General features: G+C 42.5%; 1 protein-coding gene, 1 long non-coding RNA gene and 1 pseudogene across 3 annotated transcripts; 1 reads left to right on the forward strand and 2 right to left on the reverse strand.

Moving 5' to 3' along the window:
* Positions 1-4,498: 4,498 nt before the first annotated feature.
* LOC120963152 (uncharacterized) lies at positions 4,499-20,921 on the reverse strand. Of its 2 annotated transcripts, none has more exons than XR_012182706.1 (4): positions 20,519-20,921; positions 19,768-20,302; positions 19,466-19,676; positions 4,499-4,846 (listed from the first exon to the last, which is right to left on the reverse strand). It is a non-coding gene; the product is annotated as an uncharacterized lncRNA (long non-coding RNA). The 2 variants fall into 2 exon arrangements; XR_005755199.2 differs by lacking the exon at positions 4,499-4,846 and adding an exon at positions 9,019-9,602.
* On the forward strand, positions 11,270-24,120 carry LOC109779379 (squamosa promoter-binding-like protein 16; annotated as a pseudogene).
* Positions 24,121-38,511: 14,391 nt separating this feature from the next.
* On the reverse strand, positions 38,512-51,436 carry LOC141022046 (uncharacterized). Its single transcript, XM_073497925.1, has 10 exons — positions 51,377-51,436; positions 50,992-51,307; positions 50,205-50,899; positions 49,202-49,517; positions 42,114-42,292; positions 41,664-41,885; positions 41,227-41,303; positions 40,964-41,015; positions 40,579-40,855; positions 38,512-38,555 (listed from the first exon to the last, which is right to left on the reverse strand). The coding sequence occupies exons 1-10, from the start codon at positions 51,434-51,436 to the stop codon at positions 38,512-38,514; spliced, it is 2,238 nt and encodes a 745-aa protein (XP_073354026.1).
* Between the last annotated feature and the right edge of the window lie 20,653 nt (positions 51,437-72,089).

Consider the following 72,089-nt stretch of genomic DNA (forward strand, 5'->3'; position numbering starts at 1 on the left):
CAGGTTCGGGCCCTCTTGATGGAGGTAATACCCTACTTTCTGCTTGATTGATCTTGATGATATGAGTATTACAAGAGTTGATCTACCGCGAGATCGTAGAGGCTAAACCCTAGAAGCTAGCCTATGGTATGATTGTTGTTGTCCTACGGACGAAACCCTCTGGTTTATATAGACACCGGAGGGGGCTAGGGTTACACAGAGTCGGTTACAAGGGAGGAGATCTACATATCTGTATTGCCAAGCTTGCCTTCCATGCCAAGGAGAGTCCCATCTGGACACGGGACGAAGTCTTCAATCTTGTATCTTCATAGTCCAACAGTCCGGACAAAGGATATAGTCCGGCTGTCCAAGGACCCCCTAATCCAGGACTCCCTCAGTAGCCCCTGAACCAGGCTTCAATGACGATGAGTCCGGCGCGCAGATTGTCTTCGGCATTGCAAGGCGGGTTCCTCCTCCGAATACTCCATAGAAGATTTTGAACACAAGGATAGTGTCCGGCTCTGCAAAACAAATTCCACATACCACCGTAGAGAGAATAATATTTCCACAAATCCAATCTGCCGACCGCTTTTCATAATGTGACGTATTGCCGTGGTCTGGTCAAGACGAACCGTTTTTCTGAGCCTGCCACTGCACGTGTTGCGAGGCGGTTTTTATTGGCACGTCCTGTTGAAGCAGAGATCATGTCCCTCTTTTCACGGGATTCTCATCAATACGGGTATAGGTAACCCAATCGTGCCCGTTGGTATGGCTCCTCGATTTAGGCAAGTCCCAAATGGCCACGCGGAGCACGCTTGATATTCGTCCCCTTTATAAAGAGGCCTAGGCCTGTCTCCTTCCTCTCGCGCTCAATCGAATCCTCCCCCCACCTCGAGTTCCAACACCCAAGGCTCAGGCTAGGCGCTTCGGACCTACAATCATGTCCGGATCCAACCTTCAAGGTCGGTGGGTGCCCTCCTCCGTCACAGAGGAGGACATCAAGAAGTTAAGAGAGGCTAGGTATTTGACCGGCGAAATCTTGCACAGGCTGCCTGCTCGAGGGCAGGTCATTCCCACTCCCGAACCTAGCGAGAGTGTCGTATTCATCTCCCACTTCCTCCGAGGGCTAGGTTTCAGTCTAGATCCCTTTGTCAGAGGGCTCATGTTTTACTACGGGTTCGATTTCCATGATGTGGCTCCGGATTCCATCCTTCACATCTCGTCGTTCATCGTCATGTGTGAAGTCTTCCTCCGCATTACCCCACACTTTCGCTTATGGCTCAAGACCTTTAATGTGAAGCCGAAGATGATTGAGGGGAGACATGCAGAGTGCGGAGGTGCCGTAATAAGCAAAGGCGCCGATGTTCCATGGCCAAAGGGTTCCTTCACGGAGGTGTCCAGTTTATGGCAACAGGAGTGGTTTTATATAACAGCTCCCCGGGGTACCAAGTGGGTAGCTGCCCCTGCCTTCCGCTCGGGCCCCCCGACACAACTGGCGTCATGGGTCAACAAGGGGCCGGACTGGGGGCTAGTAAATGATGTGCCGACATTGCAGAGTTGCATCCGAGATCTCCACGAGAGAGATGTCAGCCTTGTTAAGGTAATGCAAGTTATGCTAGTTCGTCGAGCCCTGCCTTGCAAACGTCGACCTCTCCGTATGTGGGAGTTCAACCCGGAAGGACCACGAACTATTCAGCACTTCTTCGGCGTGATGCTCGAAGAGATGTGCAGATTGATCTTCGGGTCAAAAATAGAGTGTCCGAACACCTCCGAGGATGCGGGTCTGAACTGCAATCGTCCAGACACTCAAGTAAGTAATTCCGTGGCCGAACTCGTTGTCTTTTAATTTATCACAACATCATTCTGAAAATTCACCTTTTGACCAGGACTGGATAAAAAAGGCGAAGATGATCAGGTGTCCAGCCCCCCTTCCCGAGGGCTCACCGGATCCTGTACTAGCCAGGATGCTTGAGCTTGCGCCTTATCAAGCGCCATCAGGGGAAGGTAAAGGGAGGAATAAAGAGGCCGAGAGCGAGCCTCACTCACTATTCATCCAAACCGGGGGAATTAGTGCCTCCTCGAAGGAGGATAACCGAGGGGAAGAATCCAAAATTCCCTCTCCCCAGGGAAGGAAGAGGACCGCCTCTGAAGACTTGGAAGTAATGGTCTCCAAGCGAGGGAAGAATCCTTTGTCGGAGGGTCCTACCCCGGTGGGCATCCTTACCGCACAGTACCCGCAAGGGGACCAGCCCTCTACCGAGCTGTAAGTAAACAAATGTACTTTATAGTAAATATATCCTGCTTCGTTTCCGAGAACGATAACCGAAGCGTGCATCTTGTAGTTCGGATCGTAGCCCTTCTTGGCAGAGTTCGTCTTCGGGGGATCTTCTTCCGGAGATGATGGAGAGCGAAACACCTTCCCGTGCCTCCCTGCCTCGTGAAGCGGGGACCCTGAGGTGTCGTCATGGAGGATTTCTCCTGATCCGCCAAGGCCAGGGGGTAACCCTTCGGCCCCCCGAAGTACGGAGTATTCGGCTCCTAAGGAGAGCCACAGAAAGAGTCCGGAATCGTCCGGTGTGCGATCGGACGCACTGATGAATCTTCTGGAGCAAGCGGCTGTCTCGGAAACGCATCGTGCTCTAATGGGCACGGTGGTTGAGAGGATTTCATCCGCCGAAAGCGGGTTGCATGAAGCTTTTATGAGTCTGCTGAAAGGCTTTGAGGTACGTGAAATAGTGTATGTTTTTGACGGTACCGCGCACGCTAGGTGTGCCCTATGCAGATAGTAGCCCCTGAGACTCTGGTTGCTGTTGAGAACGGCGGCAAACAGAGGATCATAGTCCCAGGTAATAATCAGGCCGCCTTGCATGTGCAGGTGGCTGGAGGTCCAGTGGCTAGCCGGACTGGTGAGTTTGCCGAGCTGAAGCGGCAACTTGATGTGGCAGATGCCGACATCGTGCTTGTAAACAAGCGGCTTGACGAGGCACAGGGTATGCATTCTCCTGGGATCAATACATATTAAGAGGAGCATGATGCTAGTATCTGTAATATGTTGTGACTGCAGATGGACCTGTCGCCATGGAGACCCTTCGGGCGGAACTTGCCCGAGCCAAGGAACAAGCCAGGAGGAGTGATGCGGCCGCTCTAGAGGCGGTCGAAGAGCTGAGAGCCGAACAGGCTACACATTGCCAAAGCAAGGATAAAATAGCCAAGATGGTTGTTGAGTTGAAAGATGTCACTGACCATTATGAGCTTCTTGAAAAGGAAAAGCGAACGAAGATGACGGACCTGGAGAAGGCCATGGTAGCGGCCAAGGACGCCCGCTCTAGAATCAAAGCGGCGAAGGAGGAGCTACGTCAAGCCGGGGATATCGCGGCTGGGAAGCCCTTTTTGTTGCGGACGAAGTTCGGAGATCCTAAGTATGCCCCTCTTGATCAATTATGGAGTTCTGCAGACGCATACGTGGATTTGGCAGCGAGTGCTGCTGATGCGGCCAAGTTTTTCAAAGATCAAAAAGATTGTGAAGTGGAAAAGCTGTTCTAGTCACAGTTCAATGTTCCAGTGCGTCCGCTGCTGTTGAATGAGCGAATGGCCGAGTGGGCTGAGCTCCATAGGTTGTCCGGGCTTGCCATGAGGTCTGTTGTGGATCATCTTTGGCCGGAAGGGCCAAGGCCGAATAGTTATTTTAGTTTAGTTAAACAGTTCCTTGGTGATGTGCCGCGCATCGACGCTATGAAGAGGTCGGCGTGTGTGGAGGGTGCGCGGATGGCGCTTGCCCGTGTCAAGACATACTGGGCAGAGATGGAGGCCACCGCTATTGCAACCCAAAGTTCGACCGTGGGCCGAGTATCGGCCGAGCACTACTTTGAAGAAGTCCTTGAAGGCTCTCGTTTAATAGAGGCTCAGTGCTCGAAGAATATTATGTTCTAGTGACATGTATTCCCATTGTAAGAACAATGTTTATTAAATTATAAAGGCTGTGTTTATACTTTTGCCTGAAAGTATTATGATGCCTCCTGTGCGGCCGTTTATGTATATATGTATATAATATGAAAGTTTGCAGTCGTCGGCTTCAGCCCCCACGCATATAATGCGGGGGTGTTCGCAAAAAACGCGTATTCACACTTGATCCAACGTCTTGGTCCGTTAAGGAGGCGATAGCGCAGCGAACGAGGCAATCGGACTATATTGCTTTAACACTTTCACTTAGCCTTAGGAGTTTGACGGTGGGACTACTATATAGCCCCTGGTACCTCCGCGCTCATCCAAATACGGGGCGCGTACGTACATGACCGGGAAACGGCCCTTCGTTAATGCGGAGGAATCCCGAAGATTCCGCTAAGTCATCGAGTGGTTGACCAGTCTCGCGCTTTATCATGACAGTCAGTTTTTGGCTTTCTCTACTGAGGTGCTCATCCGGATGAACCAGGGCACAATCGCAGTAGTTCTCCCGGTGCCACCTTAGCCGATAGAGCGGAACATAAGGTAGCAAAACACGGGAGCCGGGCAAACCCAACATTTGACCAAAGACATGATTCGGAGCTGATGCATATAAGGCCAAACTCGCGACGTCGAACACTCCCTAAGGTATTCGGTCTTTAGAACATATACCGGGCTGAATAACGCCCTTATAATGATCCCTGAGTGTCCATGTACATGCATTATTTTGACGTGGCGAAGTGCCAATAACGTCAGCATCCCTCTCGGTTATGCTAAGTATCCGGAGGATGTTAAACAACAAGAGGCAGTAAAAAAGGTTTACGCAGGGTCTTAATCTAAAAAGAAACCTTTGAGCAGGGCCCTGCTGCATGTCTGCGCCTGTGTCTCCGTTGTGCCGTATCCTAGAAGGGTGTAGCACGATTACCATCTGTAAAAGAGAGGAACTTAAGTGAAAGTTGTCGTGCAAAAAAATTGGTTATTCTCAATAAACCATTAGAAATAGAGATAAGTAAGGTCGAGCCGAACTATAGTCCTTTTACATGCGGGAAGCCCCTGGTACCGCCTATGAGGGTAAATCCATCAAACCAATCTTAGGTATGTCTAAGCTGTTACAGCTAGTGATGTGCCGGACTCATCTAGCTGTGTCCGTGGTCTTGACGACCGATCATTTATTCTGGTTGGAGAGGCCGTTTAGTGTTCAGCTGCTAAAGCCGCCACACGTTCTTTCGCGCATAAGGAACGCTCGATATTTCCGGTAAATGTGATGATGCCACGTCGACCGGGCATCTTAAGCTTAAGGTAAGCGTAATGCGGTACTGCATTAAAACGAGCAAAAGTTGCTCTTCCGAGTAGTGCTTGATAGCCACTTCGGAATGGAGCGATGTCGAAGATTAACTTTTCGCTTCGGAAGTTGTCGGGAGAACCGAATACAACCTCTAGTACTAGAGAGCCCGTGCAGCGGGTCTCTGGGCCTGGTATTACCCCCTTAAAGGTAGTATTACTGTGGCTGATTCTTGTCGGGTCTATCCCCATTTTGCAGACTGTGTCCTGATATATCAAATTAAGACTACTGCCGCCGTCCATAAGGACTCGTGTGAGATGGTATCCGTTTATTATTGGGTCTAACATCAAGGCAGCCAATCCTCCGTGCCGGATACTTGTCAGGTGATCCCTGCGATCAAAAGTGATCGGGCAGGCCGACCAGGGGTTGAAATTAGGGGTGACGGGCTCTACGGCGCGTGTGTCTCGGAGTGCATGTTTGCTTCTCCTCTTCGTCACGTGGATCATGTTCACTGTTTTGACCTCTGGTGGGAATTTTTCTGTCCCCCAGTGCTTTGCTGGCGAGGCTTGTCCTCGTCTTCACTTGGTGTCTCCCTCCCCTTGTGTTCGGCGTTTAGCTTACCGACCTGCTTGAAGACCCAGCATTCTCTGTGGGTGTGATTTGCAGGTTTATCGGGGGTGCCATGAATCTGACATAGTTTGTCTAGAATCTTGTTTAGGCTGGACGGTCCATCTCTGCTGCCTTTGAAAGGCTTTTTCCGCTGACCCGGTCGAGAGCCCCTGAATCCGGCGTTTACCGCCGTGTTATCTGGGCTGTCTTCTTTATTTCGGCGCTTGCTTTTACTGCGTCGTGGTTTTCCATTGCCATCCCTGACTTCGGATGTGCCTGGTTCGCTGGTGCTACTATGGGCTAGCCAGCTATCTTCGCCCGCGCAAAAGCGGGTCATGAGGCTTGCCAGGGCTGCCATTATTCTCGGTTTTTCTTGGCCGAGGTGTCTGGCGAGCCATTCGTCTCGGACGCTGTGTTTGAAAGCTGCTAAGGCTTCGGCGTCCGGGCAGTCGACGATTTGGTTCTTCTTAGTGAGAAATCTGTTCCAAAGCTTTCGGGCTGACTCTCCGGGCTGTTGAATTATATGACTTAAATTGTCTGCATCCGGAGGTCGGACATAGGTCCCTTGGCAATTAGCCCGAAAAGCATCCTCAAGCTCGTCCCAACTTCCAATTGAGTTTTCGGGGAGGCTCTTCAGCCAGTGTCGAGCTGGTCCTTTCAGCTTGAGGGGCAAGTACTTGATGGCGTGGAGATCGTCTCCGCGAGCCATATGGATATGGAGGATAAAGTCCTCAATCCAGACCCTAGGGTCTGTGGTTCCGTCGTACGCCTCTATGTTCACTGGTTTGAATCCTTCTGGAAATTCGTGGTCCAGCACCTCATCGGTGAAACATAGGGGGTGTGTGGCAGCCCTGTATTTGGATGTGTCATGGCGTTCTGACGGTTGTAGTGTTCGGTTTTGGTTGTGCGCTGGAGCGCGTTTTCTTGATCCGTAGATGGATCTGGTCGCGCCGGTCTTCTGATGCAAGTCCTCACGTGAATCGTGTGCTGACTTATGTGCGGCCTTGTTAGCCGCTCTATCGCGGCCACGAGGTGGTTGATCCGACCGGTCGGCCGTTTTATTTTTCGGCTGTGCGGGCTCTAAGGCCTCATCATCAAATTCCGGCAACAGCTTGCGCTTTGGATAGCTCTTTGTGTGGTAACTACCACCATACTTTTCTTCATTGTCGAGCACTTTGTTCCATCTACTGTTGAGCGTATTCTGCGCGGCCTTAAGCCTTTGCTTCTGCTTCTTCAGACTCCTCGCGGTGGCAATAAGCCTTCTGCGGAGGTTCTCTTGTTCCAAGTGCCTTTCCGGGATGATGTGTGCATCCTCGTCCGGACTGTTTTCCTCTCCGGAGGGAGGTTGATGAGCTTTATCCTCGCCGTCGCCATGTTCGGACAGCGGATCCGTACTATGTTCGTCGTTTGCTGGTTCATCCTGCTCTGCCGCTGGGTCAATGTGGTCATCGTTTCGTCTGGAGTCGACTGGGGTGTTATTTTCTTTTGCACTGTTATCGCTGCTTTTGCCGAGGCGGGGTTTGGAGCGGCGCCTACGCCGACGCTTTGGTTGCTTCTCGAGGGAGCAATCCTGTGCTGCATCCTTCCGTTCCTTGTCATTGTTTTCTTTGGGTGTATCAACCATGTATATGTCATGTGATGAAGTGGCTGTCCAGCGCCCTGTGGGCGATGGTTCCTGTTCCTCTCCTGCATCGTCGTCCATGCCGTCGATGTCTTCGGAGTTGAAATCGAGCATGTCGGTTAAATCGTCGACAGTGGCTACTAAGTGGGTGGTGGGTGGGTCACGAATTTCTTCGTCGTCCGCATCCCATTCTAGCCGAACATAGTTCGTCCAAGGGTCTCCTGACAGGGAGAGAGACCATAATGAATCTAGCACATCGCCAAAAGACGAGTGCTAAAAGATATCCGTGGAGGTAAACTCCATGACCGGCGCCCAATCAGATTCGATGGGCACGGACACAAGCGGCTCGGAGTCCGTGGCCGGGGATGAATCCAACGGTTCGGCAACACGGGTCTCGTAGGAGGTGAAGTCAGTATTCGGCGCTATCGCCACTGAGCGTGCGGCCTCCATGGCGGGGTCCATCCACCCGTCCACAGATGGCGCAATTTGTTCCGGATTGAGGGCCGGATTAGTTGCAGGTGTGATCTCCCGAACACAGTCCGACAGCAGAGCTAAATCATGCTCGTCGAGATTGAGCGCAAATGGGCTCGAATCCGTCGAAGATCAAGTCTCCACGGATGTCGGCAGTATAGTTCAAGTTTCCAAATCTGACCTGATGGCCAGGGGCGTAGCTATCGATCTGCTCTAGATGGCGAAGCGAGTTAGCCCGCAGTACGAAGCCGCCGAACATGAAGATCTGTCCGGGGAGGAAAACCTCACCCTGGATCGCATCGTTGCCATCGAGTTGTCCGATGATCGAAGGAGCCATCAAGCCTTACGGTGATGGCACAGTGGAACTTTCAATGAAAGCACCAATGTCGGTGTCAAAACCGGCGGATCTCGGGTAGGGGGTCCCGAACTGTGCGTCTAAGGCAGATGGTAACAGGAGGCGGGGGACACAATGTTTACCCAGGTTCGGGCCCTCTTGATGGAGGTAATACCCTACTTCCTGCTTGATTGATCTTGATGATATGAGTATTACAAGAGTTGATCTACCACGATATCATAGAGGCTAAACCCTAGAAGCTAGCCTATGGTATGATTGTTGTTGTCCTACGGACTAAACCCTCCGGTTTATATAGACACTGGAGGGGGCTAGGGTTACACAGAGTCGGTTACAAGGGAGGAGATCTACATATCCGTATTGCCAAGCTTGCCTTCCACGCCAAGGAGAGTCCCATCCGGACACGGGACGAAGTCTTCAATCTTGTACCTTCATAGTCCAACAGTCCGGACAAAGGATATAGTCCGGCTGTCCGAGGACCCCCTAATCCAGGACTCCCTCACTTACGCACGCCCTGAAAAATCCTGAACACCCAGGACGAACACGAGGCAAAGACGTTGTTACGTGGTTTGAGAGGTTTGCGGATTGGAACCCCACTTACAGAAACCGTGCGAGAAAGAAGCAGGAGGAGGAGCAGAGGAAGCTGGAGGAGGAGCAGAGGAAGCAGGAAGCAACCCGCCTTCAACAGGTAGAATCAAAGCACACGGAGTTGGAATGTGCTTTCATGCGGCAACAAGAGCAGATCGACTCACTTAGCCAGGAAAGGGCGTCTCAGCGGTAGCAGCAAGCAGATCCAGCATTGGATAGCACCGTCCATCTATGCCGAAAGGAAGCATCGGTTCCACCCCGGCTAATGATGCACTGCTGGCTAGATACCCCGTGGATGATATCAAAGGTACGACACCTTGTGAGCTACACATGAAAGTGAAGAACATATCCATGAAGGTGTTGGGCGGCTATGCTTTACCAAATCCCCCTGAAGCAACCTTCCATGGCAATCTGATTCCATCTGGCTATGCTTGTGTCGGGGTGGATGAAGTGATGTCGGGATATGACGAGCTAGAGTTTGATATTCCTGGAGCGCACACTGGGAGACGCCATACGTCGTATGATTCTATGGAGAAAGGATTGCATCGTCTTTCCAAGGCCACCAACTCCTCCTCCAAGTCCGCCGCGTCAGCTGACTCCAACCCTGCCCGAGACGGAGCGCGGCGCTAGTCCGCCACCGCGTCAGCCGACTCGATCCCACCCCGAGACGGAGCCCATAAGCGCGAGTCTGCCATATCGATCTCGGGCGCGTCAGCCTTCTCCAAAGAGGAAGAGAGCACCAAGCAAGAAAGCCTCTCCTCCTGCAAAAAAGAAGTTAGCTTACGGCAGGAGTGACGAGGAAAACAAGGCCATAGTGTATGCCGAAGTGAATGCCCTTTTTGCGAAGAAACCGCCCCCGACGCCCAAGGAGAAAATACATGCAGAAGTCATACAACACTTTTTGGATATGGCTCAACCGGTTGTGAAGAGAACGGACTCATACTATGAGCGCTCGACCCCCCCCCCCCCCCCCCCCCCGCTCATTGTACAATCACATGTGAGTACCACCGATAAGCCAGAAATAACCGATGCTCATAGACAGATGGCTAAAGAGGCCGGTGTCACCGTTGAACAACTCCTAGGCCCCGGGTTTGAAGAGGAGGAACTAGCATGGAAATATGTCCGCGGCCAACCTCTGGTCAGGCCTGAGGAGGTCCTGCTTCTATCAACGAAAATGCGCAAATTGCATGACTGGTAATTGAGAGAAATAAAGAACGGTCGAGAGCCCCTCATGGTGAAAGTCAAGGAAGAGCATTACTTCCATCGAAAAGTTTTGTGGATTGAGTTTGAAGAAATGTTTCAGTTATTCAATCAAGACGCACTCGACAAATCTCTCATCAGTTGCTATTATCTGTAAGTGATTTCTTTCTGTAATTTAAGTCTTTAGATGTGCTCGTTCATTGCCTTTAATTATCCTCACTATATATTCTTTTCTGTGATATTATGCAGAATGAAGATTAATGAGATGAAAAGAGTTGGACGCTATGGCATTGGGTTCATTGACCCAAATACCGTTAATGAAGGTGTGTGGGAAATCAGCAAAAAAGAGACACAGAAGAGCTTGCTAGAGTTTTTGAAGCAACTAAATACCCAACTAGAAATAGTACTTCCTTACAACTTCGGGTGAGTGTTACTGTCTTGTACTACAAATTATATTTTGTTTACTAGATGTTAATAAGTGTAGTTGACGAGTTATGTACATGCCCGCTTAATTATACAAACGTATGCCCATGCAGTTTTTACTGGATCCTGCCAATCATTGAAGTTGACGAGGGAAAAGTTCAAGTACTGGACTCACTACTTAAAAATACTAAAGATTAATTATTCATGAAGGAAATGTTCGACAGGTAATTTCAATCATTATCGCACTATGTCAGCCTCTTTAGTTCATTTCCTGATATCAACTAATTAATAACTCTTTTATTCATTTTCTTCGCCGCGCAGAGTTTGGCAAAGGTTCATCAAAGAGGTTACCGGCCCATGGAAACAAGAGCTGACATGGGTGCAACCCAGGGTACGTAATTAAGTAGTATTAGCTACGTCCACGCGTCTCTCTTTAATTCTAATTTCAATACCGTTATCATGCTTTATTAATTATTATCTGGTTGAATTCTATTATCGTAAAATGCATGAGGCAGGTGTCGGGGAAAATTTATGTGCATACTTGCGAGAACATTCGCTTTATGACATAAAGGAGCAAAAGTGGAAGAAATCTGGCAGTACGTAAACACAATTCACAATTCCTTTTATCATGATCTAATATATATACACATAACTAATATATTCATATTGATCTCCTTCTTTGAAAATGAAGGAGATGCAGGATTTTTGCTTGATCAGGTCATAGATCCCGAAGAAGAATACCATTACACCTAGTACCTACATGTAATGATCTGCAAATTGTATGAGAAATTGTATGTACCAAATTGTGTGTGTGTGTGTATATATATATATGTGTGTGTGCGCGCGCGCGCATATGGTTGTACGAGAAATTTTACTATATATACCAACCGGGACTAAAGGACCCCAAGCCCCCGGCGCGGGCTCATGCCACGTGATGTGCCTTTGGTCCCGGGTCGTGACAAACCTTGACTAAAGGAGGGCCTTTAGTCCTGACCCTTTAGTCCAGGTTGGTGAACCTGGACCCCTTACGAATCGGGACTAATGGTCAGTTCTGCATTAGTGTTATTTGAGAGAAGCTAGTATTATATACACTACTCCTCCCCCTACTGGTAGAAGTCCATCCCTCCCCACAGTCCCACAAGCTACCTCTTCCAGCCATGGCTGTCCCTGCTCCATCCCGCACACCTGCTGCACTTGCCTCTGCGAGCAAGCACTGACTGCCTCCCAGTCACCTGGGTTATGTTGTCTTGCTACTCCCTGTTAGTGCGCGTGTGTGCTCGCCGCCCCTATTTCTCCATTTCTTTATCGCCTTCTAGCTCCCGACGGCCCGACCCCCAGCTTATCTGCTGCTGCATACCCCTCTGCGCGTTTGAGCTCTTCTTGCACTTCTTTCCATTTGTTCGCCTCTGTATCTTGGTCTAAGATTTCGTAGAAAAAAATCTTGGTCTAGGATGGTGATCACCGCGGAATGATTCTTGCTGGATTGCTAGTGCCCGCGTCGCGGCATGCATGTATAGTGTCAGGGACCAGCCGGAGGAGCGGAAAACCGGCGAGCAGTGTCCTGATCTTGACAGACCGAAAGGTCTGTGGTGGCCAAGAAGCGTCACCGGAAGCAGTGTGGGGCTGCTTGCTAGCTCTGGCTGGTCAGTGAGCGAGCGATCTCGAGATCTCACGATGCCGGGTTCTTGGGACCTTGCCGAGCTGGAGCACTACGCAGTTCCTGCCAGGCCTACTCCGGCGCTGGCGCCGCCGGCTTGGTCGACAGCGGCGGCGGTGGTGCCGTCGCCGAGCCCGCTGAAGCGGCCGCGCCTGGTTTCCAGCGGGAGGGCGGGGCACTGTCCGTCGTGCGCGGTGGAGGGCTGCAAGGCCGACCTGAGCAAGTGCCGCCACTACTACATGCGGCACAAGGTCTGCGAGGCGCACTCCAAGATGCCCCTCGCCATCGTCGCTGGCCGCGCGATGCGCTTCTGCCAGCAGTGCAGCAGGTAACGATCATGTTAGATAAATATATTAACTCTGTTAATAGATAAATTTAGCCAACACGAAGACGTGAAAAATCAGCGCGGTGCCTTTAGATTGTTTTTGGTGTAATTTTTTAGAGGCATGTAAGTTGTGACCCTTAGTTTTTTTTAACACGGTACAAACGCAAGTGCTCATATACACGCGCATACACTCGTTTCTATAAATGCATGCACGCACACCCTATCTCTATGAGCACCTCTGAAAGACTGAGCCGGTATATCATCTTGAAATTTTATGAAGTCACCGTAGGCACCTCGTCGTCAGCGGGAACGTCTTCTCCCACTAAATGTGCATCGCCGAAAATTCTAAAATAAATCCAGGAATAAATGCGAGCACCAGGACTTGAACCTTGATGGGCTGGGAATACCACAGCCCGTCTGACCACAGGTTGGTCCGCGTTGTAACCCTTAGTTAACTAAGTACTCCCCGTGGGGTTTTTTTTCAAACGAGATTTTCGGAAACCGGCCTGTTTTTGGAAATTCTGGTCAACCCCGAAAATATGATATAGTCATTGCAATTGTATGCAAACACGTGCAGAACTGGCTTTTGGCCTGCTGGCTGCTGGTAGGAAGCGCATGCCAGAACGAGGGCATCGAAATTGAACGCAATGCCCCCCGCAAAAAAAAAGAGAAATTGAACGCAATGCAGTGGTGCACTCGACAGGAATCCAACATGCGCCCTTCTGCTTGAGAAGAGATGTGATGTCCACCGTGCTAGGAAGCAGTTTGTGCATACCCAGAGTTAAATTAAATATATTTTGACGCTAATTTTTTTAATTCAATTTTTGTTCAAAAAACCCGGACGAAAGAATACGAAAATTCCAAGATTTTTTGGAAACCGTTCTTTCCATCCTGAGCCGGGAAAAATTCGGTAACGGAAAAAAAAATACCTTGGTACTACCTCATCCTTAATTTTTTTTTCTGAAAATGCCGAACCCAATCGTTGCATAAAAGTTCATGCGGTGCTTTTATGTTTACCAGCTGACCAGGATTCGTACATTCATACGAAGTGAGCTCTGAAATCAGATATCAGAATGGTTTTCCTCCATTTTCCCAAATAGTGGATGGTGTCAAAGGCGAAGTTATTCTATCTCAACTCTCCGACTTGAAAGAAAATGTGGCGGATCTTCATAATCTGGGAAGAAAACCGCTCACTTTTGTGGCAGACTAGGCAACGCTTGTATAGCGACAAGGAATTTCGCTACCTTAGGACAATTAGAGTTATTGCCGCCATTTACCACCCATATATTGGATCAACTAAAGACTCTCAACTACTGCCTGCCGCTCTGCATCCTGTTGCGCGGTGCGAAGGGCCGCCTTGGCCACTATTAATGGCACCGACAGAGCCCTGGGGGCGGCCTTGCCCCTTCTGGCGCTGGCAGAGCAATCGCCAAGCAACCACTTCTCGCCGACCTTTATGAGCTCACCGTCGAGGTGGCGGCGACGCCTGGTGGCCGTTTCCACGGTGGTGATGGAGCGGTTGAGCGCCCACGCGGCGGTGAGATCCGAGTCGTTGCGGACCCATTCTTGCTTCATGTCCCTCTTGGCGAATGTGGGGCTACACCAACATTGCACTGGTTGTACTGGGCCCACTGCCTCGCTGCGCGCTCCGCCTCGGATATGATGGCCCTCGATCCAGAGGGACCGTCGTACCCACCTCCTCCGAGGTACTGGAGGATGCGGCTATGCGCCTTCTTGACCGCGGGCGGCAGCTCCTCCTTCCTGACTGGGAGGCGGTTGCGGCGTGGCGGCGGCGACGGCCTGTCAATGTGGACATGTCGGCTGTGCGCTGGGGGGCAACACTGGCTCATCCTTGCGGAGGTGCTGGAGGGACGCCGATTCGTCCTTCACGAGGCCTTCGATGTGGAGGCCGCGGTTGCACGGAAGGGATAGGGGTTCGTCCTTCACGTGGCCTCCGATGTCGAGGCCGCGGTTGCGTAGGGGGCGGAGTAGGTTTGTCAGGACGCGGCGTCCGCATTGAAGCGGTGACGCCCAAGAGGTCACGTCCATCAACGCGGCCCGCGATTTGGTCAAATCGCGGGCATCAATGCGAGCCGCTTCATGCTCTGGGCCGGCATGAATGCGGACTAACAAGCGACACGGGCGTTCGATGGAAACCGCGAGAGAGGCGGTGGGATTTTTGGGCGGGTCCTGCAGTTAGAAGTGGACGTGGCAGCTGACAGGACGTCCGCAACCCCTTGTCTCCAGGACCGTGTTGGATGGCACAACACGTCTGGATCGCGTGGTTCGGACATATGCGGGCGGTTTGATGGTCCACGTTGGAGATGCCGTAAAGATACCCTCTAAGGGATAGTTAGTCCAAATAACAGAACATTAGAGTTTTCTTTTGGAGAAACACTATTATTATGGAGCTATTTCAAAATGGTCAAGGAAACCTTAGCTTCATACGACAAAGATGGAAGCATCATATAGTACTAGAAGGGTTGTGCGCGCTTTGTTGCACCGTTCGTGTCGTTGAGTTTCTTAAAAAATCACCTTGCTTCGAAATATAAGACGCATTACTTTTTTGAAATGTCAAATCTTTGAAGTTTGATCAAATTTATAGAGAAATATTTCAAAATCCATAACTTCAAACCAGTACTTTTAGATTCATCACAAAATGTATTTCCATACTTTTTTTAATATTGTGGATGTCGATATTTTTGCTCTGATTAGTCAAAGTTAGAGAAACTTGACTTTCTAAAAACAAATACCCCTTATTTTCTAATTGATGGAATATTAGTTTCGCAAGTGGGGGATATGATAGAGTGTTTTTTTTATAATGTGGTGATTTGGTGGACCTTTCGTGGTGTGATTCTTTGTTATCCACTAACCAATCTATTGGGAAAATTTTGGTGTCGGTGGTTGCATGTACTATATTGATGCTACAATAACACATGGTGGCGCTTCTTTTTTCTAGATGGTGGGAGGGTGCGCGGAATTGATATGTTTTTATAGGTCGGTTGCTACTGATTGATTTGAAAAATCGTTGCTTCAAAATCTGGGAACATGGTAAATTAAAAGAATTGAATTGGAGAGCTGAGAAATTATTGACCCGGTCAAAATCGGATGACCCAATTCTAAATTGAATACCTCAATTATTGTGAGGCCTTAAAATTAGAAATCATAGTGCATAGTATAACAGGATTGTTGACCGGCATGAAATCGGATGATCCAATTCTAATTGGAGACCTCAATTGAATGTGGGATCTTCAAAATTAGGGAGCTTAGTGTTATGGAGGACAAATGTGAGTAAAAGGATTTGAACCCTGCTAGGGGGAGTCGTGCCACCAAAACTCTATCGTCGTACCTAGAGGTGGAATGACATCTTTCTTTGTCACATAAAATTAAATTTAACCAAAGATGGATTTGAACCCTACTACAGGGAGTCGTGCCACCAAAACTCTATCGTCGTACCTAGAGGTGGAATGACATCTTTATTTGTCACATATAATTAAATTTAACCAAAGATGTTTCCCGCATGATAATTTATTTAGCATAGCATTTGATGTGGTCATAAACCATATTTGAAAACTATGCTCTAGCATTTGTGAGGGCAGTTGTGCTAGTTACACTAAAACTACACTAAATGTACACTAAAAGTTAGCTAAAATTACACTAAGACTACACGAAATCTACACTAACAACTACACTAGAACCTACACTAAAACCTCACTAAATCTACATTAAAAACTTCACCAACAGCACTAAAATTACACTGATAAATGAGGGGAGGGGGTCGGTACTCACTGTGGGCAGGCGCAGAAGGAGGCAGCGACAAAGGCGGATGTGCTGACAGAGGATGGAGGTGGTGTTGCCGGCATAGATGGCGGCAGGCCGGTGGTGTGGCGGCTTGGGGGTGCCGCGGCGGCGTGAGCATGGAGAATGAGTAATTGGGGATAGATTGGCGGGGCGGGGCGGTCAAAGAGTGGATGTGTTTGGATGGTGGCGTGGGCTTGAGCGGGCCACACCATCAGTATGTTTTAAGTTTTTTATTGAATTTATTTTAAAATAGGTTTTATGTAGGTCAACTTTTACTTAGGGTAAAGCTTTAATTTATTATTCGATGTATTTTTTTATTTTTAGTATAGATTATTTTATTTAACCTTTTGTTTTTGGGTAACTTTTTATTTACATTTTAGTTAATTTATATTAAAATTAGGTTTTATTTAGGTTATTTTCATTTAGGTTTTTAACGTAAATGTTCAATCTTTTTTTTATTCATGTATGTTACTTTTTTATTTTTGATACTTTTTTATGTTACTTATTTATTTTCTGCTCTAGGTACACTATACATAGTTAAATAGTTCAGGACTTCAGAATTAGAAGAACAACATCCCTAATCCACTTACATAATAACTAAGGCTAAACAATAACTAGTAATAATTTCTCGATATAGCTAACTATCTAAATTAAGAACATCATCATCACAATTACTCCCACAAGAAGAAACGATGTCACAGATCCAGCTCAACTTGGCAATCAGGTCTGGTTTAGATGGGTTAGCCTCTGCAAGATCCACGCCCGAACCCACAATAAGGCCTATCTTCTGCCCACGACCCTACCCATGGGCGTCGAATCAAACTGATGCATCGGGTAACCCAACCTATCGGGCACCCATCGGGTCCAGCATAAATTTAATTTAATTTTTAATGCTCTGTCACATACAGCTTTGGGGAGTTTGCTAGTAACTCAGCTAACTTGGTTTTTTTATATTATTGTTTATAAAAAATTCCGAAAATGTATGCCCTAGTTTAAAAAGAATCAATTCTATGACCCCATCGGCCTTGCGAAGCCGAAGAGATACTTTTTGGTCATCCTTCGGTCTAAGAAGCACCTTTCTGTCTTCCCTAGGCTGAAGACGGCTCTTCGGTATACTGCCGGCCGAAGAGGTGCAGATAGAGGCCCAAAAGTGGATTAGTGATCTATTCGGCTTAGCAAAGATCGAAAAATTCCTCTTCGGCATAAGGATGACCGAAATATCCCTCTTCGGCTTCAGCAAGGCGAACGGGGTCATAGAATTGAATTTTTTTTAACTAGGGCATATATTTTCGGAATTTGTTATAAAAATTATTAAAAATAAATAAATTCGGCTCCACGATCCTCTCTTCTGTGGGCAAAGCTAACCATCTCATTTATATACCCAACTTGCCCTCCCATATGCTAGCCTAGGTGAGTGGTACTAAAGAAGAGCACAGTTTATATACACAGCTCGCCCTCCAGCCAACTCATCCAAAAGTCCGAACTATGGGAGTGGGGGCAGGCCGCAATTATTTATTGCGTTTACTGGGTTTTGAACCCTAAACCTCTTGGTTGTAAGTTTATGCACCTAATCAGTCCACCCATCAGTCTGAACTGATGGAGGGAGGTGGGCAATATATTTCAACATACCCCCTCACGTCTAGGCTTATTTAGCTCTCTTAGACATGGGATTTTATGTAGGCCGTGGAATCCCTTTTTTAATACTGTGTTGGCAGGGTCTTGAACTCAAGACCTCCCGGCTCGGATACCATATTGAATTCATGCTCCAGCTAACTCATCCAAAAGTCTGAACTATGGGAGAGGGCCGGACATTATACTCCAACATGGATAACCCATTGGGCTTACCCATGGGCGAAGATGGTGACCCATACCCTACAATCATTTAAATAGATCTTCCACTGCAATTTGACTCTGCTAAAATAATGTCTATTTGTTGGCAAATTTTAACATGGTCCCTCTTACCTCCTCTTTTTATATGTGAGGTAAGAAGGTAAGAGTTAATCAAGTCACTCAGTAATGAGATCAACGGCTAAGATCTATTTTATACTCTTACCTCTCATGTGAAAAGAGGGGGTAAGAGGCGAAAATTCATTTCTGATCCCGGGCTCAGATGCACCCGAAATCCACACCGCAAGCTGGCATGTGGATCTGTGCTACCCTTTGTATTTAACGACCGTATATCCCCGGCGCAGGCGAGCAATGAATGCGATGGCAGGTCGTACTGTATACGCGGATGAGGTAGTCGTTTCACGGCTCAGCCTCATTTCTGTGCCCGCCTGAGCCGTGCATGGCGCCTGACTCACAAACTGCCACCGGTCTGAGACCGTATTAAAAAATGCACCTCCCAGCCTCTCGCCCCTAGAACCAGGTACTACTCCAGAGATGAAAATTTACCTGCTCTGTTAGGTGCCGGGGATTGCATGCATGGACCAACCAGCGGCGTGTTAAAAGGGCGCAGTTAGGACTTGTATAATGGGAAATGCTTAGGGGGAGATGCTTAGAAAAATAAACCAGACTTTTTTTAAGCACCGGTGCTTATTTGGACAGATAGACGCTTAACTAAGCGTCTTTCCTGTAGAAATAAGAACCGGTGCTTCAGAAAATCTCGGTTTATTTTTCTAAGCATCTCTCTAAGCATCTTCCATTGTAAAAGGCCTTAGAAAGCTTATTTCAGAGATCTTGACTATCAGTCTTGATAGTCAAGTGGCCAATATTTACATGATATATGTATATACAACTGCCAATCAACTTTGAGTTAATTGGACTCGTGTACACAGTTGCGATTACGTGAAATCTATACAACAGTGTACTCTTGTATCGATGGATTAAGGGACCACAAACTTGCCGAAATAACCGGCATCTGATGAAGTGGCTACCCTGGTGAGATTAGAAATGCCAACTTCTGTGTCTTAAAAAAACCAGTAAATTAGAAGCAGCACTGCGGGTCTTGGCTGTCGACCAAAAGTATAAAGAGAGTGTTCTCGTAGGGAACCTAACAGGACTAGTGCTTTGCGCTGTGCTGCTTCTAATTTACTGGTTTTTTTAACTTGTGAGCCTCGCATCTACAGCGTGAATTGTCAAACAAAGATGGTCATTCCATTTGAGTTGTCAGTTCAGATTTTTTATTAGAACAGAACAAATATCCTTTTACCCCATAAGGCCATAAATACCATGTGATACTTGGTTATATTAAGATCAAGTGTCCAAGATTAGCTTACCTGGATCTCAAGAGGATGTCCATGGATTCCCATCCTCCAACCAATCATGCATGATCCGTCGGTGACCAACAACGCAGGGAACTGTCAAATCCATCAGACAAGCATAAATTCAGGATTAGTCTGATGCCTGTCTGCGCATCAACCCTTTCTTGTAGTGCATAGTCTCCGGTAATGTTACCATATGCCCTCAGGAGAATTATCCACCAAATCCCTGAGAAAATATATAATTTGGTATGAAAATCAGTGAAAACAAAACTTGCCGTCAAAGGTATAACACAAGCACACCCACCCAACATACTCACCAGAGTCGACAGGTGCTACCCGCTCAATGGCTGATTCTCCAAAATCAGGGTCAATAATCTCCTCAAATGCTTCATAGTTTCCATCTAAAGGCACGGATCTTGACTTTAAAACTAGCAGGCATCAACCCCTGACCAGGACTGTAGCAATCCACTGTCTTCTCCCAACTCTAAAAAGGTACAAAAAGAGTGATAAACAGATACTTCCAGAAACATCTGCTCGCAACTTAGATATTCAAGGAATGCTATCCAGAACAAAGAGAAAATCAACCGAGCAACCGCTGACTATCTCCTGCATGCACTTTGTCCTCTTGGCATTGAGTCTGCTCTTACCATATCTCTAATTCCAAAGCTGGTCTCCCAGGAATACAAATTGTAGAAGTCATACACCTCACCAAGTGAATCAAAACTGAAACCAAGTGCCGGATGTATAACACTCTTTGTAGGCTCCTCTGCATACTTGCGAATTGACTGCTCCTCAGCACTCATCCGCGATGGGCACGGTGTCCGGTCTGGAGGTGCACTTCCCAGCCATAATCTGAATTTTTCCCAATCATACATATTCAGTATATTGTTCCAGCCTCAACAAATCTAACAGTATAATGACTGGGCGTTCTGACAGTGAAACCAGTTACCACTAAGGACAGATGCAAGAATGTCTAAGCCAACTAGCGCATATGGACATAACAAAATAATTTCTACAGCTGAACGGAAAACAGTATAGTTATTTAGCGGGTAGGATTTGGGTTCAGACCTTTTTGTTCACCCGGGGGCCTCTGGGTGGACTCTGTCGGTAGACTGCACCGACCGGAGATGCATCCGCACGCCGGCGAACTCCACCTCGTCCTTTGTCAAGGTCATCGCCGCCGACTCGCTGACCGCAACCAGACCCAGCATTTGAGTATCCAGGTTCGGTACGGTTGGCCTCGCTTGTCGGCAACAACACCAGAGGAACCGGATCTGGGAGGTCGAGGCTGTCGGCGACTCATCTAGCAGCAGGAACATGAAAAAAGAAGGTAATGGCGAACGCCCCCAGGCCCGTCCCGTTGCCGCCGGTTCACAGCGAGCGCCGCCGCCAGGACCCGCTCACTTCAACACGCAAGGCGATAATGGTGTTCTTAGGGGAAGAGAGTGCTACACCCAGGAACGACAAACGGCTCAGCTTTTCTCCTAGTCTGACTCCTGATCTGATCCCTGGCTCATAATTCTGGCAACGAGGGACCGGGACGGCCGCGCGCGTCCTCCGTCTCGCCCATACGATTCAGGCCCAGAGACAAAGCACTGTTTCCTACTCCCTCCGTTCCAAAATATAGTGCTTCCTCTGTCCCCGTGCTTCAACTTTGACAAAAAATTTAACAAACAACACCGATTGCGGCGGGAGCAAAAGTTATACCAGTGAATTCGTATTCAAAAGAAGTTTTCAATTATATAACTTTTTCTCCCGCCGCAATCGGTCTCGTTAGCTAAATTTATGGTCAAAGTTGGACCTCGGGAAGCGCGGGCGCACTATATTTTGGAATGGAGGGAGTACCGTATATAACCGTGCGGCCCTTTTCCACGACCTCGTGTCAGACGCGCCAGTGCGATTTATTCGCATCCCGAGCCAGGAACGTACGACGACGATTTCGGGAGCATCTGAGCTCGGGCACCGAATCGCCCCTTCTGGGTAAGAGGGACCATGTTAAAACTGCTCCTATTAGTTTGATATGGGAATTCACATCCTTTCATCAAATAGGGTGCCTCCAATTTGACGTGTTTTTGTAATGCACTTTTTTGCCTGGTTCATTTCACAATTGTGCCGCGTTGCTTAAAATCTTTTAGGGTTCAACTCTAGCTCAATTGAGTTTGTGTCTTTTATATTTTTGAGATGTAGTGAGGAACTAATCTGCCTCATGTGCTTTGAAACATTAAGCAATACAAAAATTATCCATCGATCATTTGGTCTCTTCTTCTAAATTTTGTTTATCCAGTGGAGTACATTTCCAATGATTGGTTACCTATCAAGCATATAGCAGGCAATAGTGCACCCAATCGAGGAAAATTTGGATGACCATACCGTTTGGTAGATTTCATATCAGTGCTCCTTCAGGCTTGTGCCGTAGTGCCATATACTTCCGGTTAGAAACCGTACTGTGGTCCAAATGTCCAACAAGAATTGCACTAATTTGCTGTGCTTTTTACAGGGCCCAGTAGAAAACTTCTGTAAAGGGAAGCCCCATGCACTGAAATCTGAGTGGTCCAGCTGTGTAGTAATCTTTCTTTAGAGAATCTGTGTGTGATGTTTTAATACTGAGCAAATAAATATTCAGACCATTCTGTTCGAGTACCTCGTTAGTCCTTGAAGCTTTTAATTATTCAGGTGCTTTATTATATCAGAGCAGATTATCTGCTCAGAAAACAATATCAAAATCTGTAGTGATGATTTTGAATGAATAACCTAAACCTAAGTTGTCTGTTCTAGAATTTCATGCGTGCTTTCAGCATCGAAGTGGTGCACTTGCATACAAATTCTCTCTAATCCCGAATGCCATACTTGGTTCTTGGCTTATTTGTCCATGATGTTATGATATGATTTCCTTGTAACACTTAACTCTATTATGATAGTGACAAGATATTAAGAGATATTTTATTTGTTTATAGCAAGGTTATGCGAGGTTCTATACCTAACGGTCTTCAAGTGTGTTCTGGTTGCTCTCTTCCTGCTAGAACAATCACATATGCTCAGTACTCCATCCGTTCCATAATTACTGTGGTTTTAGTTCCTATTTGAACTAAATCACGACAAGAATTATGGAATGGAGGGAGAGTATATACATTAACACTGGGGGATTTTCCCTCCTCCGAAGGAGAAAAAAATGTCATAACAGTGTTACTATGTCATTAAGGGTGATATTGATTAGTGCATATTCCTCAATGGGTACCTATTCTTTCATATATGTTAGTATTATGAGTTTATGGCTCCTTTATTTAACTTAAATGCTTTTGTCTTTTGTCATGAATCTTTTTCTCTTTAGGTTTCACTTACTTGAGGAGTTTGACGAGGCTAAGCGTAGCTGTAGAAAGCGCCTTGACGAGCGCAACAGGCGCCGCAAGACAACCCAACAAGGTATTTTATTTGTTTAACTACTGTTTTGCTAGCTTGTTGATTGCTACTTTGACACAGCTGAAACAAACAAAATATATAGTAATCTCAAAACCAGAACTTAAGTTATTATGTACATTAATTCAAATGTAAACCCTCGCCAAACTGTTATAGTTATCTATAGTTGTTCATACATCTAGCCTGCAAAACTACGGTTTTGTAATTTAATTAATCGGGACATATTTTTTCCTGTCTAACTGATGATAAGCTTGACCACCTGCATTTCCCCTAAAATATCAAGATGGGATAAACGGTGTGTCCACTCCACACTACACAGTCCCACTACACACCACACTACACACATCCTGCAACCCCAGACAGCGAACAGGAAATGGCACTATACACCTTTCGTTTACCCTTCGTACTATTCTTCCTTGGCCACAAGAGCATAGTGCAACCTGAATATTCAAATGAACTGACTGGTGGCACAATGCCTGCATTTTCAATGTTTTATACTTCTAGATTTGAATAGCAGTCTAAAGTCTAAACTCTTGAACTCGTTTCATGACGGGCATTCAGGTTTGTATTCAAATGCAGGGACAAGTTTCGCGTCGTTCTCTGCTCCGAGGGCAGCAGAGCCAAGCTGGTCCGGGATCATCAAATACGAGGATAGCAATTCGTACTACACCCACGAGGTTCTTAGCAAAAGCAGGCAGAACTTCAACGGGTCGACGTCGTCCGACACTATGGAAGGCTGGCACTTCCCCTTTCTCCACGAAGGAGAACCGATGAGCTTCAGCGCAGGCGCGCCGGCCCTCGAGATCCCCGTGTGCCAGCCTCTCCTGAAGGCCGTCACCCCGCCACCGCCAGAGAGCAGCAGCAGCAACAAGATGTTATCCGATGGACAGTTGACGCACGTGCTCAGCTCCGATTGTGCTCTCTCTTTTCTGTCGTCCCCGGCCAACCCCTCCAGCATCGACATCAGCCGGATGGTCCGTCCAAGAGAGCAAATCCCTTCCGTGGCCCAGCAGCACCTCGTTCCCAACCAGCAATTCAGCAGCTCCTCCTGGTTCGCCTGCTCCCAGGCCTCCAGCGGTGTCTACACTGCCGCCGGGTTCGCCGCCTTACCCAGCATGGACATCGAGCAGCTCAACACCGGCGCGCTGGTCCTGAGCTCGAACGACAACGAGATGAACTGCCATGGGATCTTCCACGTCGGCGCCGATTGCTACTCGGAAGGGACGTCGCCGTACTTCTAGTTCTCGTGGCAGTAGAAGTCTTGGGTAGTTGGGTTCTTATGTTCACTCGCTAAGCTGTGCCCCTTTCAGTTCTCTCTTTTTCATTTCTGTCCTGGACTTCATCTCTCGCCATTAGAGTGAACTAGCCCATATGCCCGTACGTTGCAATGGAAGAGATATTCTTTTACGAGAAGCAATTAGAGAGATAATTGATGTGTCCATCAAAAACGATCTCTACAGCGATGCGATAGAGCGAGGAGTTGTGGTCTTTTCGCGGGTCATATTTGTCCCACGAGATCTTGATAGTGGTAGGGTTAATCGGCGTGGCGGCAACCATCCAACTCATGCCTTTTTTCCTCTCGGTCCGCCTCTTTCTTGGGGTTGTGTCTACCTCCTCATTTGGTAGCTATGCAACGACCTTCAGGGCACGGTTGCTTCGATCACTCTCTCTTACAATGGCGTAACCGGATGGATTACTAATTGCAGCGCATAAATCCCGTTTCATTCATATTTAGCGCATAACCAGACATCAATGTCCCTTCTTTATTAGGGTTTATTCTTTTTGATTGTTTTAGCGCTCACGTGCCCACAATTTTTTTATTCGAGGCCAACCAACATATTCTTTTTTATTGGCACTTGCAAGCTAGCACCGGCTATAATTTATGGAGTCCCTTTTGATGCTCATGGTTCTCGAGATAACTTTCTTATTTTGATACAACCTTCTTATTTCCAGACAACCTATGGACATATACAAACTAGTGGGGATTTACTATAAAGTTCCAAGGCGATACTATTCTCATCATAATTGCAAGATAGATGAGTTGGTTTGGTCCATCGACACAATAGGGAAGGTCCATATTTCAAGTCCTCAGAGCTTAAATTTTTGTTGCTCATCTGTCTCACAGAAAAAGAAATGCGTGGGTAGGTCCAGTTTATCCCACCCGGGGGACAAATAAAAAAAATCGGGAACTATGAGCGGGCGGAACAAAACTTATATGTAAATTTAAAAGGAGGACCAACCATTTTTATGTAACAAAGCCGCCCTAGTTCAGTTGGCATCCGCCTGAGGATCGATGGGCTGGATGCGGATGACCTAGCAGGGGAGTTCGGCTGAGGCCCAATACTGCTTGTGCGATGGAGCACTTTTTTCTTGGGCCAACTGCGTGGGGGCTATATATGACGCTAGCTGCGTAAAATAGCGCGTGGGACGCACATAAGTTCGTGTATGGGCCAACACACTGGTAGGCCCCAAGACGACCTGTGTTTGTAAGGCGCGGAAAAATCCAGAAAACGATGAGTTGAAGGATCAAAATCTTGCCCTCAAAAACCCGACTACGTGTTGCTAGCCACTCGAAGAAATGAGTCCTACCAACCAATGGCAAGCTCAAACCTTTAAGAACTTACCCCAATGTTAGATTGGAAACAAAAATTTTTGAACTTAAAAAAAATTGCTGAATATTCTTGGAAGCATGAATAATTTGGAAAATCCCAAACATTTTTTGAAATTCTTTACATTTTCAGAAATACACGGCAAGATTTGAAACATTTGAAATTCACAATTTTATTGGGAAACATAAATTTGTGATTTTTTTTGATAAAGAAAATATATTTTGAACATTCAGAACAATTTTGGAAAATGTGTTTCTTTGAAATCATAAATTATTTTTAATTTGCGAACAGTTTACTAAGACAAGAATATTTTTCGTATTTGAAACATTTTTAAAATGCAATTTTTTGGAAAATCTCAAACAACATTGAAAAATACGAAGGAAAACTGCAATATTTTTTAAATTTGAACCAATTTTGGATAATCAACAAATATTTAAAGTTCTGAACATTTTTCAGAAGGGGATATTTTTGGAATTCAGAACATTTAAAAAATAAAAAAAATCTAAAATTGTTAATTTTTTTGAAAAAAATAGAATTTCCGAAAAAAGGGAGAAAGAAAAATAAACTTGAAAGGAAAAAAGACAAAAGAAACAGGAATGAAGAAGAGAAAGAAATGGAAAAAGAAAAATAGAAACATAACACAGCAAAAAAAAATGGTTGAGCCCAGCTTGTTCGCCCTGTGTGAATCTGGACTATTTGACGCGCATGCGATAAATAGGATTTTGCCACATGCATGGGCATGAAAATAAATGGGCTGGCTTTGCTGGGGCACACTGCAGGCAGCCCATGTACAAAATTCTGGCGTTTTTCATTTTCTAATAGACAAACAGACAAAAATTTAGTACCACCTCGAATAGAAAAAAAATCTTTTCAATGGTGAACGGATGAAGTAATCGGAGAAAGGCACCTTACTTTATTAGTAGGTATAGATATAGATATAGACATAGATATCTTGTATTAATTCAGACGCAAATCATATACGTACTTCTGAATTTTACTAATGCATTAGAGACTACTTCCTCGCTCCCTCCATTCCAAAATAATTGAAGATTCAAGTTTACCCTTAGAGAGCTTCAGTTTTTTTTAGGGGTATCAGAGAGCTTTGATGCTTGGTCTTTTACTAGAAGCGAAAGGATGCTTTGCCGCGCCGCTAAATTTCAGCAACAATTATACTTCGGAGAAAGCATAAAATTGGACACAAATTTATGACAAGTTAATAAGTGTGGACCCTCATGGAAAACATATAACCAAATTTCAGAACTTGTCTCTCTTTATAACAGAAAATACTAAAAATCACATTCATCCGTTACTGAACGCTTGACATTACAGGTTATTTTAAAATTATTTACTATTTTGATTGAAGCTCGACACTCCTGTTCTCGCAAAAAAAGAGGAAGCTCGAGACTCCTGAGTTACTTTGTGAGGTTCAAGGCCAAGGGGGTTTCATAATAGCAATCCAACACATGTGCCCGATCAACTAGGAAGCCTTGGATAAACCAACTATGGTATCATTTTGATTCAGCGAAATAATATAGGACTGCAGTTTAAAGCCCACGGAGTTATTTGATCCACACTTTCATTGACCTTAAATTGGCGTGAGGAACAGCGGGTGGATTCAAAGACCACAATTTGGCGAGCAGCAGGTTGTCCACCATGGAGTATGGAAGCGGCAACCGTGTAGATACATACATTGAGAATAGGTGCTCCTAGAAGTAGACTGGCTCCTACATGTGGCACAATGGATTAGTATTGGCCATTTGCCCTATACTTAACTAGTCATCAACCCGTGCGCCTGCACGGGCTAGGAACTATTCTGTTTCAGCATTCATAATTAAAAACATTAATTCTCCATGCTTTAGAGTATGAATGAATGATTTGTTTTCAAAAGGAGGGGATCCTCTTCCTGACATATGAGTACGTTCTCTCCGACTTCGTTTATTGCAGATATTAATATGTATATAAATGATTAACAAACTTGAATAGAGAAGCAAAATTTCAAGAGATTCAAAAATATGGTCGGACATTCCTATCCCTACATCCTAAATATGATGTTCTAGTCTTAAAGCATTTTATTTACATGCATTAATTTTCTCAAATACATGTGCCCGGTAACCATTGCTACTGCAGAGAGATTTGTGCGACCCAAAGTTTTATGCCCTATCACACTAAGGATACAAACAAATTTGGCACTTAAATCTCTTAACTGAGACAAAATCATTTGGATCCCCTCATGCTATGACATATCTCAAAACTTTGATGGTACCAAATACACTTTCTCTACCAACTCTTAGAACTCTTAGCATCACCAAATGCAACAAAGTGAATCAAATTATTGGTATGATTGCTATTACCTTTGCACCTTGGCTCCAAAGGATGATCGACATGTACTTTTGTAAAGTGTTGTTCATTGTTATAATACATAGGCTTTATAGAAAGAAAAGTATATCATCGACACATAGAAGAAGTAAAGTAATTGGTTAAATAAGACAAAATCTTGCATGAACAAATATACTCGAAATCAATACACATAACTCAGAGGGAAGAGGTGAAATGAGAAGAACTCCGAGGAAATTAGGAATTAAAGACCATGTATCTTGCTACTCCCTGACTTTAGTCGACCTGGAGTAGTACATAAATAAGGGAATGTGCATTAGTGAATAGGGACCTTAAGGGGTGTGCGTGCGCGCATATGTGTATGCATATTTTGCTCATATATACTTTGGTCACATAATAGAGGAATAGAACTGAATAGGCCTGACCAATGTAATTTATGGTTGGGGATTTATTGACAATTAAGAAATGTATTACTATGAACTCTTGGATTATCATCAAGGGTGTGCACACTCTAGCGGCATACGTACTCCATGACGTACCTCTGGTATAGTTGAAGAATTCTATGGAAAATTGTGTCAGCACCACGCCCCACATCCACTCCTTAGGACCTCCTATTGACATGATCAGTGAACTCGTCTAAGTGTAGTGTGAACCTTGCCCCACGTGAATGACGCTCACGCTTTTGAACACGGGCCAATATCTACCCAGAAATTTTGTTATGGTCAGCTGCGCTACCGAGAATGCCCACTGTAGGGTCCCCGAGTACAACATTGAGTGATCTAACGTGAAGCTCAATGTCTTTTTTTGTATGTGCATGGATTTTCTTTTTCTGGGACCATGGGATGTGGAGTCTTTCTTTTTACGTGGGACTTTTTTTTAGAAAAAAAATCTGAGACCTAACTTCCTATTTCTACACATCTTTGTTTTCCTTTTCAAGGAAAAAGGTATGTTTTTTTTTCATAATATGGGCATGGGCGTTGGAGACTCTTTCTTGTATGCTTGGCCCTAATCCTATTTATTTATGTAGATTAAAAAAATCCTTTGTATGTACGTGTTGTTTCCTTCTTGCATGAGGAAGACTCCTTTTTTAAAACGTGAGGCTTGAGGTCTCCTTTTTATAGTTGGGAGAGTGGGATCTGGACTCTTTAAAAGGCATGTTTTTTCATTCCTTTGACGTGGGCATTGGAATTTTTTATTTTTTTGCATGGGTGGCCTTCATCCTATTAATGTACGTGTTGTTTCTTTCTTGTAATGAGGCAGTGTTTTCTAATAGATCTTCACCATTAAATTTTATATCTAACGGCTACATTAATTCTGCTTATGTGGATTAACGTGGAGGCTCGTATGGTGCCTCCAATTAGTAAATATAAGATAAGATAAGATAAGATGGTCATTGGCAATAGAAGCATTGCCATGAGAGATGACCAGATAAAGAATTAAGCTTCTAAATTTTTATTATATGGAAATTTGTTCAAATGAGTGAAGATATGAAAAGCATATGAGTGAGAAATAACATTTCTCACCCACTCACCATAAGGTGAATCCTTTGTTAGTTCTGAAACCTACTCCAATGTATAAGGCACACACGAACCCCAAAATTCAATTTTGACCATAAATTAGACCAATCAAATATGGATTGTATGTGATAAAAATTATACTGTTGAATTCATATTGAAAATAAGTTTTCAATATATATTTTTAAACTACAAAAGTATATATTACTGATCTAATTCATGGTCAAAGATTAATTTTGGAAAGTGTGCACGCATTATTCGTTGGAATGTAGGAGTAAGCACGATGGCTTTGGGATTCAAAACAATAGAACATGAGCTCAGAAAAGATACAACGAGCATATAATTCCAAGTTCAAGTCTAGCATGGATTCTCACATGAACCCGCAATGTAGTTGCAAGAGACAAATACAATTCGGAACTTTTGGTTAAATGCCTTTTGTTTTCCTGAATAGAGCAAATATTATAACAACTTAACCCAAGACTACATGCTTTTGTATATTACTTTAGAAACTAAATGATCAAAAAAGAGATAAGTAAATAGCATATTCTACAAATCTGCAAGAACAAAACTTCGTACCTGAAGGTCATAATCTCTTGATGCCTGTGACATACAGACCATAAAGCACGACTAAGTCGTTCCCACAATAACCATGAAGAGTGAGCTTACAAACTGCCGATCTCATGTGTCGCATATGAATTGAACATAATTCTCCCCAATTGAACAGGGAAACCTCAGACCTTGTAGCGATTAGTTCAACCGCAATACAACTATAATAAGGCACAATATACCAAGTTGGAGCGTTGGTATTCAACTTGCATTAAAATGGGCCCAATTTTTTAGTATATTCTTGTTAAACTGCCCTTCTCAGTGATACGAATAAAAACGGCATATTCAGTTGTCGAGTAAATAGCATAAAACTACTACAATTCATGTTATGGTTCCAAAATACTACTGGATTTCTTTTCCCGCTGATAACTACCAAGTTTAGGGTCGGCTGTTTCAAAAAAGTCAAATCTCCTAGTCCTTATCAATTGATCACGATTATGACAGTTGATGCCCACACGAAAGATAATCATTTGTTTGACCGTTTAGCTTGATCGTTAACTTACATGTGGGTCCAACAGGTAAGCTTCCTCCTCCTCTTCTCTTTCTTCTTCCTCTCTTCCCGATCTCCCTGTCTCTTCTCTCCTCTCCTCTCCTCCCATGATCTCTCTCCTGAGCCAGCGACCCTCTCCCCTCCCAAGTCAGCGACCCTGATCACATCCCCTCCCAATCCAGTGAAGATCCTCCCCTCCTAGCCACCCCATGGCTAGAATACAAGCTCGACGGAGCTCCCGGTGTTGGAGGTGGTGACGAGGAGGCATATTAGAGGCCAGACGAAGTGGGGTGCGCTATGCTACTTGTGAGCTGCGTTGGGATTTTCCCCGAAGAGGAAAGCTGAAGCAATATAGTAGCAGTCAGTATTTCCCTCAGTGAAAACCAAGGTTATCAAACCAATAGGAGAACCAAGAAAATCCTAGTCAAACAACACCTGCACATACAAGAGCAAATACGTGCACCCAACACGGGCAAGAGGGTTGTTAATCCCCATGAACTTGTTACTTGCAAGGATTAAATCTGGTAGTGGTAGATATATAAATTGAAAAGTAAAATAAAAGAGTAAAATTATAGCAAGATATTTTAGGTTTTAGTAATATGATTAACGTACACCCCGGGGCCATAGTTTACACTAGAGACCTCTCTCTGGAAACATAGCATACAGAGGGTAGATAAATTACTGTTGGGTAATTGGTAGAAAAGCGCATAGTTATGACGTTATTCATGGCAATGATTATGTATATAGGCATCACGTACATAACAAGTAGACAGATTCCTGCCTCCATCTACTACCATTACTACACCAATCGACTGACTCCTGCTTGCATCTAAGGTATTAACTTCATGACAAACAGAGTAACGGTTTAAGCAAGATGACATGATGTAGATAGAATAAAACCAAGCAATATGATTACACCCTGTCGTTTTTACCAGTAATGGCAACAATATAAATATGTGTATCGCTACCCCTACTGTCACTGGGTGAGGACATCGCAAAATTGAACCATTTACAAAGCACCTCTCCTCTGAAGATAAATCAATCTTGTTGGCCAAACCAAATTGATAGATTGGAGAGAGATACAAAGCTATAAAAAATCATGCATAACAAAGTTTTGAAAAGACTCAGTTACTTTCAATGAATAATCTGATCATAAACCCACAATTCATCGGATCCCAACAAACACACCGCAAAAAAGATTACATCAGATAGAACTCCATAGAGATCATGGAGAACATGGTATTGAAGATCACAGAGAGAGAAGAAGTCATCTAGCTACTAGATATGGACCCGTAGGGTGAACTACTCACACATCATTGGAAGGGCAGCAAGGTTGATGTAGAAGCCCTCCATGATCAATTCCCCCTTCAGGAGAGTACTAGAAAATGCCTCCAGATGGGATCGCGGGAGAACAGAAGCTTGCAGCGATGGAAAAATTGTTTCTGGTGGCTCTCTGGGGTTTTCCCAATATTTGACAATTTATATAAATCATATATATTACTGCTAGTATTATGTAAGCCCCCACAGATTTACACCCCCTCTACGTATTTGTGAAAGGACCATCTGTGAAAGTATTTGAAATCTGTGAAATCTGTGAAATATACAATGCTTAACGAATTACCTTTTCAAAATATACAATGCTTAACGAATGTCATCCCTACTCATTGAATTATGTAAGCATGGCATGACTCTGCCTTCACCGCATAAGTAGAAATCATGAGCACCCTGGTGTTGAACCAAGCAATTGTACGTATCATACATCTTAACGCACTTCAGCAATTTTTTACTCCACTCAATACATGAGCGTGAGCTATGGATATTAGCACTAGGGTGGAATAGAGTGCGGTGGTAGAGATATATGGGAGAAGTTAAAAGGGAAGAAAGGCTCACATCAACTCAGCGGATCAACGGGAAATGGAGAGGCCCATCAACCGATATCAAGGCGAGGAGTAGGGATTGCCATGCAACGGATGCACTTGAGTTATAAGTGTATGAAAGCTCAAAATGAAACTAAGTGGGTGTGCATCATTGGAATATACAATCCAAGTTCTATAATGAAAAATTCCCACTAGTATATGGAAGTGATAACTCAAGAGACCCTATAAATGAAGGACATGGTGCTACTCTGAAGCACAAGTGTGGTAAAAGGATAGTAACATTGCCCCTTCTCTCTTTTCTCTCATTTTTTGGTGGGCTCTTTTGGCCTCTCTTTTTTATTTAGTCCAAAGGATCATCCCGACTTGTGGAGGAATCACTGTCTCCATCATCATTTCCTCACTGGGACAATACTGTAATAATGATGATCATCACACTTTTATTTACTTGCAACTCTTGGGGTAAACCATCATATCATCAAACAAAACCCAAGCTTATTTTGTCCAAACTTCACTCTATGGGTGGTCATGAATAACATTTTTCTTTCCATTTATCAAGTGTTCTCATAGGGTACTACCACCGTTAAAATAAAATGCACTAGTTCATCCAGAGACTATATTTCTCGTATCTTTGAACATGGTCATAATCTTAGTTTATAGAGTAACAACTCATACATAAAATTCAACATATGAGATCAAGACACAATAATTTTATTGAATCATGTATTGTTACAATCTCCAAGACTTCCATTACATAACTTAACTCAGCATCTTCATAACAAGAGTGTTTGCTACTACACTTATGGCTTTCTTTATTCCAATATACAAAAAAACAACTACTCGGCTCAAGCTTTCTTCTGATCTGAAAACATTTACTAGCATAATGTCCAGTTTCCTTGCAGTGAAAACAGATGACTTCTGACAAGTCTCGAGGCTTCTTTGTGACTATGTAAGCTCCTTGGGTTCTTGGCTTATTTTCTGGACATTTATTAGCATAGTGACTTGAATTCTTGCACTTGAAACATGTGATATGACACAGGTCCTTCCTTGCAGAAATTGGGTTGTTCTGGGGATACATTATGTTTCTCTTCCTATATTTTTCTGTACTGATCAGAGCCTCTATTTCCTGTGGGTCATACTCCAGTTCCATTGTCGGGAATTCTCCCAGATTCTCTTTCCACTCCTCTAGGCAATTATGGGAGATAGGTCCTACTTCTCCACGGGCATAGCATGATTTGGTGTAAACCTTCATTGAGGTATCTTCAAATGGGTCTTGAACATCTTCCTTCGCCACAGGTACTTCCGTATGTTCTCTGAGTGCTGCTTTCAATTCTTCTTTTTGTTGCTAGATAGTTTGTTGTACCATGGGGTAAATGTGACACTGAGCATGGTAGTGGGTAGTTCCTTCACATAGGAAACAAGTAACCTGCCTAGTTGGGTATTCTTCAGCTGGGTGATTTTCTTCACAATGAGGGCACCCAACCTCGTGTTCTTCATGGGTGTGTCCTATCTCACCATAGATATTGCATGCACAAGGTTCTTTCATTTTACTATCATAGGGCTTCTGGATAAGACGAGACCTTAGCAGAGTTATCTCGAATTCCTCCCATGTTTTTGCTCCATTCCATCCTTGTATAGCTTGATGCATCTTCCACCATGTTGCAGCACCTTTTGTAAAGTACTGAAGACCATACTGGACCATATTCTTTCTTTCAACAATGTTATTCCTCAAGTGATCCTCCATGTTTTGAATCCATTATTCTGCCTCCCACCGAGTCACCGATCTAGAAAATACGAGTCCATCCTCGTTCACCATCTATTGGGTCCAAGGGTTTTGAGATGAGATAAGAGAGGGAGAAAGATACCCGTACAAACAATATAGTTTCCAAAATAGGTTTTATTTGTTACTGTTGGAAAAAAAATCAAAAAATGACAGCTAACAAATCATCGCATCTAACGCGAGTATATGCTACTTCTTGAGCTTGCGCTGGTTTTTTCCTTGAAGAGGAAAGGGTGATGCAGCAAAGTAGAGATAAGTATTTCCGTCAGTTGAGAACCAAGGTATCAATCCAGTAGGAGGAACACACAAGTCTCCAATGATAGCACCTACACAAACAAACAAATACTTGCAAGGGGTTGTCAATCCCTTCACGGTTACTTGCAAGGATGAGATCTGATAGTGATAGATATAAAAGGTAAGTAAAAGTGCAAAATAAGATAAAAGTAAAAAATTGCAGCAAGGTATTTTTGTGTTTTTTATTTTATAGATCTGAAAATAATATGAAAAAATAGACCCGGGGGCCATAGTTTTCACTAGAGGCTTCTCTCTTGAAAGAAAGCATACGGTGGGTAAACAAATTACTGTTGAGCAATTGATAGAAAGCGCATAGTTATGACGATATCTAAGGCAACGATCATGAATATAGGCATCACGTCCGTGACAAGTAGACCGACTCCTGCCTGCATCTACTACTATTACTCCACACGTCGACCGCTATCCAGCATGCATCTAGTGTATTAAGTTAACAAGAACTGAGTAACGCCTTAAACAAGATGACATGATATAGAGGGATAGATCCAATCAATATGAACAAACCCCATATTTTTATCCTTAATGGCAACAATACAAATACGTGTCATGTCCCTTTCTGTCACTGGGAATATGCACCGCAAGATTGAACCCATTACAAAGCAACTCTCCCATGGCAAGAAAAATCAATCTAGTTGGCCAAACCAAATAAATAGATCGGAGAGAAATAAAAAGGGGACAATTGCATTTTTACCCCTAGTTGGTTCCTACCCACGGGTTTTGCCCTTACTTTTCGAGCTTGCTCAGTTTTGCCCTTACTTTTTCCGTCGAGGTCCCTCGAATGCCCTTTGACCATTTGACCAAAACTTTGAAAATTCATAACTAATTCATATGAACTCAGAAAAATGCAAATAAGATATCAAAATGTTCATATAAACATTACCTTTATGTGAATATCATTTGCATTCAGGATAAAAGCATCGTTTAAACTACCTGAGGTAATTAATGTTACTAACATTATTAAAAATAAAAAGGTATAAACAATATTTTTTTCATGAATAAAAATTACATGCAAATGTAGGTGATGTCTTCTGAACATCCTGATATCTTATTTGCATTTTTCTGAGTTCATATCAACTTGTTATGAAGTTTCCAAATAATGGTCAAAGTCGTTAGAACATTCATAACAAGATGATACGAAGTCAGAAAAATGCAAATAAGATATCTGGATGTTCAGAAAACATCACTTACATTTGCATGTAATTTTTATTCATGAAAAAATATTGTTTATACCTTTTTATTTTTAATAACGTTAACAACATTAATTACCTTAGGTAGTTTAAACGATGCTTTTGTCCTGAATGCAAATGATGTGCACATAAAGGTAATGTTTATCTGAACATTTTGATATCTTATTTGCATTTTTCTGGGTTCATAAGAATTAGTTATGAATTTTCAAAGTTTTGGTCAAACGGTCAAAGGGCATTCGAGGGACCTCGACAGAAAAATTAAGGGCAAAACTGAGCAAGCTCAAAAAGTAAGGGCAAAACCCGTGGGTAGGAACCAACTAGGGGTAAAAATGCAATTGTCCCAATAAAAAGCTATCTTAATCATGTATAAAAGAGTTCAGAGAAGACTCAAAGAAGAATTAGGATTAGAGGAGCCACGAGGGCTCGCAAGCTTGGGGGCGCGCCCTCTGAGCTTGTGGCCACCTCGTGGCCCATCTGGCCTACTCCCGAAGCTTCTAGGATGTCTTGTGGTCCAAGAAAAATCGTCAAAAAGTTTCGTTCCGTTTGGATTCCATTTGGTATTGATTTTCTGTAATGACAAAAACATTGAAAAAACAGCAACCGGCAATTGGCACTAGGTTAGTCCCAAAAAATGATATAAAATAGCATAATAATGCATATAAAACATCCAAGATTGATAATATAATAGGATGGAACAATAAAAAATTATAGATATATTGGAGACATATCAAACATCCCCAAGCTTAATTCCTGCTCGTCCTCGAGTAGGCAAATGATAAAAACAGAATATTTGATGTGGATTGCTACCTAACATGTTTATCATGTAATCTTTCTTTATGTGGCATGAATATTCAGATCTGTAAGATTCAAAACAAAAATTTCATATTGACATAAATACAATAATACTTCAAGCATACTAAAAAGCAATCATGTCTTGTCAAAATATCATGGCTAGAGAAAGTTATCCGTCTGGTGAAAAAGGAAAGGGGTATTTTCTAACTATTTGTGGTAAGAGGGAATATTTGATAAAACTCAGAAAAGATGAGAAGCAAAAGAACTTTTGAAAACAAAGTTTTAGAGAGAACCATTCCTAGGGCTTTCCATATTCTAGGTTCATGTCCTATAGTCAACATGTGCACTGATACCATCTTTGTAGCAACCCGACACAAATGGATCGGTGCCTCTGTGCTTTCTAAGCTATCCCTGGATCGGTATGCTAGCACACAGTACATCGATGAAATACCATGATATCCCATGTTAAAAAGATAACATAGATCCAGAGTATACCTCATATAACACAACGGAAGAAATAATCATAAGGGTGTGGAGTCCTGATACATCTCCAACGTATCTACAATTTTTTATTGTTCCATGCTATTATAGTATCAATCTTCGATGTTTTATATGCAATTATACGCAATTATATGTCAGTTTTTGGGACTAACCTATTAACCTAGTGCCCAGTGCCAGTTGTTGTTTTTGGCTTTTCAGAAATCAATATCAAACAGAGTCCAAACGGATAAAATACTTTGGATTAATTTTTTCTGGACCAGAAGGGACCCATGAAGGTTCGGGAGAAGACCTAAGGAGTCACAAGGAAGCGACAAAGCTCAGGGGGCATGTCCCAAGGGGGGCGGCCCTAGGCTTCTGGGCCCCTCTTGGCACCTCTTGACCTAATTCCATCTCTATAATGTAACGACCAAACCTCGAAGGATTTGAGTCTCTGTGCTTACCGTGCTAGTCTCTGGATCGAACTCGCTAGCACACATAGTATAGATGAATACCAGAATAGCAAGTGCATAATTTATTACAACGTATGATCCAGAGTATATAAAATAAAACAATCTGCATGGCACATGGCTAGCTTTATTCAATCAAACAGCGGAAAGTAGCAGAAAATAACGATGAGTCCCATCATAGCCCACTGGCGATGCTGAGTGCACACTCGCGACCCTAACGGGCCTTACTCTTCGTCTGAATATCCTGCAACATGAGACGTTGCAGCCATATAGGTCAATACTTTGAATGTATTGGCAAGTTACACATGAGTAATAATAAAGCAGACCTACATGTATATGCATAGTACAACAAAAGGAAGGCTTGAGGGTTCATTTTTGAAAAAAGCTGATTTTGTCCTCATAACTACCTAATGGTCAAATTTTTATTTAGTTCTTTTATTACTACAATTATATATACACAAGGTTGAGTTGGCAAAATCAACTCCAACCTACCCTTTATCAAGTTTTGCCACAAATATTATTAAGTGTCACATCTGTCAAGATCATCCAACAACTGTAATGGCATAGTGGCTCAAATTTGCCCATAACCGGGGACACGGCTAATCATGATTAGTTTTAATACTCTGCAGAGTTTAGTACGCTTTACCCACTGGACCCAACCCGAAGATTGAGACGAAGTCTTTCAGAAGTAGTCCCCTAGTCCCAACAAGAGGCCCATCCCAACTATTATATCTACATCTGCTGGCACATCCGGGTAAGGGTTCCACAACTGATCAACTAAGTCAGAGCCCATTTAGCCAGTGGTCGCACATGGAAGCTACTAGTCACTAAATCCGTCTGATCTTTTTGAGCCTGGGCGGCCGTCCACTTACATTCAGAGGGTATAAACCATGATGTTCTTGAAACCACCCTAGCAATACCACTTCCGCCCAGAGGTGAATTGAATCCTTAGTTACTACTCAAGTTTTTATATATATAATCCTCACATAAGCTCAATGTATACACGAACCAACCCCGTCTACAAGCATAGCAAAACTATAACTACCACGATCTGCATTGACGGGAGATAGCTCAACAATATCGCAAAACATATAGTACTCCTATACATGCATAAATTCATAGTGTGATATATACTACATGCATAGAAAACAATAGGTAAAGGATGATCAACATGTAACTTACCTTGGTTCTAGTTCAAAAAGTCACACTCCTGACAATAGCTCGTGCGCGTCGCACTCCGGACAATCTACATGTTACACACAATCAACAAATCAATCATCATAACACAAATAGAACCAAAATAAAACCAAAAACAAGAAACCATTTTAAAAAATTCAACAACAGCAGCACAAAAGCCTGCACAAAACAACTACAATGCACCAGAAACACAACGCAAAAAGAATCACTCACTTTCGTCAAACGGTTTAAAGTTATGGCATCCGAAAGGTTTAATTCAAATTTGGACAAATTCAAATTTGAAAAGTGCAAACATGTGAGATTTTGCTACTGTGTAAAGCGCTGGATTTTGTGAGTGCATAGGAAAAAGAATCACCTAGTTTTGACATACATACTATAAGATATAGCAATTTGAAGTTTTAGTTGAAAAACTGATAATAAAACAAAAACATCAGAAATCTCCTGCACTGTTCGTGTGGGGTTACTGTGGCAACTCCTGTAGCGCCATGTGTCAGATGGCGATTGGCCCAGGTGAACTCTGCTCGCGCGTGCTCACAGAAACAGAGGATGACGGCGGCGGTTCGGGCGTCGGTGGCGGCGGCTCTCCGGTGACTCCCCGGCGAAGGAGAGGTGACGGGTGGAGGTGGCGTTGAGTGGCGGAGGCGGTGGTTGTGAGAACGGTGACTGGTTCGTCCTCTGCAGGCGACGGCGGCGACGGGAACGCGGCGTGCTCCGACGAAGTCGGGCGGGGTCGTTCCTCTCGCCCCGCTGCGATTCTGGCCACGCAAACGTATCAGGTGAGTGCGGCGTGGAACGGAGGGTCAAGGAGAGAAGGCGGCGTGGCTGTATGACCTCTTACGGCGGAGAAAAACGTTCGGCGGACGGCGGAGCTCCTGGCGAGATCCAATCGGCGCGGACGCGTGCGTGCGGCACAGTGAGAGGGGAATGAGCGTGGGGTAGGGTTTCTTGGGGTCTTTGGCTCGCACACGGCAGGTCGTGCGTGCACGGGGTGGACCAGGAGCGCGAGGTCAACTCGGGCTCGGCCGTGGCTGCGCGCGCGGTGCGGGACAGCGGTCTCCGGATCGGGGACGACGAACAGTGGAGTGGGGCCCTCGGGTCAGCGGCTGGATGCGAGGCTGCGGGTTTGGCGGCGCGTACCAGTTCAGGTGGCCACTGGGCCGCGGGCGAGGGAGTTAGGTGGGCCGCCGCTGCTGGCTGGCTTGCTGGCTCGCCGGCTGGTTTCTCTTTTTCAACAAAATCTACAGGAACCAAAATAACTAAAATAAAAATCACCATAATAAAACTAAAAAAAATATAGAGACACACAGTAAAAATAACCCTACTAATATAAATTACAGGAACACTAGTTCCTCACCTAATGCAATTTTGTAAATAATTTTTATGCAATAGGCCACACAAACAGCAATAAAACAATCGAATAAAATATTTCGAGGATAAATAAAAATACCAGAACATATCAAATAAAGTGGAAATAATATTCTGGACATTATGAACATTTTTAAAACAGGGGAGAAGTCATGTTATCTCCACTCCAATAAATTCCCTTTAGTTGCATAATGATTCGAATATTTCAGAAAAGCAAATAATGCATGAAAAAAGAGAGATGCATATGAATGATCTATTAACATCCAAATTGGGGAAAATTGGGATGTTACAAATCTACCCCCCTTAAGATGAATCTCGCCCTCGAGATTTGGGCTGGCTAGCAAATAGGTGTGGGTGATCCTGCCTGAGATCTTCCTCTCGTTCCCAGGTAGCTTCCTCCTCTGTATGGTGATCCTACTGAACCTTGCACAACTTGATTGTCTTGGTGCGAGTAACTCTCTCTGCTGTCTCCAGAATCTTAACAGGCTTCTCCTCATATGTCAAATCACTCTCCAACTAAATTGCCTCAAGTGGCACTGTGTCCCTCAATGGAACATCCATCATCTCTGCATGACACTTCTTCAACTGAGATACATGATACACATCGTGAACTCCTCACAAGGATTCTGGCAACTCCAGCTGATAAGCTACCTCTCCTCTATGCTCCAAGATCTTGTAAGGTCCCACAAAACATGGTGCTAACTTACCCTTGATTCCAAACCTCTTAATTCCACGAAGTGTTGAAACTCTCAGATATGCACGGTCTCCGACCTCATATGTCACCTCCTTACGTTTTGCATCTGCATAACTCTTCTGTCTGGACTGCGCTATCTTCAGCATGTCACGAATCAACTTGACCTTCTCCTCAGCATCTCTGATCAAGTCTGGTCCAAAGAATTGATGCTCTCCAACCTCATCCCACATCAATGGTGTCTTGCACTTCCTACCATACAATACCTCAAATGGTGCCATCTTCAGACTAGCCTGATAACTGTTATTATATGAGAACTCTGCATAAGGTAAATTATCATCCCAACTGGACCCATAGTACAAAGCACAAGCTCTCAACATATCCTCCAAAATCTGATTTACCCTCTCTGTCTGCCCATCTGTCTGTGGATGGAAAGCTGTACTGAACTCCAGCCTGGTGCCCAAGGATTCATGCAACTGACGCCAAAACTTAGATGTGAACTAAGTACCTCTATCAGACACTACCTTCCTTGGAACTCCATGCAGACAAACAAATTTAGACATATACATCTTTGCTAGCTGAGCACTGGTATAAGTAGTCTTTACCAGGATGAAGTGAGCAATTTTAGTCAAACGATCAATAACTACCCAAATAGAATCATAACCTGACCGAGTCCTGGGGTAATCCTGTGATGAAATCCATGCCAATCTCATCCCACTTCCAATCAGGTATAGGCAATGGCTGTAATAAACCAGATGTTCTCTGATGTTCTGCTTTAACTCTCTGGCACACATCACATGTTGCAATATACCCAGCAATTTCCCTCGTCAGGCTAGGCGACTAAAATCTTTCCCTCAAATCCAAATACATCTTAGTATTAACTGGGTGAATAGAATAAGGTGAATCATGCGCCTCCTGAAGAATCAACTTCCCGATATCTGCATCCTGAGGTACACAAATACGCTTCTCAAACCATATGGCTCCATGCTCATCCCCATGGAAACCTTCTGCCTTACCTTTAACCATATTCTCTTTTATCTCAGCAATCTCCTTATCACCCTTTTGAGCTTCTCTGATCCTGTCAAGCAACGTAGGATTTACCTCTAGTGTTGCTAAATATCCCTTAGGAACCATCTCCAACCTGAGATTCCTGAACTGCTCACATAACTCCGGTGGCATATCATCAATATTAACTGCATTAACATGGCTCCTACGACTCAATGCATCAGCAACAACATTAGCCTTACCAGGATGATACTGCACATTCAAATCATAATCCTTAATAAGCTCCAACCATCTCATCTGCCTGAGGTTCAAATCCTTCTGAGTAAAAATATACTTCAAGCTCTTATGATCAGTAAATATATCACAATGATTACCAATAAGATATGGCCTCCAAGTTTTCAATGCATGCACAACTGAGGCTAACTCCAAATCATGTGTAGGATAATTATGCTCATGATTCTCAAGCTGACGTGAAGCATATGAAACAACTTTACCTTCCTGCATCAGAACACTCCCAAGTCCTTGACGAGAAGCATCACAATATACCTGGAAGCCCTTATGTATATCTGGCAGAGTTAAGACTGGTGCTGTAACCAAACGCTGCTTCAATTCCTGAAAGCTGGCTTCACATTCATCAGTCCAAACAAACTTCTTCTCCTTATTCAACAATTCAGTCATAGGCTTTGCAATCTTGGGAAAGTTCTCAATAAACCTCATGTAATAACCTGCAAGGCCCAAAAAGCTTCGAATCTCCCCAACTGTCATGGGTGTCTCCCACTCTGTAACTGCGGCAACCTGCTACCTCTTGAGCACTGCGTTGGTTTTCCCTTGAATAGGAAATGGTGATGCAACAAAGTAGCGTAAGTATTTCCCTCAGTTTTTGAGAACCAAGGCATCAATCCAGTAGGAGGCTACGCGCGAGTCCCTCGCACCTACACAAAAAATAAATCCTCGCAACCAACGCGATAAGAGGTTGTCAATCCCTACACGGTCACTTACGAGAGTGAGATCTGATATATATGATAGGATAGTATTTTTGGTATTTTTATGATAAAGATGAAAAGTAAAATAAAAGCAAAGTAAAAAAACAACGGAAATAACTAAGTGTTGAAAGATTAATATGATGGAAAATAGACCCGGGGCCATAGGTTTCACTAGTGGCTTCTCTCAAGAGCATAAGTATTTTACAGTGGGTGAACAAATTACTGTTGAGCAACTGACAGAATTGAGCATAGTTATGAGAATATCTAGGTATGATCATGTATATAGGCATCACGTCCGAGACAAGTAGACCGACTCCTGCCTGCATCTACTACTATTACTCCACACATCGACCGCTATTCAGCATGCATCTAGAGTATTAAGTTCATAAGAACAGAGTAACGCTTTAATCAAGATGACATGATGTAGAGGGATAAATTCATGCAATATGATAAAAACCCCATCTTGTTATCCTCGATGGCAACAATACAATACGTGCCTTGCTGCCCCTACTGTCACTGGGAAAGGACACCGCAAGATTGAACCCAAAGCTAAGCACTTCTCCCATTGCAAGAAAGATCAATCTAGTAGGCCAAACCAAACTGATAATTCGAAGAGACTTGCAAAGATAACCAATCATACATAAAAGAATTCAGAGAAGATTCAAATATTGTTCATAGATAAACTTGATCATAAACCCACAATTCATCAGTCTCAACAAACACACCGCAAAAGAAGATTACATCGAATAGATCTCCACGAGAGAGGGGGAGAACATTGTATTGAGATCCAAAAAGAGAGAAGAAGCCATCTAGCTAATAAATATGGACCCGAAGGTCTGAGGTAAACTACTCACACTTCATCGAAGAGGCTATGGTGTTGATGTAGAATCCCTCCGTGATGGATGCCCCCTCCGGCGGAGCTCCAGAACAGGCCCCAAGATGGGATCTCGTGGGTACAGAAGGTTGCGGCGGTGGAATTAGGTTTTTGGCTCCGTATCTGATCGTTTGGGGGTATGTAGGTATATATAGGAGGAAGGAGTACGTCGGTGGAGCAACGTGGGGCCCACGAGGGTGGAGGGCACGCCCTGGGGGGGTAGGCGCGCCCCCTACCTCGTGGCTTCCTGGAAGCTTCCTTGACGTAGGGTCCTAGTCTCCTGGATCATGTTCGTTCCGAAAATCACGTTCCCGAAGGTTTCATTCCGTTTGGACTCCGTTTGATATTCTTTTTCTGCGAAACTCTGAAATAGGCAAAAAAACAGCAATTCTGGGTTGGGCCTCCGGTTAATAGGTTAGTCCCAAAAATAATATAAAAGTGAATAATAAAGCCCAATAATGTCCAAAATAGAAGATAATATAGCATGGAGCAATCAAAAATTATAGATACATTGGAGACGTATCAAGCATCCCCAAGCTTAATTCCTGCTCGTCCTCGAGTAGGTAAATGATAAAAACAGAATTTTTGATGTGGAATGCCACTTGGCATAATTTCAATGTAATTCTTCTTATTGTGGCATGAATGTTCAGATTTGATATGATTCAAGATAAAAGTTTAATGTTGACATAAAAACAATAATATTTCAAGCATACTAACTAAGCAATTATGTCTTATCAAAATAACATAGCCAAAGCAAGTTATCCCTACAAAATCATATAGTCTGGCTATGCTCCATCTTCCCCACACAAAATATTCATATCATGTACGACCCCGGTTTTAGCCAAGCAATTGGTTCATACTTTTAACGCGCTTCAGCCTTTTCAACTCTTACGCAATACATGAGCGCAAGCCATGGATATAGCACTATGGTGGAATAAGGTATAATGGTAGGGGTTATATGGGAAGACAAAAAAGGAGAAAGTCTCACATCAACGAGGCTAATCAACGGGCTATGGAGATGCCCATCAATTGATGTTAATGCGAGGAGTAGGGATTGCCATGCAACGGATGCACTAGAGCTATAAGTGTATGAAAGCTCAAAAAGAAACTAAGTGGGTGTGCATCCAACTTGCTTGCTCACGAAGACCTCGAGCATTTGAGGAAGCCCATCATTGGAATATACAAGCCAAGTTCTATAATGAAATTTCCCACTAGTATATGAAAGTGACAAAATGAGAGACTCTCTATTATGAAGATCACGGTGCTACTTTGAAGCACAAGTGTGGTAAAAGGATAGTAACATTGTCCCTTCTCTCTTTTTCTCTCCTTTTTTTTATTTGGGCCTTTTCTCTCTTTTTTATGGCCTCTTTTTTTTAGTCCGGAGTCTCATCCCGACTTGTGGGGGAATCATAGTCTCCATCATCCTTTCCTCACTTGGGACAATGCTCTAATAATGATGATCATCACACTTTTATTTACTTACAACTCATGAATTACAACTCAATACTTAGAACAAAATATGACTCTATATGAATGCCTCCGGTGGTGTACCGGGATATGCAATGAATCAAGAGCGACATGTATGGAAGAATTATGAACGGTGGCTTTGCCACAAATACAATGTCAAATACATGATCATGCAAAGCAATATGACAATGATGGAGTATGTCATGATAAATGAAACAATGGAAAGTTGCATGGCAATATATCTCGGAATGGCTATGGAAATGCCATGATAGGTAGGTATGGTGGCTGTTTTGAGGAAGATATAAGGAGGTTTATGTGTGATAGAGCGTATCATATCACGGGGTTTGGATGCACCGGCGAAGTTTGCACCAACTCTCAAGGTGAGAAAGGGCAATGCACGGTACCGAAGAGGCTAGAAAATTGCGGAAAGGTAAGTGTGTGTATAATCCATGGACTCACATTAGTCATAAAGAACTTATATACTTATTGCAAAAATTTATTAGCCCTCGGAGCAAAGTACTACTACGCATGCTCCTAGGGGAAGGGTTGGTAGGAGTTAACCATCGCGTGATCCCGACCGCCACACAAAGGAAGACAATCAACAAATACTTCATGCTCCGACTTCGTTACATAACGGTTCACCATACGTGCATGCTACGGGAATCACAAACTCCAACACACGTATTTTTCTATTCCACAATTACTCAACTAGCACAACTATGATATTACCACCTTTATATCTCAAATCAATTATCAAGCATCAAATTTCTCGTGATATTAATTAAAGCAAATTGCCATGCTATTTTAAGGCTCTCAAAATAATATAAGTGAAGCATGAGAGATCAATAGTTTCTATAAAACAAATCCACTCTAAAAGATATAAGTGAAGTACTAGAGCAAAACTATATAAATCAAAAGATATAAGTGAAGCACATAGAGTATTCTAATAATTTCCGAATCATGTGTGTCTCTCTCAAAAGGTGTGTACAGCAAGGATGATTGTGGTAAACTAAAAAGCAAAGACTCAAATCATACAAGACGCTCCAAGCAAAACGCATATCATGTGGTGAATAAAAATATAGCTCCAAGTAAAGTTACCGATGGAAGTAGACGAAAGAGGGGATGCCTTCCGGGGCATCCCCAAGCTTTGGCTTTTTGGTGTCCTTAGATTATCTTGGGGGTGCCATGGGAATCCCCAAGATTAGGCTCTTGCCACTCCTTGTTCCATAATCCACCAAATCTTTCACCCAAAACTTGAAAACTTTACAACACAAAACTTAACAGAAAATCTCGTGAGCTCCGTTAGCGAAAGAAAACAAAAGACCACTTCAACGTACTGTAATGAAATCATTCTTTATTTATATTGGTGTTAAACCTACTGTATTCCAACTTCTCTATGGTTTATAAACTCTTTTACTAGCCATAGATTCATCAAAATAAGCAAACAACACACGAAAAACAGAATCTGTCAAAAACAGAACAGTCTGTAGTAATCTGTAACTAACGCAAACTTATGGAACTCCAAAACATCAGCCAAAATAGGACGACATAGGAAATTTGTTTATTGATCAGCAGTAATTGGAATCAATATTTTATCACGTTCTGGTGATTTTTAACAATTATTTTCGTGAACAGAAACTTTCTGGAATTTTCTGCAAGATCAAATAACTATCATCCAAGAAGATCCTATAGGTTTAACTTGGCACAAACACTAATTAAAACATAAAAACACATCTAACCAGAGGCTAGAACAAATATTTATTCAACGACAGAAAGGACATATATTGGGTTGTCTCCCAACAAGCGCTTTTCTTTAAAGCCTTTTAGCTAGGCATTGATAATTTTAATGATGCTCGCATAAAAGACAAGAATGAAGCGCGAAGAGAGCATCATGAAATACGTGACAAACACATCTAAGTCTAACATACTTCCTATGCATAGGAACCTTATAGAAAAACAAATTATCATAGCAAGCAAAAACTAGCATATGCAAGGAAGCAGAAAGGAACAATAGCAATCTCAACATAACGAGAGGTAATTTAGTAACATGAAAATTTCTATAACAATATTTTCCTCTCTCATAATAATTACATGTAGGATCATTATCAAATTCAATAATATAACTATCACATACAATATTCTCAACATGATCCACATGCATGCAAAGTTGACACTCTTCCAAAATAGTGGGATTAACATTAACTAAAGTCATGACCTCTCCAAACCCACTTTTATCAAAAATATCATAAGATTGAACATTCTCCAAATATGTGGGATCTAAAGTCGACACTCTTCCAAACCCACTTTCAATATTATTGCAAACATTGTTATCAATCTCATATTCATCATGGGGCTTAAATAAATTTTCAAGATTATAAGAAGAACTATCACCCCAATCATGATCGTTGCAACAAGTAGTAGACATAGCAAAACTAGCATCCCCAAGCTTAGGGTTTTGCATAATATTAGCACAATTGGCATCAAAAGAATTTATAATAAAATTATTGCAATCATGCTTTTTATTCAAGGAGCTATCGTGAATCTCTCCATAAATTTCTTCATCACAATTTTCAGATTCACAAATTTCAAGCAAAACTTCATAAAGGTAATCTAGTGCACAAAACTCACTAGCAATTGGTTCATCATAATTGGATCTCTTTAAAAGATTAGCAAGTGGATGAGGATCCATAGATCTTAGCTTCTCTGTTTAGGAATAAATACTCAACTATTTCAACCAAGCGAGCAAACGAGTCAAGAAACACATCAAGGCAAACGAAAAGACGAACGGAAAAAGGGCGAATAAAACGGGAAGGGTGAAGTGGGGGACAGAAAAACGAGAGGCAAATGGCAAATGATGTAATGCGGGAGATAAGGGTTTGTGATGGGTAGTTGGTATGTTGACTTTTGCGTAGACCTCCCCGGCAACGGCGCCAGAAATCCTTCTTGCTACCTCTTGAGCACTGCGTTGGTTTTCCCTTGAAGAGGAAATGGTGATGCAGCAAAGTAGCGTAAGTATTTCCCTCAGTTTTTGAGAACCAAGGTATCAATCCAGTAGGAGGCTACGTGCGAGTCCCTCGCACCTACACAAACAAATAAATCCTCGCAACCAACACGATAAGGGGTTGTCAATCCCTACACGGTCACTTACGAGAGTGAGATCTGATAGATATGATAGGATAATATTTTTGGTATTTTTATGATAAAGATGCAAAGTAAAATAAAACCAAAGTAAAAAAACAACGGAAATAACTTAGTGTTGAAAGATTTATATGATGGAAAATAGACCCGGGGGCCATAGGTTTCACTAGTGGCTTCTCTCAAGAGCATAAGTATTTTACGGTGGGTGAACAAATTACTGTTGAGCAATTGACAGAAATGAGCATAGTTATGAGAATATTCAGGTATGATCATGTATATAGGCATCACGTCCGAGACAACTAGACCGACTCCTGCCTGCATCTACTACTATTATGATCATACCTAGATATTCTCATAACTTGCAAAGATAACCAATCGAACATAAAAGAATTCAGAGAAGATTCAAATATTGTTCATAGATAAACTTGATGATAAACCCACAATTCATCGGTCTCAACAAACACACCGCAAAAGAAGATTACATCGAATAGATCTCCACGAGAGAGGGGGAGAACATTGTATTGAGATCCAAAAAGAGAGAAGAAGCCATCTAGCTAATAACTATGGACCTGAAGGTCTGAGGTAAACTACTCACACTTCATCGGAGAGGCTATGGTGTTGATGTAGAAGCCCTCCGTGATGGATGCCCCATCCGGCGGAGCTCCGGAACAGGCCCCAAGATGGGATCTCGTGGGTACAGAAGGTTGCGGCGGTGGAATTAGGTTTTTGGCTTCGTATCTGATCGTTTGGGGGTACGTAGGTATATATAGGAGGAAGGAGTACGTCAGTGGAGCAACATGGGGCCCACGAGGGTGGAGGGCGCGCCCTGGGGTGGGTAGGCCGCCCCCTACCTCGTGGCTGCCTAGAAGCTTCCTTGACGTAGGGTCCAAGTCTCCTGGATCATGTTCGTTTCGAAAATCATGTTCCCGAAGGTTTCATTCCGTTTGGACTCCGTTTGATATTCTTTTTCTGCGAAACTCTGAAATAGGCAAAAAACAGCAATTCTGGGCTGGGCCTCTGGTTAATAGGTTAGTCCCAAAAATAATATAAAAGTGAATAATAAAGCCCAATAATGTCCAAAATAGAAGATAATATAGCATGGAGCAATCAAAAATTATAGATACGTTGGAGACATATCACAACCTTAGATGGATCAACTGCAAATCCATTACCTGACACAACATGTCCAAGGAAAGCTACCTCATCCAGCCAAAACTCATATTTGATGTACTTGGCATACAACTGATGTTCCCTCAATTTCTCCAATACCAAACGCAGATGCACCTCATGCTCTTGCTTATTCTTGGAGAACACCAATATATCATCAATGAAAACAACCATAAATTTATCCAAGAACTCCATAAACACCTTGTTCATCATATTCATGAAGTATGCAGGAGCATTAGTCAATCCAAATGACATAACAGTATATTCATACAACCCATACCTCGTAGTAAAAGCAGTCTTGAGAATATCTTGCTCACGAATCTTTAATTGATGATAACGAGAACAAAGGTCAATCTTAGAAAACACAGTAGCTCCCTCTAACTGGTCAAATAGATCATTTATCATAGGCAAAGGATACTTATTCTTAATGGTTACCTCATTCAGGGAACGATAATCAACACACATCCTCAAGGTCCCATCCTTCTTCTCCATAAACAAAACTGGAGCTCCCCAAGGTGATGAACTTGGGTGAATAAATCCTTGTGCCTGCAATTCTCTTATCTACTTCTTCAATTCGTCCAACTCTTGAGGAGGCATTCTATACGGTCTCTTTGCAATAGGTCCAGTGTCTAGTATTAAATCAATAAGAAATTCAATATCTCTATCTGGTGGCATACCTGGCAATTCCTGTGGAAACACATCTGGATAATCCCTCACAACTAGAACCTCTTCCAGGATACCCCCCTTAAGAGAGTTCACGTGTACCTAATTACGCTTATTCTTACATACATATTTGATCCTCTTCCCTTCTGGTGCACTGAGAGTAATAGATCGACTGGCACGATCAATACGACATTTATATAACTTCAACCAATCCATACCCAAAATAATATCCAGACCTTGTGACTTCAATATAATCAAATCCGTAGGAAAATCATGCTTCCCAATAGACAAAGTCAACTGATGGCAACCAACACCTGCTATCATCACAGCTCCTGGGGAACTCACTCTAATAGGCATACTAAGGGTTTTGGTTGGCAATCCATGTTTATCAACAAATACCCTCGAAATGAATGAATGCGATGCACCAGTATAAAAAAGAACAAGTGCAGGTACTGAATTAATCAAGAACTTACCAATCACTGCATCGGGTTCATTATAGACCTCCTCAACATTGACATGGTTGACATGACCCTTTTGGAAGGGGTTTGGCTTGCTGACTCCTGAATTGCCATGACCGTTCTTGCTCTCTGGACAAGCATTGGAGTAGTGGCCCATCTGTCTACACTTGTAGCACTGAACTTGGCTAATGTCCCTCTGCACAGGCACACTCTGGTGGCTCTGGTTATTATTCCCTCCATTACCATTACCTCTACCTTTGCCATTGTTACTCTTGTTCCCATTGTGATGATGGTGGCCATTATGGTTGTGGCCATTCCCTCCATGATGATTAGCTCCATTACCTCCATGATGATGATGCCCATTACCTCCATTACCCTGATATGAAGTGCGTGGCTTCTGCTGTGGCCCTGAATTATACCTGTTATTGTTGTTGTACTTCCCCTTGCGATTCTCTATGGCCTGATGCTTCCCCTCCAGCATACTAGCCTTATCAATAAGATCCTGGCAGTTTCTAAAAGTGGCCACTGTCAACTGAAGGCTCAAATCATCATTTAGGCCCTCCAAGAATTTCTCATGCCTAGCTGCATCAGTGTTAACATCATTAGGAGCATAACGTGCAAGATTATTAAATTCCTCCACATAAGCAAACAGCAAAACTCCTTCTTTTTCAGACTCATAGCACAAGCAGACACATGTGTAGCACGGAAAGCATCCTGAAACTGAGGCCATGTGATAGTAGCAATGGGATAGGTGACCAAGTAATTGTCCCACCAAGCTGCAGCAGGACCCTCCAACAAATGTGAGGCAAACCTCACCCTCTCTGCCTCAGTGCATCCAACCATCTCCAGGTTCCTATTGACTGCACGGAGCCAATCATCAGCCACAATAGGTTCAGGGGAACTGGAGAACCTCTGAGGATTCAACCTCAAGAACCTGGTAAACATATCCACTGGCCGCGGCGGCGGATTGTTGTTGTTATTCTGGTTGTTCTGGTTTTGCACAAGCAACTGGATCAACTGAGTCTACCCCTGAAGCAACTGCTGCATGTATGGCCGTACATCATTGCCATTGTTGTCTCCTCCTGAACCATTGCGTCTATTCTCACGCCTCGGCGGCATCTCCTGGGCAAGAATAGAAGAGTTATAGATATAATAGGGCCAAAGACTATGTATATATAAATATATATTCTAATATGCATAATATGATCAAGCCAACAAAACACAACAACGAATAACACCAACAAACAAACAACAAACAATATGATAATATTATATATATATATATATATAGTCGAATAATTTCGACAAGATGTAATTTAACAAACAAACTACCAATCAAGCAAACAATCTAGTATCTTCATGATGTCGCTTGAAGCTACGTCGGTATTTCCCCAAAGAGGAAGGGATGATGCAGCACAGCGACGGTAGGTATTTCCCTCAGATATGAAACCAAGGTTATCGAGCCAGTAGGAGAACCAAGCAACACAACATAAACAGCCCCTGCACACAAATAACAACACCTGCAACCCGACGTGTTAAAGGGGTTGTCAATCCCTTTCGGGGTACGGCGCCAGAAATGATGCGTGGACGGGAGAAAGTTGTAATAGATTGAAAAAATAGATCACAAATAAAATAAAGTGAAGCAAAGTATTTTTGTATTTTTGGTTTAATAGATATGAATAAAAAGAGAAAATAAAATAGATCGCAAAGCAAATATATGAGAGATAAGACCCGGGGGCCGTAGGTTTCACTAGTGGCTTCTCTCGAGAAACAATAGCAAACGGTGGGTAAAAAATTACTGTTGGGCAATTGATATAACTTCAAATAATTATGACGATATCCAAGCAATGATCATTACATAGGCATCATGTCCAAGATCAGTAGACCGACTCATGCCTGCATCTACTACTATCACTCCACACATCGACCGCTATCCAGCATGCATCTAGTGTATTAAGTTCATGGAAAAATGGAGTAATGCAATAAGAACGACGACATGATGTAGACAAGATCCGTTTATCTATATGGCGGTAGATATAGATCTCGTCTTTTTATCCTTAGTAGCAACGATACATACGTGTCGGTTCCCTTTCTGTCACTGGGATCAAGAACCGTAAGATCGAACCCACTACCGGGCACCTCTTCCCATTGCAAGATAAATAGATCAAGTTGGCCAAAGAAAACCCAAGTATCGGAGAAGAAATACGAGGCTATAAGAGATCATGCATATAAGAGATCAAATAAACTCAAATAACTTTCATGGATATAAAAAGATATAACTGATCATAAACTCGAAGTTCATCAGATCCCAACAAACACAACGCAAAAGAGTTACATCATATGGATCTCCAAGAGACCATTGTATTGAGAATTCAGCGAGAGAGAGAAAGACATCTATCTACTATCTACGGACCCGAAGGTCTACAAAGAACTACTCACGCATCATCGAAGAGGCACCAATGGAGGTGGTGAACCCCATCCGAGATGGTGTCTAGATTGGATCTGGTGGTTCTGGACTCTGCGGAGGCTAGATGAATATTTCGTCCATTCCTTTAGGGTTCTAGGATTTTTGGGGTGCTTATAAAGCAAAGAGGTGGTCCAGGGGGCACCTGAGGTGGGCACAACCCACCAGGGTGCTCCAGGCCCTCCTGGCGCGCCCTGGTGGGTTGTCCCCTCCTCGGGACTCCCCCAGGTGCAACCAGGGCCCATCTGCTTCCTTTTCGCCCATAAAAAATCATCGTGATGTTTCGTGGCATTTGGACTCCGTTTGATATTGATTTCCTGTGATGTAAAAAACATGGGAAAAACAGCAACTGGCACTTGGCACTATGTCAATAGGTTAGTACCAAAAAATGATATAAAATGACTACAACATGATTATAAAACATCCAAGATTGATAATAAAACAACATGGAACAATCAAAAATTATAGATACGTTGGAGAGGTATCAGCATCCCCAAGCTTAACTCCTGCTCGTCCTCGAGTAGGCAAGTGATAAAAACAGAATTTTTGATGTGGAGTGCTTTTCATCAAGTCATATCATATTCTTTTCTTTATATCATGGACATTTGGACTTTTATGTGATTCAAAGCAATAGTCTAGTTTTGACATAATAATTTAGATACTCAAGCTTATCAACAAGCAACCATGTCTTTCAAAATATCAATGCTAAAATAAGTTATCCCTAGCCCGTCATGCTCAAACATTGATCCATTCATGAAACACACTCGAATATTAACTACACCCAATACTTAAGCACGATCATATTGCCTCCTAGTTGGTGCTTTTGTAAGAGAAGATGGAGACTCAAATTCCAAAATACAAATTGCATAAATTAAAAGAAAGGCCCTTCGCAGAGGGAAGTAGGGATTTGTAGAGGTGCCAGAGCTCAACGCGAAAAATTAGAGATAAAAACATTTTGGGAGGTGTATCCATCCCACCAACGGAAACGACTCAGAGCTAAGAACACTTTCCATGCTAGATATGCCATAGGCGGTTCCCAAAAAGAAAATAAAGTTTATTTCTTTTTCCACCATTCTTTCACTTTCCATGGCTAGGCGTATCCACGGGTGCCCTCCATACCAACACTTCCAAGGAATTTATTATTTGACAACATAAAGTAAATATTTTTTTGCATTTCGGGACTGGGCATCCCTAAAACCTTTGCCTTACTCTCGTGCAATGACAAGTGAATAAAAACTCATCTTGAGAATAACACATCTAGCATGGAAATTATTAGCCACCCTTTACCGTTCCGCGAGCGAAACAATCACACAAAAGAGAAGTTTATTTTTAAAATTAGAGATGACACATGCAAATTTGCTTAGAATGGCAAAAGAATACCGAATATAGGTAGATATAGTGGACACACGTGGTAAAACTGGTTTAAAGGATTTTGGATGCACAAGTAGAGGTCATACTTAGTGCAAAATGAAGGCTAGCAAAAAGGTTGAGAAGCGACCAACCAAGAAACGAATAATCTCATAAGCAAGCATTAAGCATAATAACACCGAATAATCAACCACAAGTAGGATATAATTTTCATTGCATGATTATTGACTTTCGTGCATGCATAGGGAATCACAAACCTTAACACCAATATTCTTACTAGAGCACAATTACTCATCAACATAACTCACATATCACATCATCATATCTCAAAACTATTACTAAGAATCAAGTTTATTTTGTCCATGATCTTCATGACATTTTCTTTTCTTTATCCTTCTTGTATATCTATCACTTTGGGACTAATTTTCATGTGTTGCTTTTCATAAGCTCAAACAAATATAAGTGAAGATCATGAGCATAACAAATTTTCTTTCTCTCAAAATAATTTAAGTGAGGCAAGAGAGAATTTCTTCAAAATTTTACTAACCCTCAAATAAATCTAAGTAAAGCAAGAGAGCATTTCTTCAAAAATAACAAAGCACGCCGTGCTCAAAAAGATACAAGTGAAGCACTAGAGCAAGTCCTAGCTCGTAAAAGATTTAAGTGAAGCATAGAGAGCAATTCTATCAAGTCATGATATAATTTTGGCTCTCTCAAATAGTTGTGTCCAGCAAGGATTGATGACTTAAAACACAAAATAAAACAAGCAAAGACACATATCATACAATACGCTCCAAGCAAAACACATATCATGTGACGAATAAAAATATAGCCTCGAGTAAAATACCGATAGTTGTTGGAAGAAAGCGGGGATGCCACTCGGGGGCATCCCCAAGCTTAGTTGGTTGCTCATTCTTGGATAATAGCTTGGGATGCGGGGCATCCCCAAGCTTAGGCTCTTACATCCTTCCTTCATCCATCGTAAGATAACCCAAAACTTGAAAACTTCAATCACACAAAACTCAACAAAACCTTCGTGAGATCCGTTAGTGTAAGAAAAATAAATCACTACTATAAGTGTTGTATCAAACCAATTCATATTTTGTTTTTGTATTATATCTACTGTATTCCAACTTTTCTATGGCAAAAACTCAACAAAGAAAACCATAGAGCCATCAAAATAAGCACACAACACAAAGAAAACAGAATCTGTCAAAACAGAACAGTCTGTAGTAATCTGATTTGTTCAAATACTTCTGGAACTCCAAAAATTGGGAAAAAACAAGGACAACCTGGATAATTTGTATATTGATCTTCTGCAAAACGAATTAGCATTTTATCACGTTCTGGTGAATTTTAACAATTATTTTCATGAGCACAAAGTTTCTGTCTTTTTCAGCAAGATCAAACAACTATCACCCAAGAAGATCCTATTGGTTCTAATTGGCACAAACACTAATTAAAACACAAAAAACACAATCATAACAGTAGCATAATTGTGCTAACACACAAGAACAGAAAGCAAAAAACAAAAATAAATTTTATTCATTGGGTTGCCTCCCAACAAGCGCTATAGTTTTACGCCCTTAGCTAGGCATAAGGCAAGGATCTAAGTTTTGTCATCTTTGTTCAACTCTTCAATCAAACACTTAGAATCGCTCAAAGATTTAGCATAGATATTTTCAATAACAACACTCCTAGGAATAAATTCGAAGATTTCATTCTTGCAAAAAGGATCTCTTATCACTTCAACAAAATCTGGGTGGATACTAATCATCTTAAGATCTCATTTATTGCTATCACTAGAAGTTGCACCCTTGTTTCTGGATCTCCTACTCTTTACGGGAGTTTCCTCAATAATTTTAGTGGTAGTAAAAGTCGTGCTTAGATTACTAAAGATTTCTTCCAATTTATCGATCCGAGATGGACTTTCTTCTATTCTTTCATGGATTAAAGTACCCCTCTCTTTTAACAACTTAAATATATCGCCCGCTTTTGACCCAAGATTAGTAGCAAAATTATGCACCTTTTTATGTATAATTTCCATATGATCTTCAGTGAGCATTTTCTTTTCGATAGCATCTAGTCTTTCCATAACATGCTCAAGAGTCAAAATTGTTTCATTAACCATAAGAGGTGGTGAGCCCACTAAATTTCCCATAGCATTAAGAGCATCAAAAGGAGGACTCATTCAGTAGTTTTCACCGGTAATCATATCAAGGACGAATCTATACCAAGTGGTGATGCCAGCATAAAAACAACGCAAAAGCACAATGGTAGATTGCTTACGGATAGATCTATTAAGAGCATTGCAAATTCTATACCAAGCATCTTTTAAACTTTCTCCTCCCCTTTGTTTAAAGTTGAGGACCTCGTTCTTGGGAGTGGAAGCAATAAAGGAGGAATTATCCATAACGGCAAACAAGATCTCACACACAAAAACAGATCCGGCAAGAAAACGGCGAACGGGAAAAAGAGAGGCGAAAAAAAACGGCAAATTTTTGTGAAGTGGGGGAGATAAAATGAGAGGAAAATGGCAAATAATGTAAATTGCGAGGAGATGAGATTTGTGATTAGGAACCTGGTTATGTTGAAGATCCTCCCCAGCAACGGCGCCAGAAATTCCTTTTGATGTTGCTCGAAGCTACGTCGGTATTTCCCCAAAGAGGAAGGGATGATGCAGCACAACGGCGGTAGGTATTTCCCTCAGATATGAAACCAAGGTTATCGAACCCACTACCGGGCACCTCTTCGCATTGCAAGATAAATAGACCTAGTTGGCCAAACAAAACCCAAATATCGGAGAAGAAATACTAGGCTATAAGAGATCATTCATATAAGAGATCAAAGAAACTCAAATAACTTTCATGACATAAAAAGATAAAACTGATCATAAACTCGAAGTTCATCAGATCCCAACAAACACACCGCAAAAGATTTACATCATATGAATCTCCAAGAGACCATTGTATTGAGAATTCAGCGAGAGAGAGAAAGCCATCTAGCTACTAACTACGGACCAGAAGGTCTACAAAGAACTACTCATGCATCATCGGAGAGGCACCAATGGAGGTGGTGAACCCCATCCGAGATGGTGTCTAGATTGGATCTGGTGATTCTGAACTCTGCGGTGGCTGGATGAATATTTAGTCAACTCACCTAGGGTTCTTGGATTTTTGGGGTATTTATAGAGCAAAGAGGCGGTGCAGGGGGTACCCGAGGTGGGCACAACCCACCAGGGCACGCCAGGGCCTCCTGGCGCGCCCTGGTGGGTTGTCCCCTCCTCGGGACTCCCCCCAGGTGCAACTAGGGCCCATCTGCTTCCTTTTGGCCCATAAAAAATCATCGTGAAGTTTCGTGGCATTTGGACTCCGTTTGATATTGGTTTCCTACGATGTAAAAAACATGGAAAAAACAGCAACTGGCACTTGGCACTATGTCAATAGGTTAGTACCAAAAAATGATATAAAATGATTATAAAACATCCAAGATTGATAATAAAACAGCATGGAACAATGAAAAATTATAGATACGTTGGAGACGTATCACTTCATACCACGAAAGTGGGCATAATTAGATACGCTAACACGATAACGTTGCAATATAGAACAAACATGAATGGTGGTCTCAGCTCTAGTTCCTACGTAACTGTTCAAGATACTTGAGGAGGTTAACTAATAAACAGTAAGAAGTATAGCTAGTTTATAAAATAAATTTCACTCCTATGGCTTTTCTAATCCATTTTCTAGGGCCACGTCCTACAGTCAACACACTGCTCTCATGCCATCTGTAACGACCAAACCTCGAAGGATTTGAGTCTCTGTGCTTACCGTGCTAGTCCCTGGATCAAACTCGCTAGCACACACAATATGGATGAATACCAGAATAGCAAGTGCATCACTTATTACAACATATGATCCAGAGTATATAAAATAAAACAATCTGCATAGCACTTGGCTAGCTTTATTCAATCAAACAGGGAAAGTAGCAGAAAATAATGATGAGTCCCATCATAGCCCACTGGCGATGCTGAGTGCAGACTCGCGACCCTAACAGTACCTTACTCTTCATCTGAATATCCTGCAACATGAGACGTTGCAGCCATATAGGTCAATACTTTGAATATATTGGCAAGTTACACAGGAGTAATAATAAAGCAGACCTACATGTATATGCATAGTACAACAAAAGGAAGGCTTGAGGGTTTATTTTTGCAGAAAGCTGATTTTGTCCTCATAACTACCTAATAGTCAAATTTTTATTTAGTTCTTTTATTACTACAATTATATATACACAAGGTTGAGTTGGCAAAATCAACTCCAACCTACCCTTTATTAAGTTTTGCCACAAATATTATTAAGTGTCACATCTGTCAAGATCATCCAACAACTCTAATGGCATAGTGGCTCAAATTTGCCCATAACCGGGGACACGGCTAATCATGATTAGTTTTAATACTCTGCAGAGTTTAGTATGCTTTCCCAGTAGAGCCAACCCGAAGATTGAGACGAAGTCTTTCAGAAGCAGTCCCCTAGTCCCAACAGGAGGCCCATCCCAACTATTATATCTACATCTGCTGGCACATCCGGGTAAGGGTTACACAACTGATCAGCTAAGCCAGAGACCATTTAGCCAGTGGTCGCACATGGAAGCTACTAGTCACTAAGTCTATCTGATCTTTTTGAGCCTAGGCGGCCGTCCACTTACATTCAGAGGGTATAAACCATGATGTTCTTGAAACCACCCTAGCAATACCACTTCTGCCCAGAGGTGAATTAAATCCTTAGTTACTACTCAAGTTGTTATATATATAATCCTCACATAAGCAATTTGAAGTTTTAATTGAAAAAACTGATAATAAAACAAAAACATCAGAAATCTCCTGCACTGTTCGTCTGGGGTTACTGTGGCATCTCCTGTAGCGCCACGTGTCAGATGACGATTGGCCCAGGTGAACTCTGCTCGTGCGTGCTCACAGGAAACAGAGGATGACAGCGGCGGTTCGGGCGTCGGTGGCGGCGGCTCTTCGGTGGCTCCCCGACGAAGGAGAGGTGACAGGTGGAGGTGGCGTTGAGTGGCGGAGGCGGTGGTGGTCAGAACGGCTGGTTCGTCCTCTACACGCGACGGCGGCGACGGGAACGCGGCGTGCTCCGGCGAAGTCGGGCGGGGTCGTTCCTCTCACTCCACTGCGATTCCGGCCATGCAAACGTATCAGGTGAGTTCGGTGTGGAACGGAGGGTTAAGGAGAGAAGGCGGCGCGGCTGTATGAGCTCTTACGGCGGAGAAAAACGTCCGGCAGATGGCAGAGCTCCTGGCGAGATCCAATCAGCGCGGGCGCATGCGTGCGGCACAGTGAGAGGGGAAGGAGCGTGGGGTAGGGTTTCCTGGGGTCTTGGGCTTGCACACGGCAGGTCGTGCGTGCACGGGGTGGACCAGGAGCGCGAGGTCAACTCGGGCTCGGCCGTGGCTGCGCGCGTGGTGCGGGACAGTGGTCTCCAGCTCGGGATCGACGAATAGTGGCGCGGGGCCCTTGGGTCAGCGGCTGGAGGCGAGGCTGCGGGGCTGGCGGCGCGTACCGGTTCAGGTGGCCACTGGGCCGCGGGCGAGGGAGTTAGGTGGGCCGCCGCTGCTGGCTAGCTGGCTTGCAAGCTGGTTTCTCTTTTTTAGCAAAAACTACAGGAACCAAAATAACTAAAATAAAAATCACCATAATAAAACTAAACAAAAATATAGAGACACGCAGTAAAAATAAACCTACTAATATAAATTACAGGAACACTAGTTCCTCACCTAATGCAATTTTGTAAATAAATAAATTTTTATGCGATAGGCCACACAAACAGCAATAAAACAATCAAATAAAATATTTTGAGGATAAATAAAAATACCAGAACATATTAGATAAACTGGAAATAATATTCTGGACATTATGAGCATTTTTAAAATAGGGGAGAAGTCATGTTATCTCCACTCCAATAAATTGCCTTTAGTTGCATAATGATTCGAATATTTCAGAAAAGTAAATAATGCATGAAAAAAATGAGATGCATATGAATGATCTATTAACATCCAAATTGGGGAAAATTGGGATGTTACAATAAATTCTCATATATTTCCAAAACATCAGAGAGCCACCCGAAATACTTTTTTCGCCGCCGCAAGTTACTGTTCTTCCGTGATCCCATTTGGAGGCCTTTTCTGGCACCCTGCCGGAGGGTGAATCGACCATGGAGGGCTTCTACATCATCCTTGCTGCCCTTCAGATGATGTGTGAGTAGTTTACCATAGACCTACGGGTCCATAGCTAGTAGTTAGATGGTTTCTTCTCTCTCTTGAACTTCAATACAATGTTCTCCTCGATGTTTTTGGAGTTCTATTCGATGTAATCTTCATTTGCGGTGTGTTTGTTGAGATCCGATGAATTGTGGATTTATGATCAGATTATTCATTAATATTAATTGAGTCATCTCTCAATTCTTTTATGCATGATTATTATAGCATTGTATTTCTCTCCGATCTATCTGTTTAGTTTAGCCAACTAGATTGATTTTTCTTGCAATGTGAGAGGTGCTTTGTGAGGGTTCAATCTTGTGGTCCTCAATCCCAATGACAACAAGGTTATCAATCCAGTAGGAGAACCACACAGAAGTTCGTTAGCAGCACCTGCACACATAAAAGAAAATACTTGCACCCAACGCAAACAAGGGGTTTGTCAATCCCCTCGACAGTTATTTGCAAGGATCAAATCTCGTAGTGGTAAGCAAATAAATAAATCACAAAACAAAATAAAAATAAATAAACTTGCAGCAAGGTATTTTTGGATTTTATATATGATAGAAGTAGACCTGGGGGCCATAGTTTTTTCTCGAACAAAAAGCATACGATGGGTAAACAAATTACTGTTGGGCAATTGATAGAAAAGCGCATAGTTATGACGATATTCAAGGCAATGACCAAGTATATAGGCATCATGTCCGAGACAAGTAGACCGACTCCCTCCTGCATCTACTACTATTACTCCACCCATCAACCGCCATCCAGCATGCATCTAGGGTATTAAGTTAATAAAAACGGAGTAACGCCTTAAGCAAGATGACATGATGTAGACAAAGTAAATCCAACAAATATGAATAAACCCCATCGTTCTCCCCTTAATAGCTACAATACGAATACGTGTCTTGTCCCCTACTTTGGCACTGGGATATAGAGCACCGCAAGATTGAACCCATTACAAAGCACCTTTCCCATTGCAAGATAAATCAATGTAGTTGGTCAAACCAAACTGATAGATCGGAGAGAAATACAAAGCCATAATAATCATGCATAAAAGAATTCAGAGAAGACTCAGCTAGAATTCATGAATAATCTGATTATAAACCCACAATTCATCGGATCCCAACAAACACACCGCAAAAGAAGATTACATCGAATAGAACTCCATGAACATCGAGGAGAACATTGTATTGAAGATCAAAGAGAGGTAAGAAGTCATCTATCTACAAGCTATGGACCCGCAGGTCTATGGTGAACTACTCACACATCATCAGAAGGGCTACAAGGTTGAGTAGAAGCACTTCGTGATCGATTCCCCTCCGTCAGAGTACCAAAAAAGGCCTCCAGATGGGATTACAGAAGAACAGAAACTTGCGGTGGTGGAAAAAGTATTTTGGGTGGCTCTTTGTTGATTTCCCGATTTTAGAGAATTTATAGAGGTGCCTACCCCCTGGGCGCACCCTGTTCCCTTGTCGTCTCCTTGTTTGCCTTATGGTCTCCTTCCGAAGCTTCTAGGGTTTCTCTTGTCCAAAAAAATCATCAAAAAGTTTCATAGCGTTTGGACTTCGTTTGGTACTAATTTCCTGGAAAACCAAAAAACAGACAAAAAACAACAACTGGCATTTGGCATTGGGTAAATAGGTTAGTCCCAAAAAATGATATATAATTGCATATAAAACATCTAGGATGTATACTACAATAGCATGGAATAATAAAAAATTATAGATACGTTGGAGACGTATCGAGCATACCCAAGCTTAATTCATGCTCGTCCTCGAGTAGGTAAATGATCGTGCTACCTAACATGACTATCATGTAATCTTTATTTTGAGTATGAATATTAAGATCTGAATGATTCGAAGCAATAGTCTATAATTTGACATAAAGACATTAATAACTCAGGCATACTAACAAACAATCATGTCTTTCAAAATAAATATGCTAAAGAATGCTATGCCTAAAAATCGTATAGCCTTGTCCAGCTCCATCTTGTTAACACAAAGTATAAATCATGCACTACCCCGGTGTCAGCCAAGCAATTGGTTGATACCTTTTAATGCGCTTCAGCTTTTTCAACCCCCACGCAATACATGAGCGGAAGCCATAGATATAGAGCTATGGGTGGAATAGAATACGGTGGTAGAGATTAATATGGAGAAGCCAAAAAGGAAGAAATTATCACATCGACGCGGCTAATCAACAGGCTATGGAGACGCCCATCAATTTATGTCAGTGCAAGGAGTAGGGATTACCATGCACCAGATGCACAAAGAGCTATAAGTATATGAAAGCTCAACTAAAAACTAAGTGGGTGTCCATCCAACTTGCTTGGTCTAGAAGACCTCGGGCATTTGAAGAAGCCCATCATCGGAATATACAAGCCAAGTTCTATAATGAAAAATTCCCACTACTATATGAAAATGACTACATAGGGGACTCTCTATGAAAAACATGGTGCTACTTTCAAGCACAAGTGTGGAAAAAAGATAGTAAGATTGCCCCTTCTCTCTCTTTCTCTCATTTTTTCGCTTTTTTGGTGGGATCTTTTTGGCCTCTTTTCTTTTCCTCACTGGGATAATGCTCTAATAATTCATAATGATGATCATCACACATTTATTTACTTACAAATCAAAATTACAACTCAATACTATAACAAAATATGACTCTAAATGAATTCCCCTGGCAGTGCATCAAGATGTGCAATGATCTAGCGTAACATGTATGAAAATGAATGGTGGCTGAGCCACAAATATATTTCAACTACATGATCATGCAAAGCAATATGACAATGATGATGCGTGTCATATTAATGGAACGGTGGAAGTTGCATGGAAATATATCTCGAAATGGCTATGGAAATGCCATAATAGGTAGGTTTGCTGGCTATTTTGAGGAAGATATAAGGAGGCTTATGTTTAATAGAGCGTATCATATCACGAGGTTTGGATGCACCAGTGAAGTTTGCACCAACTCTCGAGGCGAGAAAGGGCAATGCACGGTACCGAAGAGGCTAGCAAATTGTGGAATGGTGATAGTTCGTATAATCCATGGACTCACATTAGTCATAAAGAACTCACATACTTATTGCAAAAGTATATTAGGTCTCGATGCAAAGTACTACTACGCATGCCCCCAGGGGGGGAGGTTGGTTGGAGTTAACCATCGCGTGCCCCCAACCTTCACACAAATGAAGACACTAAATAATAAATCGTGCTCCAACTTCTTAGCAGAATGGGAGACTATACATGCATGCTTCAGGAATCACAAACCTTAACACCAATATTCTTACTAAACCACAATCATTCACTAGTACCTCCCACATATCACCATCTTAGTATCGCAAAACTATTGAAAGGAATAAAACTTATCATATTCGGTGATCTACATGAAAGTTTTTATTATATCCGTCTTGAATACCTATCATATTAGGACCAATTTCATAACATGTGCATATTGCCATTACAATTACCAAACTCTCAAAATGATATAAGTGAAGCGTGAGAGTGTAAATATTTATTTAAAATATAACCACCACCGTTCTCTAAAAGATATAAGTGAAGCACTAGAGCAACTGCCTAGCTCAAAAGATATAAGTGATGCACAAAGATTATTCTTTCAAATCACAAATATACGTGCGTCCCTCTCCAAAGGCGTGTCCAGCAAAAGATGATTGTGGCAAACTAAAAATTAAGCAAACAAAAGACCACTACAATACACGATGCCGCAAGCAAAACTCATATCATGTGATGAATAAAAATATAGGTCCAAGTAATTTACCGATGGTTGGTAGACGAAAGAGGGGATGCCTTCTGGGGCATCCCCAAGCTTAGATGCTTGGGTATCCTTGATTATTACCTTGGGGTACCTTGGGCATCCCCAAGCTTAGGGTATTGCCACTCCTTATTCCTTCATCCATCGCGATCTCACTTAAAAATTGAAAACTTCAGCACACAAAACTCAACAGAAAACTCGTGAGATCCATTAGTATAACAAGAAAATCATAATATTTAGGTACTGTTGTAAACCCATTCGTATTTTATTATTTCATAATACCTACTATATTCTAACTTCTCCATGACTTATACCCCCCCGATACAATTCATAGATTTATTAAAACAAGCAAACTATGCAATGAAAACATAATCTATCAAAAATAGAACGGTCTGTAATGATCTGAACAAACACAATACTTTTGTAAAAAAATTAGGAAAATGTGGGAAAGTTGTATATCAATCATGTGTAAAAAATTCAGAATTTTGTCATGTTCCAATGAATTTAAACAATTCTGCTACTGGCCGCGAAAGTTTCTGTCACAGAATCAAATCAACTATCAACCAAATCATCCCAAAGGCTTTTCTTGGCACAAACACTAAGTAAAACACAAAATCACAATCAGAATAGTAGTATAATTGTGTGAACACTCAAAAACAAAAAATGAACAAGGAAAAATAAAGATAGCTATTGGGTAGCCTCCCAACAAGCGCTATTGTTTTACACCCCTAGCTAGGCGTAATGCATAGTTTCAAGTGTTGTCATCTTTAGTTTTTGCATCATGGGATACATGTTTATCAGGAGGCTTTTCAAAAACAATGGGGAACACATCGTCAACCAAACTTTTAGCATTGTTAAGTCAACTTTCCTCAAATCCTTATTGGTTCCCTTTGTCCGAGAATATTGCCGATTCATACTCTAAATGCTTGCTGGATAGCGGTCGATGAGTGGAGTAGTTGTAGTAGATGCAGGCAGGAGTCGTTCTACTTGTCTTGGACGTGATGCCTATATACATGCTCATTCCCTTCAATATCGTTATAACTATGCGCTTATAACTATGCGCTTTTCTATCAATTGCCCAATAGTAATTTGTTCGCCCGCCGTATGTTATGTGCTCGAGAGAGAAGCCTCTAGTGAAAACTATAGCCCCCGGATCTACTTTTATCATATAAACGCAAAATACCTTGCTGAGCTTTTATTTATTTTATTTTATTTTGCAATTTATCTTTTTACCTATCACTACGAGATTTAATCCTTGCAAGTAACCGCCGATGGGATTGACAACCCCCTTGTTTGCGTTGGGTGCAAGTATTTGCTTTTGTGTGCAGCTGCTGCTAACGAGGTTCTATGTGGTTCTCCCACAGGATTGATACTCTTGGTTCCTAACTGAAGGAAATACTTATCTCTACTGTACCACTTCATCCTCTCCTCTTCTGGGAAGTCCCAACGCAGCTCACAAGTAGTAGCCTCTAGTTAAAATTTGAATTATGCATATAAAATTCCTAGAAAACTCAGTTAATGTATAAAAATGTCCAAAGAAACCCTGAATAATCTCAAATTTTAACATGACATTCCTACCGGAACCACGAGGGTTTCTTGTGAGAACCTCTGGTATTTAAGAAGACTATACCAAAACCTGCCCCAAATGGGACTAAAAATTACCACAACATGTTAGTGCCATTTCATGATACCATGCCAAGTTGCATGAATTTCAGACGAGTTTTGGGTTTACTAGAATTTCGAAATCGAGTATCTCAATGTTTGTGGCCAAGCCACGTAGCCGAGGTGTTTGAAATTCATTCACATTTATTGCATGGAACCTAAGCATGCACCCAAGGAGACATATATGATTTTTCAACCCATTTTGGTGCACTGGAGCATGTGCCTATAGTTTAAATCTGAATTATGCACATAAATTGCCTAGAAAAATCGGTTATGTATAAAAATGTCCAAAAGAACCCCGAATAATTCCAAATTTTCACACAACACCCCTATTGGTTTATGTTGCCTCTAGAAAAAAATCGAGTCAAGAAAAGGCAACGAATGTCGTTTCGTCCACACAAAAGTGACACGTTCCCTACCGGAACCACGAGGCTTCTTGTGAGAAGCCTATACCCAAACCTGCCCCAAATGGGAAAATACACCACGGCATGTTGGTGACATTTCATGATAGCATGCCAAGTTTCATGAATTTCAGACCATTTTTGGATTTACAGGAATTTAAAAAACAAGTTTCTTAATGTTTGCGGCCGAGCCACGAAGCCGAGGTGTTTGAAATTCATTACCATTTTGCATGGGACCTAAACATGCACACAAGGACACATATATGATTTTTATACCTTTTTTGGTGCACTAGAGCATGTGCTTGTAGTTCAAATTTCAATTATGCACAAAAATGCCTAGAAAACTCAGTTAATGTATAAAAATGTCCAAACAAACTTTGAATAATTCCAAAATTTAACACGACACTCCTATTGGTCTATGTTGCCTCTAGAAAAAATCAAAGCAAGAAGAGGCAACATATGTCGTTTCATCCACAAAGGTGACACATTTCCAATCGGAACCACGAGGGCTTCTTGTGAGAAGCTTATACCCAAACCTGCCCCAAATTGGATAAAAAAATTAACACAACATGTTGGTGCCATTTCAAGATAGCATGCCAAGTTTCATGAATTTCAGACGAGTTTTGGATTTACTAGAATTTCTAAACAAGTATCTCAATATTTACCCACTTCTTGCATGGGACCTAAGCATGCACTCAAGGACACATATGTGGTTTTTGAACCCATTTTGGTGCACTCGAGCATGTGCCTGAAGTTCAAATTTGAATTATGCACATAAAATGCCTAGAAAACTCAGTTAATGTATAAAAATGTCCAAACGAACCCCGAATAATTCCAAAATTTAACTCGACACTCCTATTGGTCTATGTTGCCTCTAGAAAAAATCAAGGCAAGAAGAGGCAACAAATGTCGTTTCGTCCACAAAGGTGACACGTTCCCTACCGGAACCATGAGGCTTCTTGTGAGAAGCTTTTGTTTGTGGGAATCTTATACCAAAACCTGCCCCAAATGGGACAAATTTGTTACCACAGCATGTTGGTGCCATTCCATGATTGCATGCCAAGTTTCATGAGTTTCAGACGAGTTTTGGACTTACTAGAATTTCAAAACCAAGTATCTCAATGTTTCCAGCCGAGCCATGATGCCAAGGTGTTTGAAATTCATTCTCATTTCTTGCATGGGACCTAGGCTTCCACCCATGGACACATATATGATTTTACAAACCCATTTTGGTGCACCAAAGCATGTGCCTATAGTTCAAATTTTAATTATGCACTTTAAATGCCTAGAAAACTCAATTGATGTACAAAAATGTCCAAAAGAACCATGAATAATTCCAATTTTTTCACGACACTCCTATAGTTGCATGTTCACTGCAGATAAACGTCCAAGCAATTCAAATACCGTCCTCTACCATTGTGACCCCATTCTCTATTCCAAATCAAAACGAAAAATCAAGTACATCACACGTAGTTTATTATCACAAACTGTGTGAGATGCACTACAAAATATCTCGGAGCATTGTCTTATATGGCTTACGGGATATGGTTCGTCCGCTACAGTCCACAGCAGCGGTGAAGCACACTAGCTCCCCAAATATCATTTTATTGTTCAATCGTCATGATACGTCTCCAACGTATCTATATTTTTTTATTGTTCCATGCTGCTTTATTATCAATCTTGGATGTTTTATAATCATTTTATAGTCATTTTATATCATTTTTTGGTACTAACCTATTAACATAGTGCCAAGTGCCAGTTGCTGTTTTTTCCATGTTTTTTACATCGCAGGAAATCAATATCAAACGGAGTCCTAATGCCACAAAACTCCATGATGATTTTTTTCTGTGCTAGAAGGAAGGCAATGGTCCCTGGTTGCACCTGGGGGGTGCCCCGAGGGGGCATAACCCACCAGGGCGCGCCAGGAGGCCCTGGCGCGCCCTGGTGGGTTGTGCCCACCTCGGGTGCTCCCTGGACCGCCTCTTTGCTCTATAAATACCCCAATATTCCAGAAACCCTAAAGGCATCGACGAACTATTCATCCAGCCGCTGCAGAGTCCAGAACCACCAGATCCAATCTAGACACCGTCACGGAGGGGTTCACCACTTCCATTGGTGCCTCTCCGATGATGCGTGAGTAGTTCTTTGTAGACCTTCGGGTCCATAGTTAGTAGCTAGATGGCTTCTCTCTCTCTCTCTCTCTCTCTCTCTCTCTCTCTCTCTCTCTCTCTCTCTCTCTCTCTCTCTCTCTCTCTCTCTCTCTCTCTCTCTCTCTCGCTGAATTCTCAATACAATGGTCTCTTGGAGATCCATATGATGTAAATCTTTTGCTGTGTGTTTTTTGGGATCTGATGAACTTTGAGTTTATGATCAGTTATATCGTTTTATATCCATGAAAGTTATTTGAGTTTCTTTGATCTCTTATATGCATGGTCTCTTATTGCCTCGTATTTCTTCTCCGATATTTGGGTTTTGTTTGGCCAACTTGATCAATTTATCTTGCAATGGGAAGGGGTGCCCGGTAGTGGGTTCGATCTTACAGTGCTTGATCCCAGTGAAAGAAAGGGAACCGACACGTATGTATCATTGCTACTAAGGATAAAAAGATGAGATCTATATCTACCGCCATATAGATAAAAGGATCTTGTCTACATGACGCCATCGTTCTTATTGCCTTACTCCATTTTTCCATGAACTTAATACACTAGATGCATGCTGGATAGCGGTCGATGTGTGGAGTAATAGTAGTAGATGCAGGCAGGAGTCGGTCTACTAATCTTGGACGTGATGCCTATGTAATGAGCATTGCCTGGATATCATCATAATTATTTGAAGTTCTATCAATTGCCCAACTGTAATTTGTTTACCCACCGTTTGCTATCTTTCTCGAGAGAAGCCACTAGTGAAACCTACGGCCCCCGGGTCTTCTTTCTCATATATTTGCTTTGTGATCTATTTTATTTGCTCATTTTATTCAGATCTATCAAACCAAAAATACAAAAATACTTTGCTGCACTTTATTTTATTTGCCATCTATTTTTTCAATCTACTACAATTTTCTGGCTCCCGAAAGGGATTGACAACCCCTTTAACACGTCGGGTTGTGAGGTGTTGTTATTTGTGTGCAGGTGTTGTTTACGTTGTGCTGCTTGGTTCTCCTACTGGTTCGATAGCCTTGGTTTCTTCACTGAGGGAAAAACCTACCGTTGCTGTGTTGCATCATCCCTTCCTCTTTGGGGAAATACCGACGTAGTCCTAGCTGACAGGAGCTTTTCTGGCGCTATAGTCAGAGAGCGATCAAAAGGAATTTCTGGCGCCGTTGCCGGGGAGGATCTTCAACATAACCAGGTTCCTAATCACAAATCTCATCCCCTTGAAATTTACATTATTTGCCATTTGCCTCTCGTTTTCCTCTCCCCCACTTCACAAAAATTTGCCGCTTTATTCACCTCTCTTTTTCCGTTCTCCGTTTTCTTGCTTTCTAGTCTTGATGGCTAGCGTCCCTACTCCTCCTTTCTCACCAGATTTTGAAGTTCTTTACTTCAAGCAAAGACAAGGAGAAAATCTGAAAGATGCCTGGTACAGGCTTATGGAATCGTATCGTGTTTGCAATCTAAAGGGGTATGGTAAGGTTTTGGTTCCTAATTTTTACATAGGATTAGCTTTGCATCATAGATAACTTCTTGATTTTGACGCTAAAGGGAATTTTATTGAGCTTGCTGCAAACACTGCCTATGAAATTTTGGAAGGAATTTAGGGAATTCCTCCTCAAAAGAAGGGGTTTTCTTTTACCCCTGAGGGAGTTCAAATGTTGGATAAACTTGGTGATTTGCATAAACATATGGTCGAAATACAGAAATATAATGAACCCCTAAAGCACCTCAATGGTAGTATCAATCGCATGAATACTTTGAGTACTCTTTGCAACAAGCGATTGGATATTTTCGATCTTAAGATGGTATCTTTTCCGGAGAATTTAGGGAAGCGTAAAGGGCCTCCTGGGTTTGAGAAAACCCTTACAAAAGTTGCCAAAACTTTGGATGACAAAACTTAGATCCTTGCCTTACGCCTATCTAAGGGCGTAAAACTATAGCACTTGTTGGCAGGCAACCCAATGAATAAAATTTATTTTTACTTTTTGCTTTCTGTTCTTGTGTGTTTACAAAATTATTCTACTGGTATGATTGTGTATTTTGTGTTTTAATTAGTGTTTGTGCCAAGTAAAGCCTTTAGGATCTTCTTGGGTGATAGTTGTTTGATCTTGCTAAAAAGACAAAAACTTTGTGCTCACGAAAATAATTTTTATAAATCACAGAAAAGAGCTTTTGCTCTGATTCTTTTTGCAGAAGATTAATACACAAATTACACTGGTCGTGCTAATTTTTTAGAATATTTGGAGCTCCAGAAGTATTCGCTAAAGTCAGATGCTACAGACTGTTCTGTTTTGACAGATTCTGTTTTCTCTGTGTTGTGTGCTTATTTTGATGGCTCTATGGTTTTCTTTGATGACTTTTTGCCGTAGAAAAGTTGGAATACAGTAGATATAATACAAAAACAAAATATGAATTGGTTTGATACAACACTTACAGTAGTAGTTTGCTTTCTTATACTAACGGATCTCACAAAGGTTTTGTTGAGTTTTGTGTGATTGAAGTTTTCAAGTTTTGGGTTATCTTACGATGGATGAAGGAAGGATGCAAGATCCTAAGCTTGGGGATGCCCCGGCATCCCAAGCTATTATCCAAGAACGAGTAACCAACTAAGCTTGGGGATGCCCCCGAGTGGCATCCCCGCTTTCTTCCAACAACTATCGGTATTTTACTCGAGGCTATATTTTTATTCGTCACATGATATGTCTTTTGCTTGGAGCGTCTTGTATGATATGAGTCTTTGCTTGTTTTATTTTGTGTTTTAAGTCATCAATCCTTGCTGGACACACTGATACGTCCCCAACGTATCTATAATTTTTGATTGTTCCATGCTATATTATATTCTGTTTTGGACATTATTGGGCTTTATTATACACTTTTATATTATTTTTGGGACTAACCTATTAACCGGAGGCCCAGCCCAGAATTGCTGTTTTTTGCCTATTTTAGAGTTTCACAGAAAAAGAATATCAAATGGAGTCCAAACGGAATGAAACCTTCGGGAACGTGATTTTTGGAACGAACGTGATCCAGAGGACTTGGACCCTACGTCAAGAAAGCAACCAGGAAGGCACGAGGTAGGGGGGGCGCGCCTACCCCCCCCCCCCCCCCAGGCGCGCCCTCCACCCTCATGGGGCCCATGTTGCTCCACCGACGTACTTCTTCCTCCTATATATACCTACGTACCCCGAAACTACCAGATACAGAGCCAAAAACGTAATTCCACCGCCGCAACCATCTGTACCTATGAGATCCCATCTTGGGGCCTTTTCCGGAGCTCTGCCGGAGGGGGCATTGATCACGGAGGGCTTCTACATCAACATCATAGCCTCTCCGATGATGTGTGAGTAGTTTACCTCAGACCTTCGGGTCCATAGTTATTAGCTAGATGGCTTCTTCTCTCTTTTTGGATCTCAATACAATGTTCTCCCCCTCTCTTGTGGAGATCTATTCGATGTAATCTTCTTTTGCGGTGTGTTTGTTGAGACCGATGAATTGTGGCTTTATGATCAAGTTTATCTATGAACAATATTTGAATCTTCTCTGAATTCTTTTATGTATGATTGGTTATCTTTGCAAGTCTCTTCGAATTATCAGTTTGGTTTGGCCTACTAGATTGATCTTTCTTGCAATGGGAGAAGTGCTTAGCTTTGGGTTCAATCTTGCGGTGTCCTTTCCGAGTG

This window comes from Aegilops tauschii, chromosome 4, assembly GCF_002575655.3.
Source record: "Aegilops tauschii subsp. strangulata cultivar AL8/78 chromosome 4, Aet v6.0, whole genome shotgun sequence".
NCBI classification, from domain to species: Eukaryota; Viridiplantae; Streptophyta; class Magnoliopsida; order Poales; family Poaceae; genus Aegilops; species Aegilops tauschii.

Bases quoted from the DNA above. Each gene is read 5' to 3' on its own strand.
- LOC141022046 (XM_073497925.1), bottom strand. From the start codon at position 51,436: ATGCCGCCGAGGCGTGAGAATAGACGCAATGGTTCAGGAGGAGACAAC. The intron at 41,304-41,663 runs GTAAATCCTACG...GGTTTATTACAG, and splicing joins GATATTTAGCAACACTAGAG to CCATTGCCTATACCTGATTG. The intron at 40,856-40,963 runs GTAAATCAGATT...AACAGTTATCAG, and splicing joins CAGATGGGCAGACAGAGAGG to GCTAGTCTGAAGATGGCACC.